Source organism: Marmota flaviventris, chromosome 2, assembly GCF_047511675.1.
Source record: "Marmota flaviventris isolate mMarFla1 chromosome 2, mMarFla1.hap1, whole genome shotgun sequence".
In the NCBI taxonomy this organism is placed as follows: Eukaryota; Metazoa; Chordata; class Mammalia; order Rodentia; family Sciuridae; genus Marmota; species Marmota flaviventris.
In genome coordinates, this window is record NC_092499.1 from 123,905,830 (window position 1) to 123,977,918 (window position 72,089).

The window sequence follows — 72,089 nt, forward strand, 5'->3', positions numbered from 1 at the left end:
GAATCCAAATCATGAATCATGAATCCAAAGAATGGTAGATCTATGTTTTAAGTGAAATACATCTAAATATATTCAATTAACTCATTAAAAATATTTTCAAACACCCATTCTATGTCTCATTGTCTATGAAGTATGAAGTCTTTGGCACTCACAGTTCTGTGAAGTATGTAAACTAATAAGTGCTATAGAGGACAAGAAGATGAATAGCCAGAGTTGTTCAAACAAGGAATGGAACATAAACCTGCCTGGGAAAGCAGAGGAAGACTCCACAGGAGAGGCAAAGCAGGAGCACAGTCCTGAGGAGGCATAGCAGTTGTCCAGATGCACAAAATGAGTGTTTCAGCCAAAAGGGTTCACTCAGTGCAAAGGACAGAAGCAGCCTGTAATGCTCAATATGTGGCATAGAAGGAGAATATGGGGTGTAAAGACAAGAGGCTAGAAAAAGGAAGGTGGTAGCCTCTCCTAAGGGATGTTGTACACAATAGAAGACATCAGACCAAAACCCAGAGGGCTCTGAAGAGTCCCCAAAATACTCCAATCAGAAGTGCTTCATGATCAGATTTGTGTTTTATAAGACCACTCTGAAAGACATTGGAGGAAAAGAAGCCAGGTATGAGACGCTTGCCTAATTCCACTTAGAAATGCTGAGGGGCTGGACAAAAGCAGCAGCAGGACAATGGAGAGGAGAGCAGATGTAAGACGCATTTTGGAGGCAAGATCAATAGGAGCTGGTGACAGGCAGGAGGTAGGAAATGAGAGGAGAGTGGAGTCCAGGAAGACTCCTGGGTTTTCTGGTGATAACCAAATCCTCCCCCACCAACAAAATTACCACAATCTAGCTGTGAGGCCATCTGCCAACCTTCAGCTCACAGCAACTTTCATTTTCCAAAACAGAACCCATGAGCAAACAGACACAATTCCTAACTTATATCAGATCTTAAAGTGACACACAAAACAGGGAGAGAGACCAATCAGTTAAATGAAAATATTTAAATCATCAAAAATTTTCATACATTAACCACCAACAACTACAAAGTGCCAAACATCAGATTTCAGGGTGAGTAAATGAAATCATGATGAAGAAGTACAATATTATCAGGAAATTTGGTACCTAAAACAAACACCGACAAATCAATTAATAAGCTCCAAGTCTCTGTATGTCTGGCCAGGCCCATGACAGGCCAAAATGAAATACAGTGTCCACCCACCATGTGTTTACCTTCCTCTCACACTCTGAGTTAGAACACAGTTCCTCATAAATATTTAACTTAAACTGCAAAACCGAGAGATCAACTTGTCACATTAACACCAGGAAATTATGTTGAAAATCATATGGTGATAGCCTCCATTTTAATCAATATTCTAGTATTCACATTTATATTGATTTCAAAAGACAATTTAATATTAGGTATTTCATATTTACACTAAAAATTATCCGAGTCCATATTCAATTTAATGTGAAATTTCAATTAATTTTTGACACAGGAAAAAATATACATATATTCCTAACTCTGATACAAAACACTGATTATTTGGCTGTAGTCATCTGGTCTTAAGATGGTGAAGAGTCTTCGTAAAGAACTTCATCTACCTTCATGTCATGTTCATCCACTGGGACCTGCAGGCAAATCTGCTCTTTGAAAGCCAAGGCCAAGGTGTAGGGTTTCACTTCCTGACACTGCAGACAGCGCTTCAGGTAGGTGTCATAATAGCCTTTGCCCCTCCCCAGCCGGTTGCCATGTTTGTCAAACCCAAGACCTGGCATGAAGATGAGATCAAGTCCCCCTGTGGAAAAAAGGAATAAATTTGAGAGGATTAGCAGTTTCTGCAAGATCACTTTGGAATGAAATGTGGTTTTCTTTTTTTTTTTTTTTAAGTTGTAGATGGACACAATAGCTTTATTTTATTTATTTATTTGTATGTGGTACTGAAGAGCGAACCCAGTGCCTCACATTTGCGAGGCTAATGCTCTACCACTGAGCCACAACACAAGCCCCTGGTTTTCTTTCTTTCTTTCCTTTTTTTTTTTTTTAGTTGTAGTTGGACACAATACCTTTATTTTATTTATTTAGTTTTATGTGGTGCTGAGGATCAAACCCAGGGCCTTGCACGTGCTAGGCGAGCACTCTACTGCTAAGCCACAACCTCAGCCCCTGATTTTTATTTTTAATGACATCTATTCTTTCTCTGATTCCTAAAGAAATATATGATCACTGTAGAAAGTCCGGGGAGCAGGGGGAAGAGCTGGACAAAGAAAGAAATAATTACTCAGCAACTCAGTAAGTCTTTCATCCATCCTTCCGCAGTTCTTTCATGTATATCTTATGTAAAAATGCCAGATTCCCATGCCCTAAAGAGACTCTCTGAGGATACAGCCTAAGAACTTCTTCCTTTTTTCTAACATACAGATAATTCTACATATCTGTCAGGTTTAGGAACCATTGCCCCAGGATAATAACAGCTGGAGGAGTGGGAAAGGGTGAGGGAGAAGCTGAAAAGGACAGCGAGCAGGAGAGGTACCATGCAGCTCAGACAACCTACCTCTCTTCACTTCCCATCCCCCTGGAGAGGTGAGGCCAGGTTCTCAAGCTTCCCCAGATGCACATGAGGCAGGTTTTGGCCTACTCTGGGACATTGCGTAAGTACAAAATGAGGTCCCATAACCAGTCACCTGGCAGGAATCTTCCCAGGTAACACAGGGACCAGAAATTGGCATGGCATCATCAGGATACAGCAGGCTGCTGGAGCTCAGGGTAAAGGGCAGGTTCTTAGAGTGGGAGTCTATGAAAATAGATAATAATGGTCACTAGGTGGAAGACCTCTGTGGATATTATGAACCTCTGGCAGAGAGGACAAGGACAAAGACAAGGACTAGTGCAAGAGCCAAGTGAGGTGTCTAGCCCAATGCTTTCCCCTGAGGCCTTCCTGTATTGGACCTTGGCCTCCTAAAAGCTTTTGTGGGGGCTTCTAGATGACCTACAGATTAGTCATGGACTAACCACTCAGACAACTTTGTTGCCTTACACTGGGTTGGAAGACAAGAACTCTCCAGAACAGGATATTACTGGAGATGGTCAGACTGCCAGCTAGGTCGGCCCCTGCTTTCAGCAGCTGTTCTGACTTCCTGCAGAATTGTGGGGTTAACACAGCTTCTCTCTGGCTCCCAGCAAACACCTGTCAACCCTGCTTGCCAAAATCCAGCAGAGCAGATCTCAGGTTACAGTCATGACCTTCCTATGTAAACCTGCCTGTCCATTCTAATCCCCACTTACTAAAGGGCCCTGGTCACTGATCTGTGTTCCTGTCCAGCTCATTTTCTCTTAGGATTGACACTGACCTGTGCTTTGTCTGTTAGCAGAGCCTACTCAGGATTAAAGTTCAGCTCCTGTCTTCTAAACCTAGAACACACACTCACACACCTTCCTAGGACTCCTGGCCTCTTTACAATATGGAAAGTTGTTTTGTAAAATACTCTGAGGGACTGACAGGTGGGGGCACACAATCTCTGCTCTTAAGGAGATGGCAGTTCAGTTAACATAAAACATACACATGTAAAATCCATTCCAGTGTAAAGCAACAATCTCTGCCAGTTGTCCCAAAAGCAATAGACACAATGGGTCTTCAGCAGAAGAAAAGTAATTCTAGCTAGGTGGTCAGGGAAGGAGGCATGGAGAATGTTAACCTGACCTGGACTTTTAAGGACATGTCAAAGTCATAACTGAACATGTTTCAGAACCGAAAGAAAGGAGGCAGGTGCAGAGTGATGAGAAGAGAGTGGAAGGCAGTTTATTTGCTAGGACAGAAGAATCAGGCTGAAGAGCAGCAGAAGAAATGAGTGTGCAGTTCCCTTGTGCACTGTTAGCAGAAGTATAAAATGGAAGAGCTGCAATGGAAAACAGTATATAAGTTCCTTTGAAAATTAAAAACAGAGGGCTGGGGTTGTAGCTCAGTGATAGAGCACTTGCCTCACACATGTAAAGCCCCGGGTTTGATCCTCAACACCACAATAGATAGATAGATAGATAGATAGATAGATAGATACTGTGTCCATCTATAACTAAAAATATATTTAAAAATTTTAAAACAGAACTACCATATTATCCAGTTATTCCACTTCTGAATATTCATCCAAATAATTGAAATCAGAGTCTCAGGAAGACTTCTGTTCTTCCATCCTCATTGCAACATTATTCACGATATTTAATAAGTAGAAATAGCCTATGTGTCCATTGTGGCATAAATGGATAAATAAACTGTGGTACACACATACAATGAAATATTATTTAGCTATGAAAAAGATGGAAATTCTGCAATATGGGACAACATGAATGAACTCTGAGGATATTACAGTAAGTGAAAGAAGTAAGACACAAAAAGACATGCACTGGAGCTAGGGATGTGGCTCAGGGGTAGAGTGCCTGTCTAGCATACATGAGGTTTAATCCCCAGCACCGAAATAAATAAATAAATAACAAATACAATATGATTATAATTCTATGAAGTATTTGGAGTAATCAAACTTTTAGAAACAGAAAGTAGAATGTCAGTTGCCAGAGGCTGGAAGAAGATGGAAATGGGGAGCTACTGTTCAATAGGTACAGAGTTTTAGTCATACAAAAAGAAAATACTCTAGAAATCTGCTCTATAACATTACATTTATAATTAATACAACTTTATTATGCAATTAAAAATTTTAGAAGGGTAGATCTCATATGCTATTTAACACATTTTTTTTTAAAGGCAGAGCAAAAGGGAAGCCAACAGAATGGTTAAGATTTCCAGTTAACTCAAACATAAGAAAAAAAGGGCAAATTTTTGGAGCAGCCACATTTAAGCTCTTGGGGAAAAAAAAGGGAGAATAAAGAAAAGAAACAGAAAGGTAAGAAAACAAAATTCTAGTTCCCTCAAGTTATAATTAATCTTGTTCCCTCTATTCTTGTTACTCCCTGTACTACAATTACAGCTCTGAAGTCTACCTTGTCCTACAGCTGGTTGTATATGTCTTTGTCTACCCTCCTGGACAGCAAATTTCCTTGTAGGCCATAATTTTTTCCAACTCATCCTTCATGCTTGAATTTTAATAGAATTCTAGGCCAAAGGAATCCTGAAAGATGAGTGTATTATCTGCAAATGGATCAATCCTGGCATGACATCCCATACTTTAATAACTCCAAGGCATATAGATTCAGATCAAGGTGGCAACATTAGGGAAAAACAAAATGATATAAGTATATCCTTGCATGGCTGCCAGTTCAAAGAGAGCTCTGCTTAAGCAAGAAAAAGAATAGCCTTTGGAGTCTTAGGTCACTCAAGACTCTGAAATGGCCCTTCATAGGCGGATGGGGGTCCTGACGTCCTATTTGGGATGTTGGCTGTTGGACCTCCTGCCCACAGGATTGCTAATTTCTCCATTCAACCACAGGGGCACCTCTTGTTGCCCCTGGCTTCACTTCTTTGGAATGCCCTTCCTGGTCTACTGCTTCTGCTACTTGGTGAATTCAAGCATTTTCCTAAAACACATATGGCATTTTTTGCTTGATTTCATTCATTTGTTGTTACCCCTGAAGTTCTCCCTATGCCTTAGCACCATCATCACATGCATTACTTCATTACACACACACACACACACACACACACACACACTCACCACACACACGTGGAGCTCTTCACATATTCATAACACTATGTAGAATTCTTCTGCCACCAACCTGCAAAGGTGAAGAATCAGTGTGGCATGATGATGATGCACAGGTTCAACATACTGGCTCAATGAGCTTCCTGTGCACAAGCTGGTCCCACCCTGGGCCATGCCCACTAATAAAGAAAGATCCTAGACCCACTGTAAATTATCACAAAGTTAAAACTCAGGAAAGGAAAGGATAAAAACCCTTTTTCTCCTGTATTTCTAGTTTTCTAATGTGACTTTGTACTCCAAAACTGCAAACTAACCTTGGAAAACTGACCCAGTCCCACATACTATATTTGCTCTAAGACAGTGGTGTCCTCTGAAGGCAGGCTGGAGTGGTGGTTAGGAGCAAGGGCCACAGGGCTATCTTAGTTGTGTGGTCAAGAGCACTGCCCAATTTTGCTTTAATATTTTCATCTGCAAAACAGAACTGGTCCTGGAAATGAAATTAGATAATGCTAAGAAACTCCCCAGCAAGGTGCCTTTTATGATCTTTATATTTACTATGATACTTTTTTCTTTCTTTTTTTCAATTTTTTTTAGCTGCAGAAGGACATAATACCTTTATTTTTATGTGTGTTGAGGATTGAACCCAGTGCCTCACATCTGCTAGGCAACCACCACTGAGCTACAACCCCAGCCCTAGTTTTTCTTTTTTATATGAATAAATATCAGGCACTATTACTTGAACCAACTGGCAAGGAAAAGAGTAGTGCTCCTTCAGTACTTCAAGTCAGTTTTTTTTTTTTTTTTTTTTTTTTGGTGTAGATGGACACAACACAATGCCTTTATTTTTATGTGGTGCTGAGAATCGAACCTGGGTCCTGCCAGTGCTAGGGGAACACTCTACCGCTGAGCCACAATCCCAGCCCTAGTACTTCAAGTCAATTTTTAATCTGAGCTTTCACAATCTTACATTAGAACTGGCTCCCAGCTCTAGGATTCAACACAGCAAGAAAACCAAAGGAGAGTGAGGTTATAGAATAGGAATCAGCAGTTTTTTCCTGTGAAGGTCCAAGAGTAATAATTTTAATTTTAAATTAATAATTATTTAATTATTATTATATAAATTATTATATATATATTAATAATTTGCAGGCCATAGGTCTATGTCACAACTTCTTAACTCTGCTGTGCACTGTAAACCCAGTCATAGATAATATATAAATGAATAACTGTAGTTGTGTTCCAATCAAATTTTACTTATAAAAACAGGAAGAGGGCCAGATGTGACCTTTGGGGCTGCAGTTTGCTAAACCCCACCATAGAATGTAAAGGAAGAGAGTTTCAGAAACAGAGACGTGGAGATAGTGTCACAAGTGGCAGAATGGACAAGTAAGCAGAGGACATAAAAGTATCTATTAGATTTGGCAATCACTAGGGAGATGGGAATAGACACCAAGCTGCAAGATCTTCGTTGAAAAAAGAAAAAAACACATAGAAAGTGGGCCTTGGAAAGAAATGAAAAAGAATTTTATAAATACTTTTCCTCATTCCTAGTTCTGAAGCACTAGGCTCTGAGGATTCAGTTCAACTTTCACAAAACCTTCTTTTTAATTCTGTTAGTGAGGCAGCAGCTAGGCCACTGACACCTCCTCAGATGCCCTAAGCTCAGACTCCCTGTCCTGAGATCTTCAGAATGTAGGTTTGGACAGCAGACTATCTATGCCATAATACTTAAGAGAAAGCCAAAAATAACAAGTGTTACAGCCCAGGATATGCATGCAACTTTCTATTTTCAACAGGTATAACAGTACTATTTTTATACTTCCCTTTCTCCTTCTAATTTTTTTTAACGTACATTTCATAGGAACTTCATGACTTAGGACATTCTCCAAAATTAACCTTCTGCAATATGGCCAGAGTTCTCTCTTCTACTCTTTAATTCTGAATGTACCAATTCTCTTGAAAGTTCACCTGGTTATCCCACCTCTAGTTACTTCTGGTCCAAATCCAACCTAAAATGCAGAATTCATCCTGGTTCCTCTTTGCTCAAAATATTTAGCCAATCACAACCTCTTAAAGATAACATCCAAACCCTCTTACCAGGTATGTAGAACCCACTGCAATCTCATTCGCATTACCTTCCCACACCATCTCTCACTGCACTCTGGTAATGCCCATTAAATGGACTGATTCATTGTCCCACAAACTCACCTCATGATTTCCTGTCCATGTACCTTAACTCCTCCTAAACTGTTCTCCATTCCTGAGGTCCTTCCACTCTTTTTCTTATCATAACAATCATCATGTTAACCTCAGTTCAATTTTCACCAAGTCTTCCTTTCCACTCACTTAAGTGTAACCAGCTCTTATCCCACACTGCACAATGCGTACGATCCACAAAGAAGTAGAAATCCTTCTCCCTTCACTCCAGGAACCCAAAGAGGTGTTAAAACAAAGAATAAGAGTAAGGGTTATAACAAGTGATTATTTCACCATATTTATCTTAGAGTCCTGATATACCCAAGTAGTCACCTATTCAGACCATCCCACGAGACATCTAACTCTAAACCAAAGTGCTGCTTCTAGAAGAGCACTGAAATTAGCATTTTGGAAGTGCCTACAAGGTGACAGGCAACCCTAGGTTTCAAAGGATGAATAAAACCAGCTGGTCAGGACATCTACTAGTAAGGCAGTGGGGGGCAGAGATTATCATATCCATTTCACAAATGCTCAGAGGTCAACTTTCTCCTTGTGGTTATTCAGCTCCTAAGAGATGAGGCTCTCCCAGGTGAGTAATGATTCAACAATACACACTGATCTTACTGACAAAAGATACAGGTGAGATTAAGCAAAGAGATGGAGGGAACATAATAAGGCCAAGTACCTTAAGAATCAGAAGAGAGGAGAGGTGGAGTACACAGGCTTCTAGGCAGGATGTGTGGGTCTCAATCTCAGCACCATCATGTATTAGCTACAAAACAATAGTCAAAACTGCCTTCACCTAAACCTAGAATAAATAGGCATATTATGATATAGTCCCTGAGCTATTAACACCAAACATCAACTTAATAAATTCCTGCATGCCTTCTTAGGCCATGCACCTGACTACTGAGACACATGCACTTCCATCAAACATGCTTCCAAAACATGAAGAAGGTGAAATCCTAAAATAAAATACAGGACCAATAATTCATGATAGCTCTTGTGGGAGAACTCTCAAAAATCAATACAATATACTTTGAACTCATTATGGTTGCCTTAGAAATAACAGACTGAAGCATGACCCCCTTGAATCACTAGCTCTTCATAGTAAAACAGTGCAGAGCATACAAAGGCAATAAACAAAACCATTAAGAGACTATAATTAATAAAACATATTCAACCTCTGATTATGTATAAAAATCATATTTTGAAAAAACATGCTTCCCTATAAATCTATAATGCACTTAAAGAAGAGCCAACTAAACACTAACACACACCTAATGTGGACTGGCAATTTTTTTAAAATTACATTGTAAATGTACCTTCACTTTTTCTGCCATGTTTGGTCCCAATATATTTTTGTCATTTAGGAATCTCCATGTAGAATCAAGCATGCTATAGCAAGAATCATCTATTAAAGACATGATTTTTCACAACTGATCATGTCTGCATTGGTATTATAAAATCCTTTCTTTTAGCACAGGCACCCAGGTTTGCATCAAAATACAGGGACTGGGGGCTGGGGATTTGGCTCAAGCTGTAGCACGCTCGCCTGGCATGCATGCGGCCTGGGTTCAATCCTCAGCAGCACCACATACAAACAAAGATGTTGTGTCCGCCAAGAACTGAAAAATAAATATTGAAATTCTCTCTCTCTCTCTCTCTCTCTCTCTCTCTCTCTCTCTCTCTTTAAAAAAAAAATACAGGGACTGCATTTGTCACAAGAGCACTGGGGACAAGTATCGAACACCATGTAAGATAACCTTCTCCTAATATTCCTGGGTATGACAGGTCCTTCTGTTCATCAGCTAATGAGATATTCAGAATATAAGACAATCATACGGAGATTTACATTTAAAGCATACAGAGCCTTACATTTAAAAACCTAAGAGCATTATGAGTCTGAGGTTTTTACTCAACACTATGGACACTATGTGTTTAAATAAAGAAAGTAGGAGGTGACTGGAGTTTAGACTCTTCTGGGTAAAGCTGAAAGCAAAGAAAAAAGAAGGCTGAATGGCAATGTGGTGACTTAACTGCTGAGAGACAGGCCTCCAACCTAGTGCAGACAGCCTAGACAGCAAGGTCAACAAGACAGAAGTTGAGCTAAGATGAACTATGAGGACCAATCACACTTCTCCCTATAATGTCAGTACACTTCCACAAGAATATATCAGGAGAATGACCATCTCTAGAGTAAAGACTTGGATGAAAAGGGTACTTTATACTTTCACACTACTTCTGTATAAAAGTTTTTACCATGTGCACATAAAACAAAATACTTTTAAATACTCTCTAAATGTCAACCTTCTAGTCTGTCAAGGACAAGAGCCCTGGAGACAGTTTAGCCCAGAAGTTGAGGTATGGGCTTCTAGAGAGACTGTCTGGATCCAAATCCTACAAGTACCACTATTAGCTAAGAAATATTAGTCAAGGTACTGAATCTCTCCTTAAGATGGGAATGATAATACCACCTGCTTTGTAGAGTGAGTAAGTAAATAAAGTATGCAAAAACTCTAGTAAATGCTAACTTATATTATACTTAGAGATATGAGTAATATCTATTCTCTTTTTTCTGACTCTGAAAATTATTTTCTTTCGAATCATAACACCCTTCCAAAAGTTATGTAGACTTTCTATCAGCTCAAACCACCTCCCGTCAGCAGGCCTGGCTCTCTACTGCCACCTTCTGTCAGTTAGAGACATCCACAAGAGACTACTAAAGCCCAGAGGAAAGCAGGAGCCATAATGACTCTCTGAAATGTAGACTCTGACACAGGTGAAATGGGAAACCATTCATCTGTTACAAATGGCCTTTCCCTTTACAGAGAATCCTCTGAGGAGTATCTTTTTACAAACCAAGAACAATGGAATTGCTCTTTTACACTGTCTCTCAGCGTTTTCGCCAAGTGCCAGACACTGCTCTAACAACTTCACAGACACATCCTCATTTGAACTGTCCAGCAGTCCCCTAAAGCAGACATTACGATCCACTTTTTCCAAATGGGAAAACCAAAGAGGTGATGCAATGTGCTCAAGTCATATGGTAGTAATGTCAGAGTTGGAAGTGGAGCTCTGGCACTCTAGCTCTAGGGAAGTACAGGAGTTCCTTGTTCCCTGCCTGGAGAGTAAATTCTACTTACCTGCCTTAGAGATATGCTCACGCAGATTGATCACAGCATCTATACCAGTCAGGTCAGGGCCATGACAAGGAACAGACGGCACACAAACTGAGGATATGAGAGGAGTCTGATAAAAGAATGACTTAAACGGTGAACAGGACTTTCAGAGTAACTATTAGGAAGCCTTGACTACCCTTAAGCCTGAAAGTGCAAGGGGTTGGGCTAGGGTGAGCATGGCTATGGTCCCAAAACAGCTGCAATTAGAGGGACTACAGGACAGCAATGTGGACAATGCATTGGGGTGGGAAAGATCAACACCTACCTCACTCTCTGGCACACTCCAATCTCTACTGGTGCCTCCTGGTATAGTAGGGTACACACACACACACACACACACACACACACACACAAATTGACATTCTGAGTACTCAGCAAGTGAAAAGACAGACTGTGGGATCAAAGGAGGCCTACTGAAGGGATCCAGCAAGATTTAAACATATCAGTGTTACTCCTGGGTTTGATGAGGTGGCTTATTTTTAATTTATTTTTTTATCCCCCCCCCATTTTTAATTTCTTATTTATGTCATATCTTTGTAATCAGAAAAAAAAGTTATTCTTCTTTCAAAAAAGAAATAATTTTTATGAATACCAAGAAAAATTTTCAGTCTTCTTTAGAAGATACATGTAAAACATGTGAGCAATTTTCTTAAATTTGTGTTTTTTATTATATCTTGACCAGTGTGTTGTTTAGGAAATATGTCCAAATTTCAACAGGTAAAAATAATTTGATTTACCTTATTTTCATCACCATCATCATCACCATCACCATAAACAGCGACTACAACTGTACATGAAAGATGCCAAGCTAGGTGCTAAGGACCACAGAAGTGGGATGGGGTGTCCCAATACTTCAACTACAGGGATTTGCAACTACAGCCTGGCAGCCAAATCTGGCTCCAAATAAAGTTTCACTGGAACACTGCTGAATAGTGCTTTCACACTATGACAGCAGAATCGAATCACTGCAACCGACATAGCACAGGCCACAAAGCCCCAAATATTTACTATCTGGCCCTTTAGAAAGAAGGCTTTGCCAACCCCTGCTTTAGGGCATCTACCATAAGGTTCTGGGTGGGGAGCAGGAGTCAATACTTCAGCTTATCCTTTCTTAACATATATTGACCAAAATAAATCTTATTGAAAGAAAACAATTAAACTATCTTTGCTGCAGATAGGCAAAAACACAGCAAGTAAGATCCTTGGCAGCATCAGTCTAATCCCAATAACAGTATCTAAATGTGACATCTATTTTGGCTCTGAGTTTAGGATACTTTCACCATTATTAATAATAAAATAGACTTAAAATAAACAGGAAAACTGAGAAGAAATCAGTTTAAAAGAAAAAACTAGAGAAACTGATGGAAAAAATGGGCAGATAGAACTCTTCAGATTCTCAGATCTCTTTAAATCAAAGCTTAATGATTCTAAAAATTTTAAGAAAAATTTCTCACTTGTATGTGACACAATTAAGAAATAAGTCACAAAGGTTCCATTTACATGAGGTGTTTAAAGCAGTCAAATTCACAGAAACAGAAAGTGATGGTGCGTGCCAGGGATTGGAGGGAGGGGGAAACAGAGCAGTTGTCTAATGGGTAATGGGGTAAGAGTTTGGGGTCTGTAACATGAAAATTTCTAGATCTCTCCCACAATAATGTGAATGTACTTACTTACCACTACTGTACTGTGCACTTAAAAATGGTTAAGATGGTGAATTTTATGCTATGTGTTTCTTTACTGCAATAATAAAACAAAGAAATAAAGAAAGGAAAAGAATGAGACATTGGGGGAAGACTGAAGGGCAGCCTATCCTGTGGCACAAGTTTACATGAGGTTGCACTCAAGAAAGAAAAGAAAAGCCTGGTTTTCTCTTGAGAGCAGTGAAGAACAATTTCTTCAGATACTGAAATATAATGGTGCTTTTGGAGCTCTTGCTATTTTTCTCACTTTTTAGAAGACAAGTTCTCAAAGTCATTATTCTAAATAATTATAGCACTGTGTAATTTCTATGTCTTAGGAACTTAGCAAAATGGAAACTTCTCCCTGGCTTCCACCATTTGTTTTACCAAGACATTAAATAGGCACTTGAAAGTCCTGTAACCTCTCTGGTTCCATACATTTAACTAAAACAAAATTACATGGTCCATTATATTTCTTCTGCTTGCTCTCTTCCTCCAAATCTAGGAGGACTCATAGCTCGACTAATATGAGCCTTGTGCCATCTACAAAAATTCTATTACTGCAAGTCTAAGATAAAGTAACCTACTGCTTTGAAATAATAGCACCTGGATTTTATATAATGTCCTTTTCTAGTGAATTCCAAGTGCTTTTTTCACTCCAGCTAGCCTTATTATCTGCTTCAATAAGTCTTTTTCTGGTAGGTAAGAAACTTGCTCTTGAAACCCTTAATGTTCCCTAAAACCTGCAAGAGCAGCTTGACAGAAAAGAGGAAGGAGGAAAAAAATTCTGAAGGCTTTTCCCTCAATCAAAATTCAATGGATCATGAAAATAGAAGGAAGGACCAATAGAGTAGAGAAAAGGGACAAGGAGGAGAGAGGGGGGTAGAAAAAGGGGAGTACTAGGGAATAAAATTAACCAAATTATGTTATATTCATGTGTGAATATGTAACAACAAATCCCACTATTATGTATAATTATAATGCACCAATTTACAAAGGGAAATAACCAATGAAATCAGGTCAATAAATAGCCAAGACCAATAACTAGATACACGGAAGGCCCTGTCCATAGAAATACGTAGACGGTAGAGACAAGTAATTATCAATAAAGACCTAACAAGGGGGCTGGGGCTGGGGCCCAGTGGTAGAGCACTCGTCTGGCATGTGTGAGGCCCTGGGTTCGATCCTCAGCACCACATAAATAAATAAAATAATAAATAAAATTAAAAGGTATTGTGTCCACCTACAACTAAAAAAAATTTCAAAGAAAAAAAAAAAAGACCTAACAATTTGCCCACCTAAAAATTTGCCTAGTAAGTTGATGTAAAGAGAGAATTAAGTAACTGAATTAATGGGTAGAGTAATGTAAGTAACAGGAAATAAGTAAAAAGGAAGAAAGTTATATCTCTTCAAGGAGAGGGAAATAACCACTAAGGAGGGGGCAATTGTGTGATGTGAATGATAAAAAAAATGAGTAGGATCCTGAAAATCAGGATGAGGCAGGGATAGCACATGAGACATAATAAAAACAGAGTGAACAAAAGTACAGATTTAGATAAGTGTGGCATGTGTTCAGAGCCAGTAACTGGTTCCCTTTGGAAGGACTTATTGAAACTAAAGCAAGATGCCTAGAAGGATGCACTGAAACCATACTGAGAAATGCTTCCAGTGGCAGAGTAAGAAATCTACTTAACCCTGCAGGTGGAACCAATGTATCTCTTGGTCAACCTCTGAGAGGAAAATGAAGTAGACAACATTAGCTACAGGGAGCCAAGCTGAGTTTCCAGCCTTCTATATGTGTGTCCCACCTTTTGAGTCTCTGCTTTTGTAATCCTGCCCTTCCTTTACACTCAACTCACAGTTGCTTCCTTCACCTTCCCACAGGCTTTGGCTACTCTAAATTCCAGTGAGCAATGGCATCAGAGCTGTTTGTAGGTACTTACTAATGCACTCTGGTAGGTTCCCTCCTCCTCGCTAATGATCAAATGTCCTACATCCTTTTCCACAAGCAGATTTTGATAGAGTGGAGTCAGCTGATTTATCTGAACTATCAGAAGGAGGCTTTTTTGAAATGGACATACTGACTATTTTATAACTTTGTTTAAAGCTTCCCCTAAGTGTTCTCCTGACTTCTTTGCCATGATTTGTCTAATGACCATAAAACAAAGTTTTTCTATTATTTGATATATTCATTGAAAAAAATTATAGATTCCTTGCCAGTATTTTTCAATACAGACAGAACTGAATAATTTATATCATTTTTCTCAAATTCAACTAGTGGAGCTATATGCAGAGAGGGGGTGGGAGTTATTCTATTGATATTATACAGGTATGTATACACACACACACACACACACACACACACACACACACACCACAAGTCCCATGGTTGTTATGAAGATCAGGTCATTATATCAAAGATCAATTTCACATTTAGTAATTCTACATTCAAGTAACTATTTTCAGCCAGCTGTTTTCAGTTAGTTTCACCCAATTATTATTATTATAATCCAAGAATCTAGCCTCTTATTCCTAGAGAGTATGCCTACCCCCAAAAATTGAAAACCATCTGCTTCCCCTCCTCCAAAATATAACTTATGCATTGGACTAAAAGCTGCATTTTTGTTTTCAATGATTTTGGTGACTATATTTCATCATTCTTTTGGAGAAGATCTTGAAAATAAGAACACCTAGGGTTTAGCCTCACTGTTGACTGTGTGACTTTGGACAAGTCATTTGCCATCTAGACTTATTCTCCTACCTACAAATGCCTTCCAGTTCAAATGATCCCCAGAATGCTGAGTAAATGACTGAGGATATATAAATGCTGGAGACTGTAGGCAAAACCACCACCTCAGACTAATAAATTTGTGAAACAGTGACATCTACTGGAAATTGAGAACACTACTTAATCCATCTAAGAAATAGCCTTTAAAAACCTCATTTTTCTCATTTTGAAAACATGTTATCAAGGATGTATGTTTCTTATGAAATCAATTTTTTAATATTTGATTTTATCAAGCTTAAGAAAATTTTGAGGAAAATAACCTTAAAATTACTTCAGAGACTCCTGGTTCCCTTTGGAAATTTGAGTCTATGCTCCTATGTTTTCCTTTACAAAACAAATAACCAGCTTTAGGTGCTGGGGGTATAGCTCAGTTGGTAGAGTGCTTGCCTAGCATGCACAAGGCCCTGGGTTCAATTCCCAACACCACAAAAAAAAAACTCAACTTTAAAATATAATGGAAAATATCCATTTATAATAACAACAAATATAAATTAATTAAGAATACACTTAACAAATAACAATACATTTAAAGGAAATGAATAGAAACAACATGACTAAAAACAAAAACATTTACAAAGAAACAGAACAGGTCTTGAATAAATGAAGAAATGTATCATATTCCAAAAGAAGGAGGAATATTATAAAGAAATCCATTTCTTCCCAAATTAATCTACAAATTTAATACTACTCCCAATCAAGATCTCAAGCAGACCTTGAGGGAGAAATAACAAAATTATTTTCAAGCTCATTTGTAAAGTGAGTATGTAAGTATAGTATGGGGCTGGAGACGAAGCTCAGTGGTAGAGTACTTCCTTAACATATAGGAGGCCCTGGATTCAATACCCAGTATCAAGACAAAAGAATAGCTAGTTATATTTTTCAAACCAGACCCCAACATATACAAGAATTTAGTTCATAAAATAAAAATGGTAACATTCAAATCAAAGAGGAAAAAAAAAAGATAGATAATTGAATAAATGGTGCTGGAACACCAGGCTATCATTTTTAAAAGTTACATTCTCTCCCTGAACATATCAACCCAAATTCAAAAGGAATTAACATTTCAATAGTAAAGAAATAAAATACTAGGTAGTGGAGACTTCCAAAATCTCAAGAAGAAAGAATGAAAGATCTCCTAAAAATGAAGACAAAGGCAAAAAAAAAAAAATCCTACAAAAAAGATTAATGGACTTTACTCATAAAACTGTAAACATTTCTGTCTCCCCCAAAACAAACCATACACAAAATTAAGAAGAAATTTTTAAATGAATAGTAACTGTTCACAGAATGACCATCACATTAACCATGACATATTAACCATATGACAGACTAATTGTTAATATTTTAAAACATAAGAAATTCTTACCATTCAGAAAATAATTAATGCCAAAAAAAAAAAGAAAGAAAGAAAAAATTCCCAAGAGCAATGGGGTAAAAAAACAATGCTTTATAAATGACAAAAAAGACTGTACATGATGATCAAGTAGAATTCTTCCCAAGGATTCAAGGTTGGTTCAATATATGTAAATCCAATAAATGTAACTCATCACATAAATAGAAAGAAGGGCAAAAATCACATGATCATCCCAAAAGATGCAGAAAAGGCTTTCGACAAAATTCAGCACCCATTCACGTTAAAAACACTGAAGGAACTAGGGACAGAAAGAACTTACCTCAACATTGTAAAAGCTACATATGACAAATCTAAAGCTAACATCTTACTGCGGGGAGAAAAACTGAAAGCATTTCCTCTAAAACCAGGAATACTCTCACCACTCCCATCCAATATATTTCAACTCTAGCCAGAGCAACCAGGCAAAAGAAGGAAATTAAAGGGGTACAAAGGAGAAAATAAATCAAACTATGTCTATTTTCTGGAGACAGGATTCTATAACTACAGGACCCAAAAAACTCTACCAAATGGCATCTAGATCTGATAAACAACCTCAGTAAAGCAGAAGCCTACAAGATCAACATATAAAAATGAATAGCGGGGCTGGGGATGTGGCTCAAGCGATAGCGCGCTCACCTGGCATGCGTGCGGCCTGGGTTCGATCCTCAGCACCACATACAAACAAAGATGTTGTGTCCGCCAAAAGCTAAAAAATAAATATTAAAAATTTTCTCTCTCTCTCTCTCTCTCTCTAAAAAAAAATCAATAGCTTTCTTATATTCCAATAGTGAATATGCTGAGAAAGAAATCAAGCAATTACTTCATTCACAATAGCCTCCAAAAAATAAAATATTTAGGAATAAATCTAACTAAGGAGGTGAAATATTCTACAATGAACACTATAAATTAGCACTGAGGAAATTGAAGAAGACCTTAGAAGATACATACCATTTTCATGGATAGGCAAAATTAATATTATCAAAATGGCAATATACCAAAAGTGATCTACAGAATCAATGCAATCTTCCAACAAAATACCAAAGACATTCTTCACAGAACTAGAAAAAAAAGTTCTACAATTTATATGGAAGAATAAAAGGTTTAGAATAGCCAAAGCAATCCTGAGCAGCAAGAACAACACTGGAGATATCGCAATACCTGACCTCAAATTAAGTTATACTACAGAGCTACAGTAACAAAAACAGCATAAGTTGGGATAAAAACAGAAGGGAAGACCAGTGAAACAGAATAGAAGACACAGAGAGAAACCCACATAAATACAGTCATGTGATTCTTGACAAAGGTGCCAAAAACATGTTGGGAAAAAAGATAGTCTTTTCTTCTCTGTCCCATGCTGGGGATCAAACCCAGGGCCTCAGACATGCCAAGCAAATGTTCTATCACTGAGCCATGTCCCCAGCCCAAAAGATAGCCTTCTTAACAAATGGTGTTGGGGAAACTGTATATCCATATGTAGAAAAATGAAACTAGATCCCTACTTCTCACCCTGCACAAAAATCAACTCTAAGTGGATCAAAGTTCAAGGAATTAGACCAGAAACAGTGAAACTGCTAGCACAAAATATAGGGACAACACTCTTAACGCTGGCACAGGCACTAACTTCCAAGACTCCTAAAGCTCAAGAAATAAAATCAAGAATCAATAAACGGGATGGCATTAAATTAAAAGCTTCTGCACAGCAAAGAAAAACAAGAGCATGAAAAGAGAGCCTACAAAATGGGAGAAAATCTTTGCCAGCTACTCTTCTATTCTTCTGATGGAATTAATAACCAGAATTCAAAATACTTAACACCAAAAAATATAATAATAACTCACTCAATAAATGGATGAAAGCTCTAAAGAGATATTTCACAAAACAAAAAATTCAAATGGCAAAAAAAAAAAAGAAAGAAAAAACGTTCAACATCCTTACCAATGAGGGAGATGCAATCAAAAGTACACTGAAATTTCATCTTACCCCAGTTGAAATGGCAATCATCAAGAACAAAAATAACAACAATTGCTGGTGAGGATGTGGGGGAAAAGGCACACTTATACATTGTTGGTGGGACTACAAATTAGGACGACCACTATGGAAAGCTGTACTGAGACTCCACAAAAGATTAGGAATGGAACTACCATATGACCCAGCTATCCCACTCCTTGGTATTTATCCAAAAGGACTAAAATCAGCATACTATCTGTGATACGTGCATATCAATTTTTATAGCAGCACAATTCACAATAGCTATATTATAGAACCAGTCTAGTGCCCATCAGTAGATGAATTTGGCATATATACACAATGGAATTCTACTCGGTCACAAAAAAAAGAATGAAATTATGTCACTTGCTAAGTTGTGTCATTTGAAGAAGTGAAGAGGAAATGCAGTTAAGTGGAAGAAACTGGAGAACATCATGCTAAGGTAAATAAGCCAAACTGAGTCAAGGATTGAATTTTTTCTCTAATATATGAAAGCTAGAGACAAAAGGGGAATTTAAACAAGGGGATATCACAAAAATAGAAGGGAGAAAAAGCAATAAAGACAGGAAAGGGGGAAGGAAAAGAGAAGGGGAATGGGAAGTACTAGGGGATGAAGTTAACTAAATTATGATCTGTACATTTATGAATATATCACAATGCATGATATTATAATGCCCAAATTATAATGAAGAAATAAATAAATAGAAAAAAGACCAATGGAGCAGAGGAAGGAAGTTGGGAAAAGAGGAGAGAAGGGAAAAGAGACATACTAGGGACTGAAATGGAGCAAACCATATATGCTATATGCAACTATGAATTTGTCAAAATGAATACCTACTATGATGTATAACAATAATTCACTAATGAAAACATTCTTAAAAAGTCAAGAAGAAAAGTTATAAAATAAACAAAAGCCTACATATTTTATCTTTTTCCATAACAATCATATTCTGACCACTGTAATTTTAAAAAGAAATGAGGAGGAAATTAAAACAAAACTTAATAATCATCCTTTTGATCAATTCTTCAAAACAAAACCAGAAACAATAACACAACAAAACTAAGCTTCTTCTAGGGCTGAAAATCCAAGCAGCAGGGGTCATAAGACACCCTAAATAAATTTCTTCTGAGAATATTAGCAAACTTTTTCAATATATTAGTGAAGTTTCCTGGTGCTACAACATACTTACTTAAAAATTTTATTAAAAGGCGCATGCTTCTTCCTGATATAATCTCCTGGCAAACTACTACAGGTAGAATGTACCTAACTCAAAAACCTGAAATCTGAAATCCTCCAAAATCTGCAACTTTTTGATTGCTGCATGTGAAATATTCCACACCTGATCTCAAGTATGGATTACAGGCATACTAAAATATTATGTAAAATTATTTTCACTCTATGTGTATAAGATACATATGGTCACAGTGAATTTTGTTTTATACTTGTGTTCCACCCCCAAGATATCTCATTATGAATTTGCAAATATTCCAAAATTCAAAATTTCCAAAATATTTTGGTCCCAAGCACTTCACATAAGGGATACTCAATCTGTATTCACAATTAGATTTAGCTCAGATATGACTGCTCTTCTGAAGCCTTCCAAAGTACTTCTAGGCAAAAAGAACTCTCCATCCTAGGTCCCTAGAGCACTCTGGGCACATCACCGCTTCAATCCTTAGCACCAGGACTGAAATCACTAGTTCATGTGTATTAAGTCATCATTATCACATCATCATTACCATCAGCACTTATTATGTAACAGACACTATACTATAAAGCTTTATGCAAATTTCTTATTTAGTTTTCAAAACAATCCAGTGAAGCAGATATTGTCTTGATTTTCAAATGAAGGGCCAGAGGCTTAGAGTCAGGTACTTACTCGTGACCACTAAGCTAGCATACAACATTATCAGTAAGTAAACCCAGCTTTGTCTGAAACCAAAACCTGCGCCTTAATCCACTCTACATCCTCTCTCCATACATCTGTTCTTTCTCAAAATATTAAGCTCCCTGTGATCAGAGACCACTGTCCCTTATTCATCTTTTTGTTTTTAGGGCATCACAGGGGCCTGGCACACAGTAAATAGTCATTAGTGTTTCTTTATTTGTTATTTCAATTGTGCATTCACTCAAGGAAAAGTCTACACACCCATGTGTTGGTGACAGGTATGTCAAGTAGAGTTGCCTTTTTTGAAAAACAAAATGGAAACATCTATAAAAAATTAAGAGGGGCTAGGGCTGTAGCTCAGTGGTTGAGCTCCTGCCTCGCACATGTGAGGCACTGGGTTCAATCCTCAGCACCACATAAAAATAAATAAATAAAGATATTAAGTCCATCTATAACTAAAAAAAAATAATAATAGTAATTAAGAATCAGAGCCACCCTAGTGATAGCAATCAGTCCTATGGTCTTACTTGCGTAAGTATGCAAAAAAATCTACCTGGATGATGTTGTTGTTGTTGTTTTGTTATTATTTACTATTATTTTAATATTTTAAAAACAAAGGCAATCTACATGTCTATCAACAGAAGATTGCTTAAATAAATCAGAGCATATCAATACTATGGAAACATTTAGAGCCCTATGCTAGGGTTGAGGATATAGTTCAGTGGTAGAGCATTCATCTGGCATGTGCAAGATCCTGGGTTCAATCCCTAGCACCACACACAAAAAAAAGAAAAAATTTCTATGCTAGATCTACAGGTGCTGCTGTTAAAAGAATTCTAAGGTTTATTAACTATAAAAAAGCAAGATGCGGAACAAAATATAGATGACTTACCTGTCATATCTACAGAATACATATAGATCTAGAGGGATACAAAAGTATGTTAACAATGGATGACTTTGAAGAATAGGGTAGAGAGACAAGAGGTGAGACTTACTCATTTCATACCCTTCTAAGCCATTTAAATTCTTTACCATGGGCACATAATTACTTTTATGAATGAATGAATGAATGTCCTATTGTTGAGAGCTTTTCTTTTTTGTTTGTTTGGGTTTTGTTTGTTTTTTAAACATCAAAACAGACTAAAATGTATTATGGTTAACTTAAGGTTGGCCAAAATGGCTAACTGTGTATTAAATCCAGTTTTGATATTCAAAGACTATATTCTCATTTTAAGATTTGGCAGCTTCTTCCTGCCACCAAAAAAAAAAAAAATGAACTTACATACAATATAAGTAAAATCATCCTTTCACTCAGCATTTTTTTCATTTTACCTGCTAAATCTACAAAGAATACAAAAGAAGCAAATCTTACCTGGAAGCAACTAGTAAAAACTGCTTTTACTTGTGGTTTATCACAAACTGAACATGCAGCTAAATGTACAAAGCTAATAATTCCTTTCAGAAGGAGACATTGGAAAAGCTGATGGGTGAATGGCAGGGCAGTTCTTGTATTTCTCATTTCCCATTCTCATCAATCACATCAGCCCTAATAAATGGTGTCTTATCTAAAGACACCATTCCTTATTCAGGCATCCCTTTCTCACTTTCAACAGCAATAGCAGGGGGAAAAAAAGCTAACTGCCTTTATATTTATAAGTTATGCTAGTCTAGAAAATAATTTCAAAAACATTTCATGCTCTAAAAAACCTCATCTAGAAGGGATTAATGTTGGTCTGCCCTATATTTGTCATACTAGCTACCAGGCTCCCTATTTAATTTCAGGTCTTGCCCCTTTACCATTCTCAGAAAATCCTGAGTCAGTATGTACTATTTCCTGACCTCCAGATGTATACACCCAACAGGTTACATACCAGCATCTCCAGAGGCCCCAAGCCACCTGAAATGGTATTCATGATATGCTCCCCACCCCCCACCAAACTGGTCTCCCTCCAGCATTCTCAACCTCACTGAAGAGCATCACAGATAGCAAAGCCAGGCTGTTTCTAAACAGTCTTAAATGGTCAGTTCCATGGCCTGGATACTCAATATTCTGCATGTATAAAAATCCACTCCATTCTATCAGATTTCCTAATCTCTTTAGGCTTCATTCATCTCGCCCAGTCTGACCTCCTTAGTGCCAGAAAAACAAGCTTCCCAGATACAGAAATGATCACATCACTCCCCTGATTAAAGTATTTCAATAACTCACATGCATAATAAAGTTCAAAACCTTCATGCATGGCATATGATACATTTCATGATGTGGGCCTCCAGGATCATGCACTGAATCACAAACTGCCTGGAGCTGAGTGTAATAAGAGCTGCTGGTTGCACTCTCCCTTTTTTCCTCAGTAGTAGATCAGGATGTTAGTAAGAAGGCCATGAATCCCACTGCAAGACTACATTTCTCAGCTCCCTTGGCAGCTATGGATGGCCTTATATCAAAGTTCTGGCAAATAGGACTTACATGATAAAGGATGTTCTTTTTGTCCCCATCACCTTCTATTTCCTCCTGTTGTCTGGAATCAAAATTAAAAACTGAAGCTTGAAATGCTATGCTGGGCCATACAGTATATGTGACAAGATCTGTCCCACATGACTACAAGACCTCCAAGACAGCCATAGACTATTACTAGTACTCCCAGACTTCTTTTCCAAGTATCTCACTGCTATTATGGGGTTTTATGGCATATGTAGCCAACTCTAATTCTAACTGATAGGCTAGGCATGTTCTCCCTTTACCCAAATCCAAGGTACACAATGGCAGCATCAAAAGGCAGAGAATACTATCCCACAAAGAACATGTCTTTGGATAAAGCAGACCTGGCAGGAAACCCTTTTGCAGCATGTTCATCAATAATGCACTAAGACTTACTTTCTTTTTTGTTATTATGAACTTTTTTAAAATTTTAATTTGTTACATATGACAACAGAATGCATTACAATTCATATTACACATAGAGAGCACAATTTTTCATATCTCTGGTTGTACACAAAGTAGAGTCACATCCTTCGTGTCTTCATATATGTACTCAGGGTAATGATGACCACTGCATTCCACCGTCTTTCCTATCCCTATGCCCTCTCCCCACCCCTCCCTCCCCTTTTCCCCTTTGCCCTAGCTAGAGTTCATTTGATCCTCCCATCCCCCTACCACAGCATATTATGGATCAGCATCCTTAAATCAAAGAAATCATTCAGCATTTGGTTTTGGGGATTGGCTAATTTCACTTAGCATTATATTCTCCAGCTTCATCCATTTACCTGCAAATGCCATGACTTTATTCTCTTTTAATGCTGAATAATATTCCATTGTGTATATATACCACATTTTCTTTATCCATGCATCCACTGAAGGGCATCTAGGTTGGTTCCACTAGTTTAGTTTAGCTATTGTGAATTGTACTGCTATAAACATTGATGTGGCTGTGTCCCTGTAGTATGCTGTTTTTCAGTCTTTGGGGTGTAGACCGAGGAGAGGGATAGCTGGGTCAAATGGTAGTTCCATTCCCAGTTTTACAAGGATTCTCCATACTGCTTTCCATATTGGCTGCACTAATTTGCAGTCCCACCAGCAATGTATGAGTGTGCCTTTTCCCCCATATCCTCATCAACACTTATTTTTGTTTGTGTTCTTAATAGCTGCCTTTCTGACTGGAGTGATATGAAATCTTAGAGGAGTTTTGATTTGCATTTCTCTAATTGCTAGAGATGTTGAACATTTTTTCAACAAATATTTGTTGATTGATTGTATATCATCTTCTGAGAAGTGTCTGTTCAGTTCCTTGGACCATTTGTTGATCGGGTTATTTGTTTTTTAGGTGTTTAGCTTTTTGAGTTCTTTATATATGCTAGAGATTAGTGCTCTGTCTGATGTGCGTGTGGTAAAAATTTGCTCCCAAAATGTAGGCTCTCTGTTCACCTCACTGACTGTTTCTTTTGCTGAGGAGAAGCTGTTTAGTTTGAATCAATCTCATTTATTGATTCTTGATATTAACTCTTGTGCTATAGGAGTCTTATTAAGGAAGTTGGGGACTAATTCAACACAATGGAGATTTGGGCCTACTTTTTCTTCTAACAGTGTCTCTGGTTTAATTCCTAGGTCCTTTATCCACTTTGAGTTGAGTTGTGTGCATGGTGAGAGATAGGGCTTTAAGATGGTACAGAATAAAGGACACAGAGACTAACCCACATAATTACAGTTATCTTATATTTGACAAAGGTGCCAAAAACGTACATTGGAGAAACAATAGCCTCTTCAACAAATGGTGCTGGGAAAATTGGAAATCCGTAAGATTTACTTTCTTTATCTGCAAAACTGATGTAATAATGTGATGAATACTGCCATTACATATGTAGAAGCACTTAGCATAATCCTTAGAACTTGACACTCAAAAGGTAAGTACTAATAATTTATCCAGATGACTACCTCTACACAAAAGTTCTTTCGGAGACAATTACCTCACTTTCTCTGCCCACTAGGATTAAATCAACAGAAACCGAGTTTTCACAAATCTTTACACATTTCATGGTTCTTCCATCAATAAAGGGTAAGAAACTACTGTTTTAAGCAGGGCCCAGGGTCTTATGCTAACTTAGTACTCCATATTGGCACAGGGCTACATATGGTAGGGCTCACAATGAGTGAACAGAGAAAACATTTTAGGAAGAAATAAAAAAATACACAGTGTGCATAACTGATTATGGGACTCAGATCCTGACTTTCATTTATCTAATTCCTTTTTTTTTCTTACATACATGACAATAATTTCATAATTATCCATTCACAGCACAGGTTTTCATAACTCAGTATATACAGTATGTTCACGCCAAATTATGCCATTTTATATGAGCTCTCTTATTTTTTTTGCATCACAATTCTTTTTTTTTTTCAAAGAGAGAGAGAGAGAGAGAGAGAGAGAGAGAATTTTAATATTTTATTTTTTAATTTTCGGCAGACACAACATCTTTGTTTGTATGTGGTGCTGAGGATCCAACCCGGGCCGCACGCATGCCAGGTGAGCACGCTACCGCTTGAGCCACATCCCCAGCCCACATCACAATTCTTTTTTTTTTTTCCCTTTCCTATCCTCTACTATCCCCCCTTTCTTAATACACCTTTATACCACAATTTATCATATCACTGTTTGTATATAAGGTTATGTTGACACCAAATTCACTACTTACATTCTTAAAGTAAGAAAAAATAAATAAACAGCCAAAAAGATTGACTGTTCACTCCAGGCAAATTTCCAAATACTATAATGTGTTTGCTGTTTGTTTCAGGGGAAGGAGTTTCATAATAAAAGAAAATATTCAGTAACCTTTTGCAGATAAATCAAAAATGTTATCAATCATATAACTCCCACTGTTCACAAAGAAAACCTTGATTTGTAAAAGATATATAATTTTCATCCTGAGGAGACAAAATAGAAAGACACCTCAACATGTGAAACTGTCATTGTTAATAAATAAATATTGCACACATCTGTAATCCCAATGACTCTGGAGGCTGAGGCAGGAGTTCAAGGCCAGCCTCTGCCACTTAGCAAGATCCTATCTAAAAATAAAAAAGTAAAATGAAAAAATTAAGGGCTGAGGATGTAACTCAGTGGTAGAGAGCCCCTGGGTTCAATCCCCAGTACCACGGTAAATTTCAAAAAAATTTTAAAATACATTCAAGATAAGGACCTCAGCACACATATTTGACTTTCTACTTTACCAGCAAAAAAATAAACTTGAGAAGTATATCTATTACTGTTAGAAACCAGGGAAGGTTGCCATAACTATGTCAGACACTTTGAGGTATTTATGCAAGACATACTTTAAGAAAAAAGGAAAGTAATAATGAATCTCATGTTAAAGAAAAGGCTCCCTGCTTTGGGAACAACTGGCAGAAAGCCACCTCAGAACTTTCAATCAAGCTCCAAGTCAAAGGAGCAGGCATGTACTTAAGGATGGATCTAAGTGTAGCAAGCAGTCAAAGAGCAAATCTTGACCCTTTTAGGGCACTAGACACCTGGTGCAAAGTTAATTTAATCACATTTAGCCCCATCCTAGCTTACCCTCAATGTCATGTGCTAAGCAAAAGGTGAGTATGGCCATGACTCCTAACAAAGGCACCAGGCTATAGAGCTTCTACCCCAAAATATCTGGTTCTATGCAGAAAACAAACTCTTTATACAGTAGCAAAGCTCCCTCTAGCATCTCCTATAATAATCACTTACTCCCTTCTCCCCTCAGAATCTCCATTCAGGCAAAATAAACTGACAAATTAAAATTTTTCTCTTCTACTCCAGTATGATGAATTGGTTTCCTATGTTCATATATAAATACACAACCAGGGAAATTCCACATCACGTACAACTACAAGAATGGGATCCAGGAGCTGGAACTGTAGCTCAGTGGCAGAACACTGCCCAGCATATGTGAGGCATTGGGTTCAATCCTTACCACGGCATAAAAATAAAGGCATTCTGTCTATGCACTACTACAAAAACAATGAAAAAAAAAAAAGAACGGGATCCTAATTAGAATAATTAGAATAAGTTATACTCCATGTATGTCATGTATGTATAGTGTATCAAAAATACATTCTACTTTCATGTATATATCTAAAAACAAATAAAAATAAATTAAAATTTTTTTTAAATAAAAAACTTTTTCCCTTTTTTCTCAAGCTGGGTTTTAACACAACCACACATAATATCTAAAAGATAACTTCTGATATCTAATATCAGAAGAACCAATATGGAACAAACCTAAATTTATCTTAGGTAAACAAAACGAGAAAAATCACTGCAGTTTAACGCCTTATAAATAAATGTTTAAAAAAAAAAGGAACTGAAGCACCTTTTTGCCTGTGGGATAGTTACAACAGCATTTTGATAGACTAGTGGCTAAGAACAAATATAGCAGAAAGAACATGGACAGTCCTCAAAACTAAAATGATTTGTGTTTTGTTTTGCTTTGGTTTTTTGTTTATTTCCATGAGAAGCTCTAATTACGGGTCCGAAGATCACTGTTTTGAGTTCAAGGTCTTCCTTTTATCCTAACTTTCCCCTTGATCATCTTCCAAATATTAGGTTTACCTTTGTTATCCTGATGGAAAGTTTGAGTCCATTCTTCTCAGAGGCAGCCTAACGGCCTTCAAAAAATAGTCTAAGAGAGTGTCCTGGATAGATCTTAAAGAAAAACTTCTTGTCAGTAGTTAAGATTTGGGCAGAAACCACTAACAAAAAGAAAGTTGAGGTATACACCTCTACAATATTAGCTGAATAACAGACAGTAGGTTTACAAAACAGCAAAGCAGACCACAGAAAAGAACATAAATGTGCAGATTTATTCAGTGGGCCAAACCCTGGGGCTACAATCTGTTTTGTGAGCATGCACATACAGGAACATAAGTGCCAACATACAACCTCCAAGACATTTTCCCTCAAGAACTGAAAGTGAGGGCTGGGCCTGTAGCTCAGTGGCAGAGTGCTTCGCTTGCCTAGCAAGTGTGAGACACTGGGTTCAATTCTCAGCACCACATAAAAATAAACAAATAAAATAAAGGCATTCTTTCCATCTACAACTATAAAAATAAATAAATACTTCTTTAAAAAAGAACTGAAAGTGATAGAAACATAACTCTTCAAATATCAAAAGGAAAATCTGCAAAACCATATGTCAACAATTTCTCCACAGTTTCTCTGCACCCCAACCTCCAACTAATTCACCTCTCTTATGAAATATACTTTCTACAGGAAAAAAAAACAGATTAAGACATCTTTTAAATATTCCTGTTTCAAGGAGTTTCAGATTTATTATAAAAGCTATTATAATACCTTTCCCAATTCAATAGAAACTTGAAAGTTAGCAAATCACACAAATGAAGTATAATTCTTGGTTGATTACCATCATCAATTAACTGCTGAGGTAATCAAAGCCAAACTCTGTGGAATAAAATCAATATGCTCTTTCAAAAGAAATCAAATTTGTGGCATAAATAAATAGGTATTAACGTTTTCTGAATGCTTATTTACATGTATTTCCATGTCATATATGAAATTTTTCTAATATCATCTGTATTCATTATTATGTAAGACTACTTTTCTTGTAATCTAACTAAATTGTTTTTCTCTTATAACTTGCTATACCCATCAAATTCAGAAACATTTCCAAATATTTTTTAAATGTAAATAAATGAAAAGTGAAACAAAGAGTGGGGAAATGCCAGGATAGTCATAAAAACCAACAAAAATTTCCCAACTTCATTTATTAAAGATGCCTGTTATGGTTTGGATGTGAGGTGTCTCCTAAAAGCTCACATGTGAGACACTGCAAGAAGGTTCTGAGGAGAAACGATTGGGTTGTAAGAGTCTTATACCAATCAGTTAATCCCTTTTAGGGAATTGGGGGTGTCATTTGGGGGTATATATTTTGTATCTGGAGAGTAGAGTTTTTCTCTCCCTCTGTTTCCCAATCAACATATGAGCTGCTTCCCTCTGCCACACTCTGCTGCCATTATGTTCAGCTTCACCTCAAGCCCTGAGGAATGGAGCCAGCATTCTCTGCACTAAGACCTCTGAAATTATGAGCCCCCAAATAAACTTTTTCTCCTCTACAACTGCTCTGGTCAGATCTTTTAGTTACAGCAGCAAAAAAACTGACTGAAACAATGCTTTAGTCACTAATGAATTCCTAGAGCTGTTGTATGTGGAGCACAAACCTCTAAAATTCTAAGAAAATTTTCCAGTGAAAGTTGCTATCAGAACTACTAAATCTATAATTTTTCCAATCTAAAAATTATAACTTTCTAAAAACAAACATGAAGAATCAGCACTAAGGATCTAAAGTTCAAAGTCCACATAATTTTTTAAAATATGTAACTTGGAAGCATATCTCCAATTAACAGAGAATTATAATTAACTAGGATAACAGAAGAATATAATTGAAGGTTTAGGGAGGGGGAGAGAAGGATGGAGTTCAAGAATCAGGGTTGCTATAGCCTACTCTGGCATTTTTGATTTATGATTCAAGTGAGGCCTGGATGATTTCTAAATGCTTTGCAATTTGCAGCAGAGCTAGGAGATAGTAAAAGCAATAACCAAGGCATTGTACCTAGGAATCAAGTATCTAGCTTGTTTTAAGGAGTATAATTAAGTATAATTAGGAATTTCTACTAAAGGAGATCAGAAAAAAGGGCAAAAATGTACTTGTTTTTGTCTTATATCAATCTTTCTGCTCCTACTTCAACAAGTGTTCAATATACAATAGTCAATTTTGTGCAACTTCAAATATAGTTTTATGCTACTGAAAATGAGTCACCATTGAAGGAACTCTATATAAAGTTTCTGTGTGGAACAGAAGGTAATCTCAGGGTCAAAGTGAAATATGATAAGTTGTATTTTAAAGAGTTCTGGAAAAGGAGAGTAATTTTTTGATGTGATGTTTAATTTTATGTGTCAACTACACTGCCCCACGGAGTGCCTAGATTAAATATTATTTCTGGATGTCTCTAGAAAAAAATTAACATTTGAATTGGTGGACTGAGCGAATGCCCTCCCAATGTGGGTGGGCATCATCCAACCCATTGAGAGCCTACAAAGAACAAAATATGAAGGAAGGAGGAATTTGTCAGAGGCACTTGACAGAAAATATTTGTCAACTCCTGAACTATAATTTTAAGTGAAAAGACAAGAAAGTATGAAGCAAGTATTCTACCCCATTCAAGAATCCAGTGATGTATATAAAGACATCAAAAATACAAGCATTCTGAAAATATATCCCACATACATCACCCTGAAAAAAATTACTTAAAGGAACTCTGACTAAGAAAGTAATCAAAAAACATTAATCAAGAAAGAGGAAGGCATATAGTATAATAAAACAGAAGCAGAAAGTCATAAACCAGGAATATGCAGAATTGTTAAATGATTGTTCTTTATTAATAAAGTAAAATCATTCCTTAAAGATACACATCTTGGGCTGGGATCGAAGCTCAGTGATAGAGTGCTTGCCTCGCATGTAGAAGGCAGCGGATTCAATCCTCAGCACCACATAAAAATAAAAATAAAGGTATTGTGTTCATCTAAAAGTAAAAAAAAAAATTTAAAAAGAAGAATAGATACACATCTTTATTATTACTAGTTTAAAACCCCAGTTCATGTAGATAAAAAGTTGAAAGAAAAAGCAAAATTTTTTATCTTTCACAGGAGTTATAAAGTCAATAGATACTATATTGATAATGCTAGTGAGAATTTGAGATTCAAAAAATATTGTAATGTAACCAATACCAGAAATGAATGCATTACTATCTAGTACTAGAGGGAGAAAAAGGATATAAATAAACAGAAATGACAAAAAACAATTGTTTCCCAAAAAGAGATAATAAAATTAATACAAAGAAGGACAAACATACCAGTTATCACAAAAAGGAGGACAGATGGAACTCCCCTAATTTAAAAAAAAAAAAAAAAAGACTCACAGGTGGATGCAAAAAATCAAAAACCATTTGTAAGATATTTACAAGAAGCATGACTCACAGAAAATGACATCCAAAGTTTAATCAGAAGCACAGGGCCAAGGGTAAATCCAAACAAAAACAGAGATGTGCCTAAATGGATATGGTAGAATTCAAGACAAGGTTTTTAAATGGAAAAAGAAGGTTGGCTTATAACCAATACAAATTTCACAACTAAGGATGGGGCTTAGCTCAGTGGTAGAGAACTTGCCTAGCATGCGTGAGGCCCTGGGTTTGATACCTAGTACTGCAATCAATCAATCAATCCATACATATATACATTAATCCACAATTAAATATAATAATTAGGAAGCCCATGCTGAGAAACACAGTGTTGAAACACATAATTTTAAAAATTACATATTAGAAATTAACAAAGCTTAATAAAACTTTAAAGACAGTGGGAGATTATAACACTTCCCCAAATTTTTACATGTATCTATAAATACAATTAAAACTATTCAGTAATCAGTTTAGACCACAAAATTTATAAGCCTGGGAATGAAATTGACCTGAAAATACAAATACTGATCTTTCTTTGTCCTCTAGACAAATAGAGATTCTTTCAAAGCTTATAGAACACTGACCAGCAGGAATTATTAATTACTAACCCAATACCCACTCTATCTGCTCTTCCTTATTAACAAACTTATGATTTGTTTAAAAACAACTAACTTCCCAACCTCCCTTATGGATAGGCTCTATTACTGTGCAAGCTAATGAGATGTAAGGGTTTCTAGGAAAGTTCCTTAAAGTGGGCACAATTGACATTAGACCACTGTCATCAGCCCATTCTTCCTTCTCCTTGCCCACTATGGATATAAAATGACTACTAAGTCTCCAGTCGTACTGTGAAAGAAAAGCCAAAAACTGCACGGATCACACTGGTATCATGCTTGAGCTAAGAGGCCAATGCCAACACCTGGCACTGAAATTCTTATTGTTTAAGTCTCTATTTCACTGTATTTCTGCTTCTTACAGTCCTATGTAATTCCTAATGAACTGAAATAACCAAAATATATCAATCCACAAAGAAAATTTCAATCATTTCCAAAAGTGATAAATTGTATGTATCAATCTCTTATTCCAAGGCCACAAAATAAAGTGGTCAAAACATTTTAGTAAATTTTTAAATTATTCTAAGTATCTCTTGAGGCAACAAAGCATCCAATACTATTAATATAAAATAGAAGAACTAGACACAGTGCCTCACACCTGTAATCCCAGTGATCCCAGAGACTAAAGCAAGAAAATCAAAAGTTCTAGCCTCAGCAATTAAGCAAGATCCTGTCTCAAAATAAAAAATACAAAGGGGTTGGGATGTAACCATGGTTGATGATTCTGGGACTGAACCCCTTCAATGTCCAGTAGTACACACGTACGTATGTGTGTGTGTGTGTGTGTACATACATTTATTTTTATATATATATATATAAAATATAAAATACAATGAAATTTTATTAATAAACAGAAAAGAATGAAAATAAATGAATAAGAAGTCAGGGAAAAAACAAATCATAGGACAGCAGGAAGGCAATAATCAACAAAGATAAAAACATTAATTGCTTAAACGTTAAAAAAAATTAGGTCAGGGATGATAGGAAGGGAAAGAAAGAAAGAGAAGATGAAGGAAAGACAAAGAATGGGGTAGTGGGGCCAAGCAAGGTGGCACACACCTCGAATCCCAGCAGCTCAGGAGGCTGAGGCAGGAGGATTATGAGTTCAAAGCCAGCCTCAGCAACTCAGCGAGACCCTCTCTCTAAATAAAATACAAAAAAAGGGCTGAGGATGTGGCTCAGTGGTTAAGTGGCCCTGGGTTCAATCCCCAGAACCAAAAAAAATGGGGCAGGAGGGAGAGATGGGAAAGGAAATCAAGGTCATCAGGGAGAGGAGGAAGAGTTAGACTTGATCTCTGCATCCTTCTAAATCCCTTTCCACACACTTTCTTGTCTTCCTGGTCTTCATTCTAAATGTTCAAGGTCTACATGTCTCCCACAGCCCTGACCTGTCCTTGCCTCCACCACCACTACCCTATCAACACCAACAGTCCACTGCAACTTCTGCCCACCTGGCTATACTCAGCCCTTAAAATCCCCAGTCCCTTAGTATAGCCAATCTCAGCTGGAAGTTAGGAAGAAAACAAGGCAGTTGAAAAATCTGCAAATGTTTCAGTGAACTCTAAAGCCAGGAGTCACCAGGCTAGATTACTTGCCAGTTATAAAACATTAGGAATATAATACCCCTGTAACTTTTCTGGAAGAAGAGAACATTGACTAAAACAGCAAATAGGGAGCCAGGCACCAGGAGGCTGAGGTAGGAGGATGGCTTTGAGGAAGGATAGAAGAAATAAGGATAGGCAGAAAGGAGACAAACAGGGAAGGAAAAAGAATTGTAGCTTTAAATCTAAAGACTCAAGGAGCACCCTTATCTTCAACACTAGGTCCCCAAGCCTATTTTCAACAGGCCAGAATTCTTATAAGAACCAAAAATAAACAAATTGTGAACTAAGTTAATTAGCACCTACACATCTTGTTAGCTTACACATGTATTATTAGACCAATTTAATAAAGCCTAGAAAGATATATTGTTAGAGACCCATGATATGAGTACAGTCCAAGCTCTATTAACTAGATAACATAAACCTAAAGATTCTAAAAACAACCAGACCACTGTGACCAGCTCTGTGCTCCATTTTTGATCAGAAGAATTGAGAAATGAGTTCATTTAAGCTGATGTGACCCCAAGTACCTCTCGTGCACACCATTTACAAAGTTCCCCCAGATGCATATCGCCCACTCTTAAGCACTTGCACTCCCTCTCCTTTGAGTTGGCCTCCTGCTCTATTGCTTGCTTTCCCAAATCAATCTCTGCTTGTGCCTCTTTTGGTACATTCCGAAATCCTTTCTGTGGAATAAATCAAGAACCTGCCAGGGCTGAGTTGAAGTCCCCTTCTTCCTTCTGGGGAACCTTCTCAGATCCCACTTAATAACAGTTTGAACTCAAGAATTTGAGGTCAGCCTGGGCAACAGAGCAAGTTCCTGATTGAAAAAATACACACCACACTCATCTAGTACTTTATGATAACAACTAACTTGCTATAGAAAACAAAATCTTCTTAGCCAGGTACGGTGACTCAGGAGGCTAAGGCAGGAGGATCCGAAGTTGGAGACCAGCCCCAGCAATTTAGGAGGCCCTTTGCAACTTAACAAGACCCTGTCTCAAAAAATAAAAAGCTGGGATGTGGCTCGGTGGTTAAACACTGGTTTAATACCATACCCCACCCCACCCAAAAAAAAAACACTTTTCAAAGTAAAAAGTAAAAATATTAAATCACTATGCAATTTCCATATTATCCTCGTTCATTACCTCTTTGGTAATTAATCATTCATTTTTAGTCTTGCTGAATGATAACAATTAATTACCATGGATATTCTCAAAGATAATATTAATGCTACACTGACTGCAAAAAAAAAAAAAAGGCCAGAAATAGTAAGCTCCAGGAAAATCTGTATAATGTTTGAAGTGACAGTTTAAAATTCTTGGTTAAAAAAAAGAAAGAAAAATTAAATCTTGACTTCAAATGCTATTGAAAATTAAAATTTAAGCCAGGGGTGGTGGTGCGTGTATGTAATCCCAGCTACTTGAAAGGCTGAGGCAGATGGATCACAATTTCAGGTCAGTCTATATAATTTAGCAAGACCCTGTCTCAAAATAAAAAGGGCTGGGGATGTAGCTCAGTGGTAGAGCACCCTTGGTTCAATTCCCAGTAACACAAAAAAAAAATAAAATAAAATAAAATTTAAAATGTTTTAAATTTAGAATTTAAAAATGTTTAAATTACAACTAGTTCATTTCATTTTAATAGGCATCCCAAACAGAAATTCTGCAGTTTAATAAAAATAATTCTCTGAACTAAACACAGCTTTTTTTATGCTTTAATCTCTGCAGAGATCATTAAGAATTCTATAATAAAGAAATTCCATTTTCTCTGATCTAATTCTATAATTGGGTAATGCTGTGGAGCCCGTAGAACCCTCTGGTATTATAGGGCTCAGAGACCATGCCTATTTAAACAGGGAAATGTCATGTGGGGAAGGATGCCTTTTTACCATGGGAATGAACACTGGGGAAAAATCAGCCATGGAGGCCCAGTCCATTCTCTCAGTGAAACCAGAGCTGGCTGAGTAATAGGATGCAGTCAATATTGAAGGGTATGTAGTACATCCTCCAGGAAACAAAGAGGGGGGTAAAAAATAGCAGAAGAGGACCAGAATTTAGGACCCTCCAAATTTCAGTCCTCATCATACTATCTTAGTCCATTGTAATATCTTCTGGTGCCAGACTCCAGCTTTAGATATATGATGTGGTGGTTGAGAACTCAGCCTTATGTCAAAATGACCTGGGTCTTAATCTCTTTTATGCCAATCATGAGTTGAGTGACCAAGGATAATACTTTATCTGAGTCTTTTTTCTGATCTATAAAATAAAGAAGTTAGGAATTAACAGCACCAATGTCTCTGCAGGATATAGAAGAATTAAATAAGGTAATGAAGAAAACTTGTTTAGCAGTTTCTGGAAGTAGTAAACAATGAAAAAAATGCACTATTACTATATTATGCATCTCTTCCACATACCACTTGTTTGCAAATTCAAAAGTTCCTCTCTTAAACATTTCCTTACAGTGATATGAAGGAGGAGGAAATAGAAGACGAGGAAGAAGAACCACCAAATAGATGCTCTAGAATTGAAAAGTATAATAAGCAAAATAAACAGTTCACTAGAGGCACTTAAAAGTAGGAAGAAAGTTTCAGTAAACTTGGGCTGGGGTTGTGGCTCAGAGGTAGAGCCTCGCCTAGCATACGTGTGACACTGGGTTTGATCATCAGCACCACATAAAATAAAATAAAGATACTGTGTCCAACTATAACTAAAAATTAAACATTTAAAAAAGAAAAGAATCAGTAAACTTGAAGATAGATAAGTTGAGATAACCCATTCTGAAGAATATAAAAAAAAAATGATGCAACTATGTACAATAGTGCCAGGCATGGTGGTGCATGTATGTAATCCCAGCTGCTTGAGAGTCCCATCATTCTGCCTGGTCAACATAGCAAGACCCTGACTCAAAAAAGAATTAAGAAAACTGAACAGAGCTTCACAGACTTATAGAACAATATCAAGCAAATCAATACACATGGAAAAATTGTTCTAGAAGGAAAAGAGCAAATGAACAGGGGAAAAAAATTTTCTCCAGCATCACAAAAAAAAATTTTTTTGAAGAAATAATAGCTTAGAACTTCTTGTATTTGATGAAAAACATTAAACTTACAGAACTAAGAAGCTCAATAAATCCCACATAGGATTAAAAAAAGGAAGAAATCCACAGCCATATACATCATAGTCAAACTGCTAAAAGACAAAGAGAAAAATCACTCAGGATAACAGAAAGAAACAACAACAAAAAATGACCAGTTGACTTCTCTCTTGTGTGTGTGTGTGTGTTGCTGGAGATGGAACCCAGGGCCTCACACATGCTAGGCAAGTGTTCTACCACTGAGCTACATTCCCAGCTGGAAAAGTAAAGATAAAAAGACTATATTTTTAGCCAAGGATTAGCTCAGTGGTAGAGCACTTGCCTAGCATGTGTGATGTCCTGGGTTTGATCCCTAGCACTGCAAGAAAAAAAAAAAAAGATTATTTTTTTCTCTTTTCAAAACATATGACCTTTTTAAAGCAATAATTATAATACTATCTTGTATTATAGTATTATAGTATATGTAGATGTGATTCACATTACAAAAGAATAACACAAATAGTAGCAGGGGAATGGAATTATATAAGAGCAAAATTGCTATATTTTACTGGAAATAGGTGAATACTGATCTGAAGCAGAATGTGCTAAATTATAAAATGCAATCCCTTAAAGAACGATTAAAAATAAATAAAATAGAACTTAAAATCAACAGAGGAATTAAAACGATATATTAAAAATTTTAACACAAAAAAATTCCTCTCTCAAGTGAATACTGCTTTTGAAATGAACAATAATTCCCAAACTTTCCTGCTCACATAACTGCAGAGAAGGCTGAAATCCCTGGAGGTTCTGTGCAAGCCTCCCCACAGAGCCCAAGTTGGTTTTGTTTTAATAATGTGCTTTACCTTCAAATGTTTAGTCCTTAAAATCCATGAGTTTTATTTATCTTCTACTACGTATTATATATGTGATTATGTTGTTTTAAAAATAATGTGGGATTTGGTTTATGTGGGGTTTTTTTTCACCAAAATTACACTTGAAAATGTTCCATGATTGTCCTTTTGCTCCATGTGTGCCCACTGCTAGGGCCCCTAAGAGATTCATGTCCTTTGGAGGAGTTGGCTTTAAAACATTTTGGAACCTACTGCAAGAAAAACACCACAATCTGTTTTATACACTCTCTTCCCACCCTGCCCACCCACCCACCACCACCACCACTACCACTACCACCCCGCCCCACTCTCCCCTCAACTAAAAGTTTCCTTCCTATTTCTTTCTCGTTTTATTTTTCATTTATTTGTTTTAATGCTACTGAATTGAATTTTAAAAGTTACTAATGAGTCATGGCTTAGTTTGAAAACATTCATTTAGACAATCTGATAAACTATTTCATCTAAGGACTTCTTATGAATTATTCTGGCTGCCTGTATCACTATACCCAAACAGCACTTAAAATTTTATGGAGATTCTGACTGTTTTAACCCAAAGGAATGACATGGGCAGTCAAAAAGATACTTTTTGTTTCTGTTCAATTCCCATATCACAGTTTGCTGCTTATATCCTCTAACAGTAATATAATAGTCCCCCTCATCAGTGGGGGAAACATTTAAAGACCCCCTAGTGGATATACGAAATCTCAGACAGTACCAAACCAAACATATACTGTGGTTTTTCTTATACATAAAGTCCTATGATAAAGTTTAACTTATAATTTATACATAGCAAGAATTTAATAATAACTAACATTAATATGTAATAATAATATAGTATAAAAAAGTTATATGAACATGCTCTCTATCAAAATCTTATTGAACTACAGATCTCTGCAACCTCAATATATGTCGGTTTTTTGTTTTGTTTTCCTTTTCCTTAAGAACTTTTGCCTTTTTACTTAAAAAAAGCACTTTAGGGCTTCTCTTTGGCTTATCTGAATTGCCAAAGCATTACCACTTCTGTGCATTTAGACCAGTATTAAGTAAAATAAGGGTCACTTGAACATAAGTACTGAACAGATAGTGGGAAAACATATCAGCTACTAAGTGACTAATGGGCAAACAGTGTATACAACATGTATAACCTAGACAAAAGGATGATTCACATCCTAGGTGGGACAGAAACTAAGTCACAAGATTTCATTATGCTGCTCAGAATTATGTACATTTTTAAATTTTTTTTAGTGTTGACGGACCTTTATTTTATTCATTTATTTATATGTGATGCTGAGAATTAAACCCAGTGCCTCACACATGTGAGGCAAGCACTCTACCACTAAGCCACAACCCCAGTCCCGATGTACATTTTATTTGTGAAATGATATTTGTGAATGACTTGTGAAATGTTTATTTCTAAAACTGTCCACTTAATATTTTAGGACCACAGTTGACCAAGGGCAAATGAAACCACAGAAAATAAAACCAATGATAAGAGGGGACTAGTATTAGCTTGTTCTCATTTTTTTTTTATAAATAACCAATACCTATGTGGCTTGTAGATAACAATTAGCACAAAAAATAAACATTGATGATTATGTGTTATTATGTTTGAATTTCTTTGCAATTGCAAACAGCTATTTCATTTAACATATAATTACTAAGCATATGCTTTATATATTAGCTTTTGCCAGTGTAACAAAATATCTGAGATAATCAACTTATAAAGCAGAAAGATTTATTGGCACACAGTTTTGGAAGTTTCAGTCCATGGTTTCATGGGACCCACTTCTTTTGGTTCTACAGTAAAGCAGCACACCACGGTAGAGAGTGTGTAGCAGAGCAAAGCAATTCACCTCATGGTGAGGACGCCAGGATATGAGAAGGAAAAAAAGAAAGGAAAGCAGGGTCCCATTACCCCTCTCAAAGGCACACCCCCATTGACCTAAAACCTCTCACTAGGCCCCAACTCCTTAAGGCTCCATCACCTCCCAATAGTGCCATGGGCTAAGGACCAAGCCTCCAACACATGGAACTTTGGATAATAACACAGAGAAAAATACAATGGAAGAAGTACCTAAATCTGATGAAGGAATCTAGGAAGTCCTCTGAAGGAAGCAATACTCATGCTGAACCTTGAGGATGATTAAGAGTACAACAGGCAGAGAAAAAAGATGGGTGAGCAAAGGCAAAGTGACCTTCCCAAAAACAGAAAGGAAAATTTTTAAAGCACCTTTTTTCCTCATCCTTGAATCTTTCTATAGAACCTGGACTTATTTTCTAGGCAATGAAGGCATTTTCAAGTGGTGGAGTAACGCAATCTAGTTGAATTGAGGTCACTTCAGCAGGAATTTGAAAAAATGTGGCCAGTTAGGCGAACACTGCAATAACCTACAACAAAGAACTTGACCCCAATGTTTGCACAGGTCAATGGAGGCAAAGATAAAATTTCATTTATGGAGACAAAATCCTTGAAATCATATCTTGTCCTGATACTTCAACGGAAAAAAATCCCCAGCTCACTTTTCTGGAAAAAAAGAATATTATAACTCATTTTATTCATTTATTTTTTTTTTCTAATTCAGACTTCTCTTAAAAATTCTGCCACTTCTCTGAATTGAATATGTACAAAAACCTACATAAACCTAATAGAAAATTTAATGTTTCAATTAAAGATAATAAAATAAAAATTGATTTGGAAAAGCAGTTTAAATGAATGAAGTTCTATATGAAGGGAGTTTAAGTCACCTGGGTTAGTTCTTTTAAAGATATTTAAGTGTTCAATAGCACAGTCAACGAATCATTATGCTTGAATAGAACATTTAGCAGGATAACCCATCTTGGCAAGAATAATAGGCCATAACCCCAAGGAAGTATCTTTTAATCTTAATGGGCTGGGAGTTAACAAGAAGTAAATTACCACTCTCTGAAATGAGAATATATTCTTAAGTTCCTGCTGCAAAAGATAAAATAGACAATTTTGGATCAGGTCCAAGGAAGCCTATCATGGGTACACTTAGCATTCAAATGAAAGGCCCTTTATAAATGAAAGCCATAGTTGTTTTTCCTGTGTATTTTGTTGAGTATAAAATGACTGGGGGGAAAAAAAAGAAAAAAAGCTTAACTTCATGACCAGTGTATTTTTAGACACATCTGGCTCAATACATGTTCTTCCTTGAGAAAATATAATAATATTCCCATGTATACAACTATCAAGGGTACCTGTTCCATGAATGATGATTCTAATGCAGTGTGCTATGAGGAAAGAGAAGGAAAATTCAGGCAGAAAAGCAACCTTAATGAATGAGGTGTAAAGAAAAGAGATAGCACTTCAGAGGGCATTGGGATGGAAAACAGGAGAAATGAGTGACCTCACACTCTCATTAACTTGGGGAAGTCACTTGACCTCCCTGCACTGCAGTTATCCCATCTGAATAGTGAAGATGTTGCAAGGACAGTAAGGCTCTGCCTCCCACAGTGCCTAAATCTGGAGGCAATTTTCTCAATTGTCCAGAGAGGGAAGTCACCCAAAACTCCTGCCATGGCAGATGTAATGTGCAAAAACACATTCCAAACTGCTTTAATTTATTTTTAGCTAGGATAATTTATTTCAAAAGTTCAAATAAAATCAATGAGGAAGATTTCTGATGAGCAAAAGACACACATGTTCAAGGTTTAGAAACTCCAGTTCCAGTAAGAGCATGAGCTGGTGCTGTAATTATATCAAAATATCAAACCATGTAAGATCTATAACTACTTATTTCTTGGCTTAGTAAAAATTATACAGAAAAATTCTCATGAACATGTGACAAGTCCTTTGTGTAGCAGTGGTGTTTGAATCTCCACAGACCACACTGAGAATGCTGCACTGACCCAGCAGTTCTAAGTTGGCACTCAGACTTGGGTGGCACCAGAGGTACTTAGCCTTATAGAAGAACACAAAGCAGGAAGTATAGCAGGTACACAGTCTTCATCCCACCCAGGGTCCAGCAACTACCTGAGTACATGGCATCTTTTGCTCCCCACTGTGCAGCAAGAGCCAAAGCAGAGTCACCTTGACACAAGCTATAGCCTCTGTTTCCCACTGATCTTTCATATAGCTCTAGTCTCACAGATCCAAGGATCACATGCCAACTCCTAACACAGATGTGGCAGCACCAACAGCCAGCCAAGTACAACACTCCACATTTATCTTAACAGAAGGCTTCCCCAAAACCACACTATAGGAAGAAAAATATCGAGGCTATTTCCCCAGGCAAGCCTGGCTCAGACCAGGATTGATGTTAATGTTTTACTCACAAATACCAAATAAAAATGTCATAGCATCCATAAAACCACTAATTCTGCTATACTTTTTGAAGTTTCCTTCTCTGCTTATAATTTTTTAAATCCTGGTTTTCTTTCACAGCTATAAAGTATAAGCATTTGTATAAACATTCTTGGAATTCATAATAAATGTTAGCTTCACTTCAGGAAACTTTTACTGAACGACTACAGTGCAAACCATGTAATACTAGATCCCCATGATACAGTGACTTAGAAGAAGGTCTCTGCTCCTAAAGATACTAAATCTATCTGCAAAGAAAAGGAAATGCTCCCAAGGAGTATTAATAAAGCATGAGGATGAGTGCCAAGTATGTTAGGATTAAAGAAGCAAGGGCTTAGCGTATTGGAGGCAGCCAGGGAAAATACTTACTACTTAGTATTAATAATAACTCACTGATCCCTAACAAATCAGACTGTGCTGCACACTTTACACATATCATTATACTTCATCCTCTCATCAACACAGTGAGTGGGGCCTGTCATTATCCCAAATTTTCAGAACAGTGTAGGTAACCTGCACAGAAAGGTATTTGTGTGAAATTAATTTGGCCAGGAAACCAATATGAAGTTTATTCCAATGGAACAGATATGAAGAATCAAAACTGTTGAAGAAGGATGGCTGGAATTAGAGAGACACAGGTGATAAAAACACCACAAAGAAAAATTTGGCAATACTTGATACCTGGATGGGTAGGAAAGGGGTGAGGATAATCCTATGCTCACACACTAACTAGTAACAGAAATATAAAAAACATGAAGAGAATGATAAGAATGAATCCAACGTATTGAAATTAAGGGACAGTGGAATATCTCAGAAGTTAAACAGGACAGCATGAGGAAAGAGACTTATGACGGTGCTAGTATACAACCCTGCCTCAATGAAGATGACCAGTTAGTTAATTCCAGAACACTGGGGACCAACTCCTGCTGTATCCCATCACACCTCTCACAGACTAGGTGCTCAGGAAATATTTTCTGAATAAAGTGTTATTGTGCAATCCAAATGTCTTCTGTCTATCCTTAAGGAAATCATGACTATGTCAAAAGTTTTGATGGAATCTATACACATTAACTTTATTAAATTCTTACAGATGTCATGGAGCCCTAGTAAATAAAGAAATGAAGTCAACCAATCCTAATCTTCCCAAAAGTACTGATCATAATCAGCCTAGAAGGGTATATTCAAAAACTGTCCTTGATGCTGTCCCATTTAATTACTTTAAACTGCTATGGTAGAAAATGACAAAGTGCACATAATGATCATCTATTTAGGTTAAGTTTTATATATCCACACATAGATATGAATTCCCATAAAGCCTCCAGAAAGATCAGAAACTTAAAATCATTACTGACAAAGCTATGACTATAAGGGTCTGCTAGAGTATATCATTTCAAAAATGAATGGAAGCATAGGTGAACTTGATTTTTTTACTCTCTAGTATCCATCCCTGTTTGTTCTGGAAATAACATGTGATTTTCAGGTGGTGAATCACTCTCACTCTACCCTCAGCTCCACGGTTTGAGCAAGGCTGCAGAAGTGGGGACATACAACCCAGTATAAGTCCATCAACAAGCCCTTTCTCCCTGGTCCCAGAGAACAGGTTAGGGATGGGCATGTGAGATTCAAGCATAAGCCCATCAGTCTATTCCATATCCTTGGCCATAAGTGATTAATTTGGGGATGATCACTTGGTTCAATCAGAGTTAGGATGAGGATTTATTGGAACTATTAGAAAATAGACTTGCTTTTATTCTGCTAGGATTGCTAGCAATAAAGATGCTATAGAAACCTGAGTCTCCACGGACTACCATGTGGCCTTACAACATGAAGCCAACATAGGTGGATGGGAAGGGGTATATATTCCCCAAAGATAAACTTAAAATAACCCTTTTTACTCTAAACTTTTTAAATTTGGATTCATCAGGACTTAGTGCTGCGGAAAGGCATATGTGTCCAAAAAATGTGCATAAGCCCAAGGTACTTTGGAAGGATATTCTAACAAGACAATGGAAAGGTCCTGACCCAGTAATTGTCTGGAGTCGAGGGTCTGTTTGTGTGTTTCCACAGGGAGAACAGCAGCCGATTTGAATTCCAGAGAGATTAACCAAGGTCCTGACCCAGTGATTGTCTGGAGTCGGGGGTCTGTTTATGTGTTTCCACAGGTGTTGAGAGCCACAGCCGAAGGGGCCCCAGCAAACTTCCAGCTGCCAGCAAACTTCCAGCTGCCGGCTGATGATTGGCTCACAGCGGCCCCAGCAACATCTAGTTGATTGGCTCCTCTGCGGTGATGCTCATTGGGCTGTTTCCCTGCCCTTTCAGACCACGGAGCTGCTCATTGGGGGACTTTTTTGGCTCCGCCCACATGACCCAGCCAATCGGCCTCAAGAGCAGGAGGATTGTGGGAGAGGGAGAGAAGCTTGTGTGGGAGAGAGAGGCTTGTGGAAAGCCGGTGGTGGCAGTTGAGGCTCTGAGGGTTTTTCCTGAGAGGCTGTTTTAATTTGGCGTGTGTGGCTCTAAAAATAAAGTTAGTTTCTTTTGACAAGTGGCTCCTGATTGTGCCCAGCCAGACTGCGGCAGGTGGAAGCAGAGACAAAAGAGAAAGACTGACTTCTAATGACACAACTCTATGGATTCTTCAGTTTCTGGACCAATAAAATCCCATTTTTTGCATAAGCCAGGTTGAATCAGATTATATACTCTCAACGGAATGATACCTGATTAATCTAATTGCCCAAGCATCCCTCATTTCGAAGATACTTCAGTACAGAGGCAGTCCCTCTACTTCATTTGCTAATTGGCTTATTTTGCTATATACAAAATAAATTTTTTGCTTAGAAACTTAAAATTGCAACTGAGAACACCAAAGCTCACTCTTTTCTAAGCTGAGATAACATGAGCAAACAAAAAAGATAAACAGACTACAAAGGCTACACCGAGAACAATCTGAGCTCTGATCAGCTTGTCCCAAACACTGTGAAGTTAGATTTATGCTTTAGCACTGAAGTTGCCACATTCTAAGCTGCTGATGCTAGTAAAAATCCACAGTGCAGAGTGTGATGCCAGGAGATAACAAACAGCAGAGAACTGCCTACTCAAACGTTTCTATAAACAACATTGGGGACCTTAGGCCCCCAGACTGCAATGGCAAGAAACTTTGGTATAATCCCTGTCCTCTGCAACCCAGCTTGCAAGTATCTACAAAGAAAAGTGCATGGGAAGAAAGCCACTGATATCACAAATATAGCATAGCTATCACATATACAGCTTGGATAAACACCATGGAAGAGAAAAAAATTAACAACCAGTTTCGGGTGTAGCCTTTTTTAAATTCAGGATCAATCTCCAAACTTCTGTGTTTTTAATATTCAGTGACTTTTCATTTGACACTTATATTTGACATATACTACAGGTTGGGATACTTATTCTATTAATATACAATTTCTGTCTCCCAGTAGACTGTGAGTCCCTTGAGGTCCAGAACCTTAAATCTGAAATAGCACCTGACACAAAACACATGCTCAGAAAATATCTGGTGGAAATTTATTAAAACATGAAATCCTTGGCTAGCAAAATTTTGCTTTCCTTAAAAAATAGTAGTTATCATTTACTGAACAGCTCCTATGTGCCAAGTGATGTGCTAAAAAACATACATATATGGATAATTTAGCTCACTGACTTGAACTGAGTTTATTCCAATCTCTTAACAATTAAGTTAAAGCTCTTCCCACTGCTGGACTTGAATGGAATGAACAAATGCATGAAAGTTCAAAAGAACATATTTTAGTTTAATCCAAGGAAGACAGTGTAGAAAGGACAGAGCTATTCTAAAAGGAATGAGCTGCCTCTGGAGGAACTGGTTATTGGAGAAAACCATGCAGAATTTCATTTAGCAAGTACATTACAGAAATAATGCAAGCACCAGAGGAGCAGTTTACATAGTCAGCCAGATTGGGAACATACTCTGAGCTCTGTCCTAGAACCTGGGAGTCTAGAGAAGTAGCTTAAGTTTGAGCAATGTCAAGGCCTAAAACTTCCTGTATTTCCTTATCTTATAAACTTGGGCTCCCCCCACCCCCCGCAAGATATGCTATATTCCCTTATTGTCTCACTGTAATCAAAATGCTTACAATCTTTCCCCTTGAAGACCCAAAAGAGTTTTATAATGCTGACATTCATCTGGTCTAATGATAAAAGACATGAAGGATGTAGATCTGAATATGCTTTTCATGCCTCAGAATTAGCAAACCTCAAGACTGGAAAATATAGGAGAAGTTAAAGTAACAAAATTGATAAGTCCTTGACCCTATCACCTCCAGCTCTACCATTTTGATTTTATAAGGCATAGTATTATATTGAATGAAACAGATATTAGTATAAGACTGCATAAAGTTGTGATGAAATTTCTTTTAAGTCTTAGTCAGAATATACACTTCTATGATGAGTTTGAGGCTTTATAATACAAACAGGCACCTTTAGCTTATTCTGTTTGCAGCTCTTTGACTGCTTAATAACAATAAAATCTCCTAAGCAGCCATGGACTAAAGAACAGTATGCATAAATAACCAGAAGAAATTAGTACTATTTGCCAATGATATGATTTTATAATTAGAAGACCCAAAAAGTTCCACCAGAGAACTTCTAGAACTAGTAAATGAATTCAGCAAAGTAGCAGGATATAAAATCAACACCCATAAATCAAAGGCATTTCTGTACATCAGTGACAAATCCTCTGAAAGGGAAATGAGGAAAACTACGCTATTTACAATAGCCTCAAAAAAAAAAAAAAAAACCCCTTGAGAATCAATTTAATGAAAGAGGTGAAAGATATATACAATGAAAACTACAGAAACCTAAACAAAGAAATCAAAGAAGACCTTAAAATATGGAAAGATCTACCTTGCTCTTGGATAGGCAGAATTAATATTATAAAAATGACCATACTTCCAAAAGCACTATACAGATTTAATGCAATTCCAATCAAAATCACAATGACATTCCCCATAGAAATCGAAAAAGCAGTCACGAAATTCATCTGGAAAAATAAGACACCCAGAATAGCTAAAGCAATCCTTAGCAAGAAGAATGAAGCAGGTAGCATCACTATTCCAGACCTTATACTATACTACAGAGCAATAGTAACAAAAACAGCATAGTATTGGCACCAAAAAAGACCTGTAGACCAATAGTTCAAAATAGAGGACACAGAGACAAACCCATATAACTACAGTTATCTTACATTAGACAAAGGCTCCAAAACCATACATTGGAGAAAAGATAGCCTCTCCAACAAATGGTGCTGGGAAAACTGGAAATCCATGCAACCAAATGAAATTAAACCCCTTTCTCTCACCATGCACAAAATTCAACTTAAAGTGTATAAAGAACCTAGGAATACAACTAGAAACAGAAGAAAAAGTAGGCCCAAATCTCCATTGTGTTGGATTAGGCCCCAACTTCCTTAATAAGACTCCCATAGTGCAAGAATTCATATCAAGAATCAACAAATGGGATAGATTCAAACTAAAAAGCTTTCTTCTCAGCAAAATAAACAATCAGTGAGGTGAATACAGAGCCTACATTTTGGGGAGCAAATTTTTACCACACACACACATCAGACAGAGCACTAATCTCTAGGATATATAAAGAACTCAAAAAGCTAAACACCTAAAAAACAAATAACCCAATCAATAAATGGTCCAAGGAACTGAACAGACACTTCTAAGAAGATGATATATAATCAACAAATATATGAAAAAATGTTCAACATCTCTAGCAAATAGAGAAATGCAAATCAAAACTACTCTAAGATTTCATCTCACTCCAGTCAGAATGGCAGCTATTAAGAACACAATCAACAATAAGTGTTGGCAAGGATGTAGGGGAAAAGGTACACTCATACAATGGGACCACAAGTTGGTGCAGCCAATATGGAAAGCAGTATAGAGATTCCTTGGAAAACTGGAAATGGAACCATCATTTAACCCAGCTATCCATCTCCTTGGTCTATATCCAAAGGACTGAAAAACAGCATACTACAGGGACACAGCCACATCAATGTTTATAGCAGCACAATGCACAATAGCTAAACTGTGGAACCAACCTAGAAGCCCTTCAGTAAATGAATGGATAAGGAAAATGTGGCATTTACACACAATGAAATATAGGAGGATTAGATTAACTCTAGATAGGGCAAAGAGGAGGGATGGGAAGGGAGAGGGCATAGGAATAGGAAAGACGGTGGAATGAGATGAACATCACTACCCTAAGTACACGTATGAAGACATGAATGGTGTTACTCTACTATGTGTACAACCAGAGGTATGAAAAACTGTACTCTATATGTATAATATAAATTGTAATGTATTCTGCTGCCATATATAACAAAATTTTAAAAATAAATTTACTTATTTAAAAAAATAAATTTAAATTACTGCAAAAGATAGGGCTTCTTTTTTGCAGTAACAATGACAATGTGCATAACTTTTCTTTCAGTCTGTTCCTTGTGCCTTTCGTGGGTTTTCCTTAAAATAAGTAAATAAACAAAAAAGCTTGCTACCAAAAGAGCCAGCAGTAGAGAAAGCAGAGTTGAATTGAGAAACTGAGTATACTCAGAGTGGGTGAAATTAACACTATGAAGTCCAAGTGTTGAAAAACATGAAAATGGAAGATAAGGAGGACCAAGATCAGGAAGAGCCTCATTAAAGGAGTGTTTATTCACCTAAAGGCAGCAGGCAGTCACCAAAAGACTATGAACTGGCAAGAGAAGAGTTCACACTGATGTTTAGATACCTTGTTTCAATTACTATGGGGATGTAGCTGCGTGGCAGGGTGCTTGCCTAGCATGTGTAAAGCTCTAGGCTCAATCCCCAGTACCAACCACACCCCCCCCCCAAATAAATAAATTACTATGTAGATAGTGGACTGAGAGGGAGGAGAGGATGCAAGAAGTAGACATGAACAGTTAGAGGGTGTTAAGTAACCCAGGCAAGAGACTATGGTATCTTAAACTTAGCAACAGAATGCATGTAGGGCACAAAAGAAAGAAGAATCAAGACCTTAAGATATCTGGCATAGCCAAATGGATGGCTGATGGTACCATGAACTGAGATTGGTATGTGGTAGTCAGGATTGAAAGGAAGATGATTCAGTTTGGAACATGATGCATTTGAGATACCCACATGACATATAAGTAGAAATGCCCAGAGGGTAGTTGATAGGATATATAAAGGCACTAGCATTAATAATAATACACTTACTAGCCTACAGACTATAATTGAACCTTGAGAAAGGGTAAAATTACTCAACCCCTAAATCTAGGGCAAGCGCCTATGAGAAAACAATACCTTGCTTGATACCTTACTATTATAGTTGACACTTTATAACTTACAGAAGGTACCATATCCTAACCCAGGTAATATGGGTGTTTTGAAATATAAGTGAAATACAAATTCATCCATAGAGGAAAAACAATTCCTCTGACCCAAACATAACAGGTGGATCTGAGATCTAAAATCTCATCACAGCTGACAACATCCTAAGACATCCATTCTAACACCAAAAGACTCACCTGTCGACAAAGCCTCCTCACGAACATCATCCTTACCAGGTTGATGAATATTCCAGGATGTTTTGGGAAGTAAAGAAATTTCCTCAGGTGATTCTAATTTTACCATATCCATGTGGTTGCTCTGGAACTGGTATCGAGGTATAAAACAGATTTTGCCTTGTTGGAAAATGTCCTTGATAATCTCTTCTGTCTCAATTTCATCTTGCATGCTCAGGAAGATGGAAATTCTTTTGGAATTCTGATACTGACTGTGGGCCATCACCTAAACAGGAAATGACAGCAATTATAATTTCTAAGTTTATACTTTAAAAAACTAGAGACTTTTAAGAGTTTCTCCCTTCTCTCTCAGCCTTTTCCAACTTCTTTTAACTTTCCAAAAGAAAGCAGAATGTATAATAAGCTAGACAATGCTAAGCCCTGAAAATTGACTTTTAGTTCAGGACCCAAGACTTCTGATTCTTTTACCCTTTCTGGCACACCACTCTTGTAAGAATGAAAACTCATTAAAAAGTCATCATCTCTTGAGAATTGCAGTTTTGACCCTTACCCATTTTAGTGATCTCCAGTCATATCACATGCTTCCCCTAAAGTTTTTGTTTTATTCTATTTCTGAGCCTTGGCTCCCCAAAACTTCACTCCCTGTATTGTCAATTTCTCTTCTTCTAAATTCTAAACTAAAGCACAGATCAAGCCCTAACTTTTCCTACCTTCTGCAGAGCCTCACTGCATCTACTGTTGATAGGTAACTTAACACTTAATTCTGTATTGTCATGAGTTGATCACTAATTATCTATTAGTTCCAAATGTAGTATTCTGAACCAGTTCATAAGCTCCCCAAGGTCATGCCTTATAATTCTCTCTCAGCCCCTCTACCCCCACAACATTCCATTTTACGGAATGTTAAATTATCAATTAAGATGGGAGTGGGGGTCATTGTAAAAGGAATCCATATTCAGCTGAATCATTCATCAAGCAGGAGAAGGGGGCTGAGCTTTGTTAATCATAAAAAAGTCAACAATCTAAGGAACTTGGACTCTCTTTTTTTTTCTCCTTTCTTTTTTTACTTTCCCCTGTCCTCCAAGCCAAGAAAAACATTGCAAAAGCCTCTTATAAATATGACTGGCAAAAATACACAGGCATAGAAAGTCAAGTTATTTCTATTAAAAAGAGGAAAAGGAAAATTAAAATTAAATGCCAACTACTACTGAGGAAGTAAGTTAACTCCTGGTTTCTGAAAAGCTGCAGTTGCTGAGACCTGACACAGGCAAAGAAAAATGGAAATGTGAAACTCAGACTTTAGGCAAGCCTGAGGCTTTTAGCATTCAGGTGCTATAAGAGAAAGTTGTGTGTCTTGGCTGCCAGGTGGCTGAGGCAGAAGGATCACTGATTCTTTTACCCTTTCTGGCACACCACTCCTGTAAGAATGAAAACTCATTAAAAATAATAGCCTGGGCAATTTAGCAAGACTCTGTCTCAAAATTAGAAGAAGAAAAAAAAAAAAAAAAACTGGTAGACCACTTGCCTAGCATGCATAAAGTCCCAAATATCACCAAAAAAAAAAAAAAATGAATGAATGAACACAATTTATCTTTCTTGTTCTCTAAAATGCAGAATATAGAAAAGCAAGAGCTGAATAAGCAGTAAGAAAGATCCGTTAAAATGCAGTGTGAAAAAAAAAATGCAGTGTGAGACTTTGCATATAATCTTCTTCCTCAAATCCCTTTACAGGACACTTGCAAAGAAGCATGAAAACAATCCATTATAGAACTGAGAATAAGAGAATAGAGGATTGAATAATTCCTGTAAGACAGAGAGTGGATGGGACAGTATTTACAAACAAAAACAGCAGATCGCAACACTCTGAAAACACGGATACAGGTGAGATAGAAGATATTCCTCCCTTAAGCTCTCCACCAAAGTGACTACTAAAGACAGAGGAAATCCCATAAGCTAATACAACTTCATCCATAAATAAGTACACACTACAAAGGATCAACAAATCTTTTGGAAGCCAAAATACAAAGTAGAAGAATAAAAAGGGAGTGAGTGGGGATAGCCCAATGGAAAACTGAGATAAGTTAAAGAACAGAGTTGTGGTTGTTGTTGTTCTTTTTAACTCTACTTAGTTTTCTCAAACTAAAAAAGATAACTGCATTTGTAAAATATCAAGAGACTGCTGTGGGAAGAAAGCAATCAGAGATTTATGAAATAATCATTGGAAATTAAAATTATGATTAGCAAAATAAAAACAATTTAGGAGAGAGTGCTGGAGAAGGGGAAATAAGCAAAAATAGGAAAAATGAGTAAAATGTAAAGAGACACAGAAAACCAACCTAAGGTTATTATCTGATTAACAAGAATTCCACAAAGGTGGGGCTGGGGTTGTAGCTCAGTGGTAGAGCACTTGCCTAGCACATGTGAGACACTGGGTTCAATCTTCAGCACCATATAAAAAAGAAAGAAAAGAAAGGAAGGTATTATGTTCATCTACAAATAAAAAAAAATTAAAAAGAATTCGACAAAGGTGAAAAAGAAATTGAATAAAGATGCCAATCTAGATTGAATGGAGGCCATAAGCATTGAACATGACATGGAAAATAATTTTAAATTTTAAATTCAAATTATCAATGAGGGTAAAATATTGTAATGCAAAAATCAATAAAAAGTTTACCCACCCCCATAGATTTTTTTTCCTGAGGATATACTGTAATAAGAAGGAAAAAAAATTTAAACTCAGAAAATAGCCCTAACTCAGCAGAAAAGTAAGCAGAAATTCCAAGGCAACGGCTGTGCAACCAGATCACAAAGAAACAGGGGCTGGGATGCCTTGAAAAAGAAAGTGGATCTATATTCTAACAGGCAAAATGAAAAACAATCCATGGATAAGACAAAGGCATACTCTTGTTTGTCAAAAAGGTAAAAATAAAGGCAATTTTTAAATCTTGGAAATATACAGAGCTAAATTAGATACGGGTTCCAAACTGGAACAAAGTTAAAATGTGGCATGGTTTTGAGCGGATGCAAAGTAAAAGAGAATATGCTGGGTATCAACATTTGAAATAATCCTCTTAACCACACATATCTAGTAAGCTAAAACTATATATCCTTTTTTTATATATTCAATTATACAACTTGGTTCTACTGTGAATATAATCTATAAAACAAAAATACTCTTAAGGTACTGTTCACCAAAATTTCAAGTTTGGAAATAAACCACAATTATCACTCAGTAGACTCATTACAGTTACAGAAAATTGTTTACATATAAAACTTGACAATATCAAATAGGTCGCAGAAATTGGCAAATAATATTAAAAACAAAGCGAATAAAGGGGTACTAATTTTCTCATCTTAGAAAGTCAAGATAAAACATAAAGTTGAATTTCTTTACCATACATTACTTTCCTTATAAAATTTTTAAATTATAAAAAAGGTGCTGTGCTAATAAATTTTTTTTTTATGATTCAGATAAAGACATCACTTAATAATACCTTTACTGAGAATTCACTAAGGCAAAACACTGTTCTAGTCCCAGTACACCAATTTCAGGACATGATCCATTGGTTGGTCATGAAATAATTAGTGAGTTATAATCAGTGTTTTTAAATGACATATAAAGGAAAATATTAAAGTTCACTGCATATAATAAGAGTCATGAAACAAAGTCCTTGTATGTGTACATGTGCTTATATGGTTTTTTAAATTTTTCTCTCTCCTTCTCTGATGCCAGTTCTTAGTTGTCACTCTGTTGCTGCCAGTAGTTCTGCCTCTATAAATCTACTATTTCCACCTAGAGTTTATGAATTATAATTTACAGACATTACTCTGGAGGCTGAGGAGGAAAGACTGCTTGAGCCCAGAAATTTAAGGCTAATCTAGGCAACACAGCAAGACCCTATTTAAAAAAAAAAAAAGCTTCTGTGGACACACACAAAAAAAAACTGAATTTATTTTCCCTATGCCTCTCCAGAATCCACTCTAACGCCTACATTCCTTATAAATTCAGTAATGTTAAACTTTGGAATGGTGACCCTCTCCTTCCAGTACTGTCTAACCTCTATCCAGTCAGCTGCCAAATTCTGCTCATTCTCACTACACAATCTCCCACTTATCTCTTTTCCCCCATTTTTCACTGCCCATCCTCTGGATTATGTCTTTATTATCTCTCACCTAAATTATCACAACAGCCCCTTCCTGGTCTCCATATTTTTTTTTTCTGTTTTCCCTCCCCAACCCATTATCCAAATCCTACCAATATATTCTCCTACAGGAGCTATTAAAAAATATTGAATACATTCTTTATACACCACTTCAATCTCACAACAGAACTTCAAGCATATTCAGAGAGATTAGGGGACTTGTCTAATATATAAACAGTTTGTTGTTTTTTTTTAAAAAAAGGAGTGGCGCCAGATTAAATCCAGATCTGTGTAGTTCCAAAGCTTATTTTAAATATGCCCTGCCCTCTCTTGCCTACATATCCCTGCAAATGTTTCCCCACCCCATCTTTCCCTTCACTTAACAAACTTCATCTATACTTCAAAGTTCATCTCAAGTTTCCAAATCCCCTGCCAAAGGCTTGTTTCCACAACACTGACATTTACCTTCAGCATATTCTAACTGCATTATAATTTTCAATTCATTTTTCCTCTCATATTCTCTACTGCTTTAAAGCAACAATTATCTTTCTCTTTCCTACAACCCAGTACATAGCAAAGTGTATAATGGTGTTCAATATGTGAATAAATTGGCTAAATTTTAAGCAACTAATATAAGGACAAGATTCTGTATCCTCAATATCTACTAAAGCACCTAGATATGCCTTCGTAATATTAGCTAAAATCATTCCATTTGAATGAACTAACATCTACAGACTCCCTCATGCATACCTACATTTATTAAGATGAAATGTGTGTACTTGTTTTAAGGCTTTACCCCATAGGAAACTTGAATTTAAGAAAATAACGGATCATAAGATAGGGTACTGGGGAAGGCAAAAATCATTACTTTTTTATTGTTAGGAATTACTAATATATACTTGATGCCCCCCTCCTGCATACAACAAAAACTAGCCTCCCAAACATCTTTAAAGCATGCTTTCATGACAGTGAATGTCACTTTATTAAGCTTTTCATAGAAACTGAAAATGTACAGCAAGTCAGTTAGACAAAGTCATAAAACAAACGGGGAACCTCATTTTTCCTATGCCTCTCTTCTGCTTCCTATCTTCGTGAGAAGGCTGAGTAAGATAATCACTTCCTCATTAATTCAAAAAAAGGATTGACTGTTCACCCACTCTGCGACAGGAAAACTGTAGGCCTGGAGGCTCTAGACAGCCCCAGACGTCCACGTGCTGAGAGGGGAGAATTCAACTTGTCTTCCGTCCTTTGTCACCTCCCGCACCCTCTTGGGGTGTGCCTTGGACTGAACTAAACGCATCTTTCTCTGATCCTGTTACTGACATGCCTGGCCTCTCAGGCCGCTGCTCATTTTCCTTAAGACTGAAGGAACCTCAGCGCTGGGATCGTCCAGCCATCTCCCTCACCGGAACTTCGTGTTCTGGCCCTGGTTTCACCTCAGTATCTCCACTATCCCCATTAAGAAGTTCTCATTCACCACAGGAGCCACCCATCCTAAGAACTCCGCTCCCTCCCTCTTCCTCATTAGTTCCACGACTCCACACCACACCATGGGCTCCTCTCATACAGCAGCCACTGCGCCTACAGCGCCTTCACAGTACGAGAAGCGAGTGTCGCGTGCGCGCGCCGAGGAACGTGCGTGCACCCGAGGGGACGTGCGCGCGCGCTCAAGGTGCTGCGCCTGCGTGGACCCGCAAGCCCGCCAAAGCGGAATTCGGCCAGTGAGTCCGCGGTAGCGAGAGCTACCCCGTGGCTTCGCACCTTCTGGGTCAGTAAGCGGGACTGGCGCAGCCGTTCCTCGGCGCTGATTGCCCGCAGACGCTGCTTCAGCTCGGCCCGTAGGCTCCGTTTGGCACCGCTCACGGCTGCAGCCGCCATCCCGCCGAAGTCAGCCTGCTGGCGTCCTCTGGTTCGGCTCCAGCCCCTGGTCGAGCACAGCTGGATCCGCCTACCTGTGGGCCTGCGGATCGCGGGCCGGTACCACGCCCCCTGCGCGCCTCCCAGCCTCGGCGCTGCCTGATGGACAGGCCACGCCCCTCTCCGGGCCCTTGGTAGCGAATGGCAGTGTGCTCTATTGGCCCTGCCAGGCTGGTGTTCTGTAGCCCGACGCTGCCTAACTCTTCACCCCTTCGCCAAGGCTACAGAGATGGTAATACAACTGCGAGGGGTGCTCCACAGGCAGCTCACAATACACCCCGATTTGGTACTCACCTGTTGTAGTGCAGTACTGCACTGTAGGGGGTTAAAAACAAGGCTAAGGCCGGTGTCCTCAGTAGGCTATGCCATTAATGTAAACCAGACATATTTGTGTCTTTCCACAATGTCAGAGTTTATTGAATAACAAATTGAAAAGCCCCATCATTTTCATGGGCTTTAATTCACCAAAAAAAAAAATACTCCTGATTCTCTTGGTGTTATGACTGAAACAATCACAAATTCTCTTATTCCATTTCAATCTTAATTACATCATATTTTACCAAATTTTGTGTGTGTGTGTGTGTGTGTGTATTACAAGAAAGGCTATGAAAGGGTTAGGTGACCACAGGGTTGCAAGAAGCCTTTGAAGAGCAGAGACAGAGCATATACTCATTCAAAAAAATCACTGCAGGTGGCTTATGAACCAGCCTAAGAACTAGTTCTGGGTGCAGAGCTTTCAGGGGATAGAACTTATTCTTCACGGGGGCAGACAGCAGGCAGTTTCAAAGTGGCCAGCCACATCAAGCAGGACAATCAAGCTAAGCTGAAGTCCTGGGGGTGGAGTTGGGTTTTCAATGTCTGTCAACCTCCTGATGTGTTCAGTGGATTGTCTGATGGATGTGATTCCACACCACTGTCTTAGGTGCCTCTCTTTTTATGTGAGGGAGTTGCATCTGGTAAGATTGATAAGCTCACAGTCCTGGTTTTTCTGATATGGGTTTGATATGTCCATGTGTCCATGTGCTTTGGATGTAGTTCAGTAAATTCACAGGTGGTTATTTTTTATTAGCACAATTTACTTATCAGTTTGTGCCTTATTATTGTGCTTGCAGCTAGTGATTGTTTACTTGTACAAACAAGTTTTAGAATCTTTCTACTTTGTATTCAATATGGAGTAGCTCATGACAATCTGCTGCTTTATAAAATGTAGTGACTAAGGGCTGGACACAACCTGAAAACTACTGTTATATACACCACAGAGTAACTCAGAGCAAGGCACAGCCTACTGTCCATTAATTAGCAGGCCAGATTGAAAAATATATATGGTACCAATTGGAAACTTAACTTCTACTGGTTAAAGGAGGTTAAACACACTTGCAGTGCCTTCCTCTCTTTTTTTCAGTCAGTGGGTTTGTTTCTATGGACTGGATAGGTCATTGATGCCGCAAGTGACTTGCCCTTCTTAGACCAGGATGTCTCATCACCTCTGAAAAACTCAGGACTTCAATAAGTTACCCTGTTCATTCTAGTCTAGACTTCAACAATACTGTCATTGTAGAAAAATTGGAACTTGCTCCTACCATAAGAGCTCTTCAGAATCAGATGATAAGAAAATGGAGGCACCAAGTGGGTATTTGACCCCAGTTGGGAGGAAATAATGTGGTAACAATGGAAAAAGTGGACATATAGAAGAGTCCATGTGCATCATATTTATACCCCCATCACATGTTGACACCAGTAATCCAATAAATAATTTTTAGAAGGATCAATCCCTGGTACCAAAAAAAAAAAAAGGAGCTGAGTGTAGTGAAACATGCCTGTTGTTCCAGCTAATCCATGGTCTGAGACAAGGAGGATTGCAAGTTCAATGTCAGTCTCAACAACTGTCTCAAAATGAAAAATAAAATGGGCCAGGGGCATAGCTCATTGGTAAAATGTCCCAGGACCACCAAAAAAAAAAAAAAACTTAACATTGTAATTGAAAGACTGTAATGGGAGCTAGCCATTCCAGACATTAAAACATACTAAAAGCCTCTGTAATTGAAATAGTTGAATGCCCAAAGAAACCAGTGAAATGGAATGGAATGTACAGAAATAGACCATTCCATTGCTACATGGCAATTTAATAGTTGATAATGATGGCATCTCAAATCACTGGGGCACACTTGAACTTGTTAATAAATGGTGCTGGGACAACTAAATACCTATATTTTTAAAAGAAAAATAAAATTACATCCATTGCTCACACTATGCATAAAAAAAATCCACATTGTTTTGGGAGTCTTGGGTAAAAGCTGAGACTATACAAGTACTAAAAGAAAATAGGATAATTCCTCTTTAACCTCAAAATAGGGAAAGGTTTTATCACTGTGACCCAAAATCCAGAGGCAATAAAAGAAAAGTTTGATAAATTTGATGACAAAAGTATTTTAAATTGAGGTGGCATAAAAAGTAAGCAAAAAGACAACTGACAAACAGGGAGAAAATATTTGCAACATGTGCTATAGACAAAGGACCACTTTCCCTAATACTAAATGTCTTACTCTTCTTTTACCATTCTAACAATACCTGAGATTGAGTAATTTATAATGAACAGAAATTCATCAGTCTACAGTTCTGGGGATTGGGAAATCCAAGGTTAAGGGATCTTTCCCTGCAATTATGGTTAACTGGTGTTTTAAGAAGAGTGCTCAGAGGGAGGAAGAGCATGAGAAAAAGATTAACATTAAACAGGGATGAGAGGTGGGAGGGAAAGGGAGAGAGAAGGGAAATTGCATGGAAATGGAAGGAGACCCTCATTGTTATACAAAATTACATATAAGAGGATGTGAGGGGAAAGGGAAAAAAAATAAAAAACAAGGGAGAGAAATGAATTACAGTAGATGGGGTAGAGAGAGAAGATGGGAGAGGAGGGGAGGGGGGATAGTAGAGGATACTAGTCACTAGTATGGCAATATGTAAAAACGTGGATGTGTAACCGATGTGATTCTGCAATCTGTATACGGGGTGAAAATGGGAGTTCACAACCCACTTGAATCAAATGTATGAAATATGATATGTCAAGAGCTTTGTAATGTTTTGAACAACCAATAAAAAAAAAGAAGAAGAAGAGTGCTCAGGATAACTGTATAAGGAAAGAATAGTCTTTTTCAACAAATGGTGCTGGGACATCTGAGTGTCCACATGCAAAGAAGAAAGATGGACCTCTACCTAAAATCATATTCAAATATTAATATATAGCAAATATATCAAATATATAGCAAAAGCCCAAATATAAGAACTAAGACAATAAAACTCTTAGAAGAAAACAGGCATAAGTCTTCATTATCTTGTGTTGGCCAATAGCACTCAAAATATAAGCAACAAAAGAAAAAAATAGGTAAGTTGGAGTTCACCAAAGTGAAAAAATTTTTTTAAATATTGAAGGACAAAACCAGAGAATGAAAGGAAAACTTACAGAAGGGGAGAAAATGTTTGCAAATCATATATCTGAGAAGAATATATAAAGAACAGTATCCAGAATATGTACAGAACTATTAGGACTGAGCAATTTAAAAAAAATCTAATTTTCAAGTGGTCAAAGATCTTGATTAGACATGTCTCCATACAAGTTATATAAATAGCCAAAAAGCACATGAAAGATGCCAAACATCATTAGTCATTCAAGAAATGCAAACCAAAACCACAAAGAGATACCACTTCACACCTACTGAGATGGCTAGAATTTTTTTAAATGGAGAATACAAGTATTGGTAAAGATGTGCAAAATTGAAACACTCATACACATGGAATGTCAAATGATGCAGCCACTTTGGAAAAATTGTTGAACACAGAGTTGTCATACAACATATTCATTCCACTCCTACTTCTAAACCTTAGAGAACTGAAGAATGGTCACACAAAAACATGTACCTGAATGTTCATAGCAGCATTATTTACAATCTAATTGCAGAAACAACCCAGATTTTTACCAAATGATGAATGTACAAATGAAATGTGGTATGTCCATATATTGGAGTATTATTCAACCATAAAAATAAAACATTTATATGTGCTATAACAAGGATTTGCCTTGAAAGTAATATACTAAGCAAATGAAGCCAGACAGGGAAGGCTATATTTTATGATCTCACTTACATGACATTTCCAGAACAGGCAAATCCTTAGAAATAGAAGGGAGGTAAGTGGATGTTTGAGGCTGAGAGGCAGAGAGGAATAGGATACATGTTTTCTTTTGAGGTGGAAAGCATTCTAAAGTTAGACTGTGGTGATAATTGCACAATATTCTGAATATACTAAAACCACTAAATTGTACATTTTGTGGTGCCACAAAGTAAGAATGTGCTCAAAAATGGAAGGGAGCATGTTAAAAGGCAGCCAGGATCCAAATTGGAGTTCCCAATGCCCAATACTGGGACAATGTGGTGAACAAAATACCAATAATCTTATAGTCCATGGAATAAAATGGGTATCCATTTATATGAATAAATAAATAAGAGAGATGGGACATGCTAAAATTAGTGGGTGGAAGAATGATGAGAAAGAGAAATAGGACATTTTGGTAATCTCAAAAATATCTCCCCACAAGATACTTAATCATGAGAAGAAACTTAGTAATCAGTGTTCACATCACCAATCATAAAACAAATGTGATCCCTGATACCATTCCCTGAATAAGCCATGACTTCATATCTATGGTAATCTTGCCAGAAATGTAGAACTTCAATCTAATAATGAAAAACTATCAAACTCAAGTTGAAGTACCTTCTACAAATTCCTGATCAGTACTCTTCAAAAGTCTCAAAGTCATGAGAAACAAAGACTCTTGAAGAATTGTCACAGATTTACCGAGCCTAAGGAGACATGACAACCAAATTCAATTTCACTGTCCTGGAGTAAGCCCTGTACCAGAAAAGGGACATAAGTGACAAAACTGTTGAAATTCAAATAAGGTTTGTAGATTAGTTAATAGTATCATATCATTGTTAATTTTCTTGTTTGGATAATCATAATTACATAAAAGATGTTAATGTTAATGGAAGTTAGATGATAGATGTATGCAATCTCTACTCTTGTTGCAATTTTTCTGTAAATCTAAAATTTGTTCAAAATAAAAAGTCAAAAAATAAAAGCAGAGGTAATAAATAAACTTATGAAAGCATGCAACAGGAGGGCTCATCCTGTGAAAACTCTGGAAGTTTTAGTTGACCCCAAGTGCAAATTAATAAATGTACTAACTCTCCTTACTAGACTGCTAATTAGTCTCTCAGCTATTAAACTCTTCTACTACTTGGTCGCACCACTCCTGAACTTGGCATCCTTAGAGAATATTCTAATCAAACTTATCTCTCTAAAAATCGCCTTTAGTAACACCTGGTGTGGTGGCCCACACCTGTTATCCTAACAACTCTGGAAGCTGAAGCAGGAGGATCATAAGTTCTAAGCCAGCTTCAGGAATTTAGTAAGACTGTGTCTCAGCATAAATTAAATAAATTGGCTGGGGATGTAATTCAGTGATGAAGTGCCCCTGGATTCAATCCCCAGTGCAAAAAAAAAAAAAAAAAAAAAGGCGGGGGGAAAAGGCCTTCAGTAAGAACTTCTTTTTGTGTGCATGTGTGGGGGAGGGAAATTACCAAGGATTAAACCCAGGGGCACTTAAACACTGAGCCACATCCACAGCCCTGTTTTATATTTTATCTAGAGATAGGGTCTCACTGAGTTGCTTAGGGCCTCACTAAATTGCTAAGGCCGGCTTTGAACTTGCAATCCTCCTGCCTCAGCCTCCTAAGCCACTGGGGTTACAGGCATGGCCACCACACCCAGAAAAAAAATACTTCTTATGGGCCATGAGACTCCCCTCAGCCAAGATACAGACTACCTTTGCAGCTCCACCTCTTACTCGTCACTCCCACCCTTCCATAGCCCCCTGTGTATAGCTGATTTCAGTGCTATCATCATGTATTGATATGAAGAAACCCTTTTTTCATCAAAATTTCTCCCAGGAAAAAGTACCATGTGTTTTGTTTTGTTTTGAAGAACTACTTCATAAGCCACTTGGGTAGAAAAGGACAGCCAAAGTGATAAAAGGGTGGTCCCCAAAGTGATGTGTTCTTCAAAGGGCAGAGAGGAGGATAGTGATTCAAATAGAAAGAAAGAATTGTAGAGCTCATGAGGCTGGTTTCCCCTGTATTGGCGGGAAAAGCATGGAAGCAGGTGGAAAGTCCCTGGAAGCAACATAGCCAGAAGAGGAACTTGGAAGAACAAAAATGTCTAAGAAGAATTTTTTCCAGTATATACTATTGAATATGATGTAAACCTTCACCTCCCTCCCCAGAATATTCAGTAGTCCCTACTGCACAGTTGTATGTGAATATAATGCTGATTTTAGTGGTATGAACAACATCTGGGGGATGGGAGAGCCAATATCTGGATTAGACAACACTATTAGTAATGATAACACGTACCATTTACTGAGCTTTCTATATGTTAGATACTAAGCTAATTTCTTTACATGTTCCATATGTTCCTCAAAACAAACCATACTGTGAGAAATAGAAATTGTCCATTTTCAGAATATAGTATTTAGCCTTAATTGGGATGTAAAGATCCACTTACAGTCATTGTAATTCTAGCTCTTCCCTTTGCCCACCCCAACTTTAAAATTAGCTAAACGTGTAGATTGTAACCCCAAACTCCTCCTATCAGGGTAAGAGGCAGTGCTGTCTTAGGGATGGAAGCAGGCAGACTGCCCACCCCAGTGCCCTTGCTAGCCAGGTTCGTAGCACACCCGTCTCACTTAGCTACCACATGGAAGTAATCAGATTCTAACCCAAGATCTCCAAAGGCAGCACTAAACCACCTCCTCTCTTGTCACAGAAGTGTTTCATAAACTCTGCTCTTGTTCTCCCGGTAGAGAATGCAACTGGGACTGTGTTTTATAATTCTGTTTCAGTTCCCAGAATGGGGTCTGGGATCGATGGGTATTTGGCAAATATCTGTTGCGTCAGTGAGTGAAGGGTGTGTTCTGAGCCAATCAGGCAGGAGAGCAATTGATTATGCCAATAATTATCTCAAGCTGCTGGTGAAAGTCCAGGTCAAGAAAAGGAACTCTGGGGGATGGGGTAGTGGCTCAGAGGCAGAGCATTTACCTGGCATGTGTGAGGCACTGGGTTCAATTCCGAGCACCACATATAAATAAATAAAATAAAGGTTCATTGACAACTAAAAAAAAATTTTTAAAAAGAAGAAGAAGAAATAAAGAAAGAAAAGGAACCCCATTGTCTTTTTCACTGATAGAACCACAGCTGGAGTACTTACTGTATGACACTTCAAGGTCAAGCAAAGGAGTTGTAGTAGCCATTTTGGAAATTTAGAAGAAAAGCTAGGATCATCAGGAAGAGCCAATAACCTACTACCATAAGGTAGTCACTAGTTAATTTATCTCCACTTAAACGAACTATATGAAAGTTAAGTTCATGGAGACAGGGCAAGTTGGCAGAAGGAGAAGATGAATAGACAGAGTTCCTATCGTCAAAGGTTAAACAAGCCCTGAATTCATTCATGGTCTGGACCATTCTTAAATTTATAGACCTATGTCCAAAACAGGATTTGTTTACCAATACTTGCTACTTGATTGTGGTCCATGTACCAGCAAGAATCAGTGTCACCTGGAAGATGGTTAGACATGCAGAATCTCAGACCCTCCCCAGATTGACAGAGTCCAAATCAGTATTTTAACACAAGTTCTAGGTGATTTGTATCCATATTAAAATTTGAGAAGCACTACCATAGCTCAGTGTATACAGCAAGTACAGATTTGTGTAAAGAAATAGAAGCCCTAACAGAGTTAGCATTCTCTCCATTTCAACAGATCAGTAGTTTGCCTGGTGAACCCCATTGTTCCCCCACTCCCATCTCAAGAAGGGACTTTTCAGCTGAAATCTCAAGGTTTTGTGAGTATTCACTAGGTGGGAGGATGAGTAGAGATAGCAGAGGAAGGGAATGTTGGAGAGTTTTCCAGGAAGAAACAACTGTATGTACAAAGGTCCTAACTAAGCATGATGTTTTAGAGGAATTCCAAGATAGCCAGAATGGCTAATCAACACAGAGCAAGGAGGAGACAGGCAGATGAGACTGAAAAATCAGTGTCTGAAAAATCAGTGTCCGGATGACATGAGCTTCTTTTTATGTTTTGATTTTGTTTGGTTTTTTGGAATCAGGGATTGAACTCATGGGTGCTTAACTACTGAACCACATCCCCAGCCCTTTTTATTTTTTTTTTTTAAGATAGGATCTCACTAAGTTCCTTAGAGCCTCACTAAAATGCTAAGACTGACTTCAAACCTGCAATCCTCCTGTCTCAGCCTCCAAGCCACTGGGATTACAGGCATGTGCCACCACTCCCAGCATGAGCTTATTTTTACTAAATTTATTTCAGAATAATTTGGGGGTCACACAAAGGTAATACAGAGTTTCCACATATCCCTCACGCAGTTTCTTCAGATGTTAATGTTAATATCTTTCATTACCATTGAACATTGTCACACCAAGAATACAACTCTGGTGTGTTACTATGGACTAAACTCTAGGCTTGATTCAGATCTCACTAGTTTTTCCACTGATATCTCTTTTTTTGGATCCAGGATCTCACACTGTGTTTAGTTGTCATGTCTCCATGACAACTCTGGAATGGGATAATTTTTCAGGCTTTCCTTGTTTTACATTATCTTGGCAGTTTTGAGAAGTTTAGGCCAGGTATTCTGTAAAATGTCTCTCAATTTGTGTTTGTCTGATGTTTTCCTTGGGGTAGAAGTTTGGAGGAACAATAGCACATATATTAAATGCCCCTTTCATCCCATGATGTAACAGGGGGGTGCTATCAATCAATCTTGGTGGTGATAACCTTGATCGCTTGACCAGAGTAGGTTTACCAGGCTTCTCCACGGCAGAGTCACTTTGCTTCCCCTTTGTATGCTCTTTTCTTTGGAAGGACGTCATTAAGTCCAACTCAAGCTGTAGTGGAGGTGGGAGGATGACACAAATTTGGGGGAAGAAGTTGAGTTCCTAAGAATAACGGAAAGTCACTGAATGATTTTAAGCAAAGGGGTGACATCAAATTTACATTCTAAGATTAATATGCTGAATGTTATCAGAGAGGGCTAAAAATGTCTCACACCAGGGAAAAGTCTCCTGCAGTGATCCAGGCAGGAAGCAATGGTACTAACAAAGGCTTGGACTAACAAAGGAGTTAGGGAGAAGTAAGGAAGTGAGTAGATGAAGAGATATTAAGAAGTAAAATTGGGGCTGGGGATGTGGCTCAAGCGGTAGTGCGCTCGCCTGGCATGCGCGGGGCGCTGGGTTCGAAACTCAGCACCACATACAAACAAAGATGTTGTGTCCACTGTAAACTAAAAAATAAATATTAAAAAATTCTCATTCTCTCTCTTTCTCTCTCTCTCTCTCTCTCAAAAAAAAAAAAAAAAAAAAAGAAGTAAAATTGGGCCTGGATTGTGGCTTAGTGGTAGAACACTTGCCTAGTATGCTTGAGGCATTGGTTACAATCCCCAGCACCACATAAAAAATAAACAAATAAAATAAAGGTTTTGTGTGAAGAAGAAGAACTGTTGCCAAGATTCTATCAATTTTTGGAGAATCAAAGGAATATTCAAGGGTGATCCCAGAAAAAAAAAAATGTTTCTGGTTCCAGCAGCTGGTTAGATATTACTAAGATGGAAAGCAAAAGGACACAGTAAACAGGCAAGCAGAGAAATCTGAGGGCTCCTGGAGGAGGAAACACCAGAGTAATAGAGAAATAGTGCCATGGGTCAGATGCCTCTGCTAAATTCTGGAGGCATTGTTTTTCTGGGTGTTCATGGCTACCGTGGATGGCTCTCTACCGTGATCAGAGGCCTCTAACAATGATCAGCTGGAGTGAGGGTGTAGCTCATTGATAGAGCACTTACCAAGAATGCATAATCCCTAATGTCAGTATGGTCTTATATCAGAGGTTCCTTCTGACTGCATGCTGGGAATAAACTGTGGAGAGTCAAAGGAACAAGAAAGAAGAGGAGGTCACTACAAAATCTGTACAAGAGATTTGGATAGCTCACATAAGTATGGCAACAGTGAAGACATAACAATGGAATACTGGGTAGGTTTTGATGATAGAACTATTTGCTGATGATTGGACATGTACAGGGAAATAAAGAAAATAACCAGCGTCTAAAGGATTTCCACTTTCAGTGGGTGGAAAAATGGAGATCCTATCAACTAGGATGGGGAGGGATTCTGGGGTTATAGGTTTGAAGTGGGAATTGATGAAAATCACTATGTTTTGGACATAGCAGATTTGATATGCTTGCTAATCATCCAAATACAGAAACGTCAGATCAGTAGTTGGATTTCTCTGTTTGGAGTTCAGAGGAGAGGTCTTGGCTAGAAATAAGAATTTGGAGGTCATAAGCATATGATTGATCCTTAAGGTCACGGTGCTGAATGAGATATCTAGAAGATGAGTATAGATAAAGAAGAGAAAATGAGCCAAGTACTAGCCAGAGCACCACAATAATATTTAGTGTTAAGGAGTTCAACTCGGGAAGATTCATCTAAGGAGGTACAGAGTGGCCACGAAGGTAAGAGGAGAACCAAGAGAGTGGTGTCCCCAAAGTCAAGTAAAAATATGTATAAAAAAAGAGTCAAGGGCTGGGGTTGTGGTTCAGTGTGAGATATTGGGTTTGATTCTCAGCACCATGTATCAATAAATAAAATAAAGGTCCATTGACAACTAAAAAAATATTTTAAAAAAGAGAGTCAGGGTGGGGGCTGGGGCTGTGGCTCAGTGGTAGAGCGCTCACCTAGCATGCATGAGACACTGGGTTCGATCCTCAGCACCACATAAAAATAAAATAAAGATATTTTTAAAAAGAGAGAGATTGGGGAATATAGCTCAGTTGGTAGAGTGCCTGCCTTGTGTGTACAAGGTCCTGGGTTCAATCCCCATCACCACAAATAAATGAATTAATAAAATAAAGGTATTGTGTCTATCTACAACTAAAAATAATTAAGAGAGAGAGAGAGAGACAGCCATTGCATAAAATGGCACGTATCAAGAACGTTAAGAACTGAGAATTCACCCTTGAACTTGGTAGTGGGGATAAAAGTCTGAATATAAAATGTCCACAACACAATAAGAAGAGAGGAATTACAGCAAGTATAGATGTCTTTTGTCTGTTTTTTCGTTTTGTGGTACTGAGAATTTTTCTTATTTACTCTTTTTAGACATGACAATAGATTCTATTTTGATATATTTATACAAACATGGAATATATCTTATTCTAATTAGGATCCCAGTCTTGTGGATGTATAAAATGTTGAGATTCACTGTATCATCACTGTGGTATATTCATACATGTACACAGGAAAGTTATGTCAGTTTCATTCCACTATCTTCCCTATTGCCATCCCCTCCTTTCCCTTTATTCCCCCTTTTTAACCCACAGAACTTCTATTCTTTCCTCCCCACTCCCTTTGTTGTGGGTCAGCATCCACATATCAGAGAGAACATTGAACCTTTGGTCTTTGGGGATTGGATTATTTCACTTAGCATGACAATCTCCAGATCCATCCATTTACCAGTGAATGTCATCAAGTCATTCTTCTTCACGGCTGAGTAATATTCCACTGTGTATATAAACTACATTTTTTATCCATTCATCTGTTAATGGGCATCTACGTTGGTTTCATAGCTTAGCTATTATAAATGTACTGCCATAAACATGATGTGGCTGTGTTGCTGCAGTATGCTCATTTTTAAGTCCTTTGAATATATACCAAGGAGTGGGATAACTGCTTCAAATGGTTGTTCCATTCCCAGTTTATTGAGGAATCTCCATATTGCTTTCCATAGTGGTTGCACCAATTTGCAGCCCCGCCAGCAATATATGAGGGTACCCTTTTCCCCACATCTTTGCCAACATTTATTATTACTTGTATTGTTGATAATGGCCATTCTGACTGGAATGAGGTACTAGGAATTGAACCCAGGGCCTTTTGCATGCTAGGCAAGTGCTCTATCACTGAGCAGTTTTTCTCTGAAAAAAAGCAGAAAAAATGGGGTATCTGCTAAGAGACTATGTGCTTTGTTTTGACTTGGCTTTTTTTTTTTTTTTCTTTTAGGTTAATTTTTTGCTCGCTTGGTTGTTTTGAGACAGGGCCTCACTATGTTGCCCAGGCTCATCTCCAACTTGTGAGCTCAAGTAATCCTTCCACCTCAGCCTCCTGAGTAGCTGGGACTACAAGCACTTGCCACTGTGCCTGGCCTTTGTTTTGTCTTCTTGTGTCTTCTTTGTTTCTACCATAGGAGAAATCACATTACGTTTGTGTGCCAGCAGGACTGATGTGGTATAGAAGGGAAACTGTGTGATGCAGAAGAGTGGGGATGAAGAGGCGTCCTGCAGAGGGAATAAGGAACGAGGCCTGATACCCAAGAGTAGAGGTTGGCCCTGGAATAACTGATTGGCAATAGCAGCAAGAAAGGAAAATACAGATGCAGAGTAGGTGAGTAGATATGGTGGAGAGGATATATGGAAGTTGTTAATAAAATAGGAAGCAAGCTCAATGACCATGAAATTGTTTCAAAATAGTTGTGTTGCAAGTGTTTAGAACACTAAAATCTATATATACATTATTCTGTGGCTCAAACAGCAGAGTCATCCACCTTCTACTTTAAAACAGTTTAAACATTGGTCATGGGTTTGGATCTCGCGTGAGCTGGTTTAATTCACTCTGCTAAAGCGATAAATCATAGCCCTGCGCTCCGTCAGCTCTCTTAAAAATGCTGCCTGTGGTCTTATGGCAGAGGAACCAGAGAAAACTCACCGACACCATGGAAAAATGATTTGGCCATGCCCCTTCCTGATGATGTGACCCTAAACAGCATCATCCCGCAGAAATAGCCACAGAGAACTCCCAATGAGAAAGCTTGTTTTATTTTCACATTCTGTGGGAAGTTACAAAGCAACATTTCCTTGTCAGCAACTTTGTACCCTTTGCAAAAAGTTTCTGGGTCTAAAATAGTGGCAAGTTGGGGGTGATCCCATAGAGAGGATCAAAAAAAAAGTTGGGGGGGTGATGATGAGTGAGTGTGAGGACACCCAGCTGGCCACCAAAGGTCCTCCCCACTGGTGGGGAAGCCAGTTCCACCCAGCTGGCCTTCATGCAGTTTGGACTTGTGAAAGGGGTGGGGAAGTAGGAGAGTGACTGGGCAGCTCCATGAGATCAGAGTAAGTAGAGCAATAGGAGGAGGTCCAGGAAGTGAGGACACCAGAGTCACCTCTGACACACTCACCCAATTCTATAAACTTGGGCAAGTTTCTTACTTGTTTTAAGCCTGTTTTTTTCAACAGTAAAATGGGGATGTTATCTACTTCAAAAGACTGTCATGAAGATTAAAAGAGTTAAGATAGGCACAGTGGCATGCACCTGTAATCTCAGCTAATTGAGAAGATGAGTCGGGAGGATTGCAAGTTCAAAACCATCCTGACCCTATCTCAAAATAACATCAAAGGGGTCATGGATGTTACTCAGTGGTAAAGTGCTTGCCTAGCATGCACGTGGCCCTGAGTTATATTCCCAATACTGGGCAGGGGGGTGGGGTGGGGGGGTGTCACAATGGGCAAAAAGTGCGGCTTATGCAGTCCAGGGGGAGAAATAAAGAATGTCCACGCGCTTCTGCCCTATCAATGTTTTATTCACTCAAATCCCTCAATACAATTGCACTCTATAGGTTCTTAATCAAGTAAACCACAATCCTTAATGCTAGGCACTGCAATAGACATAATCAATTCACAGCAAACAATTCTAGATTAATTAATTCACAGCAAATAATTCTAGATTAATTCTAAGCACTGCAAAATACACTTAATCATGACAGGCTAATGACAGACATTCCCTCTGCGTGCTAAGTTTGTCAGATCAAAAGTCTCAAGCCTTAGGCTTTAAGTCCAGCAGATGCACACTCACTCAGACCGCAATGATCAGGTCAGGAACCAAGGCAGGCTTCTCCTGGGGTGGAGCTGATGGCCAGTCCAGAAGAAGGTGTCACGGTGTGGCTGTAGGGTTTGAGAGTGGTGAGGAAGATGCAGAGGATCAGCAAACCATGAAAAGTGTTGGGATGTCAATCCAGGTCCTCACCAGGCTCTCAGTGTAAGGGCATCTTTGTCGGCCGGCTGAATGTCTATTCAGTTGTTCTATTATTTATTCCAAATTTTGGGGCTTTTGACCCCTCTTTCAATCCTTATCAGCTGCCACCGGATTTCTCAGTGACATCATTTACCCCCAGGGTTAAACATCTAGTCTGGTGGTCCCCACTCCCATCTTTTCGCCTTTCCCTCTAATCCAGCGACTTTCCCTCTTACCAGGTGAGGTCACCCTGAGTTTATCAGAGTGGGGAGAAGTGACTTTTTGTGCCTGAGGGCCATACTGGAGGGCTCGTGAGACTGCAGGTTTCAAACTGGAGTTTTAAAATGGAGTTGCTTAGGCTCAGGCCTAAGGCCATCCTCACAGGGGGTATTAAAAGACATTATTATCTAAAGTTCCTTAGCATGTGTAAAGGCCTGGGTTCAATTTGTGAAGATTTATTCACTTGTAATTTTAATAATTTTTTTATTAACTGAATTCTATCCAAGTTCATCAATCCCCAAAGTTCATCAAGCACCAAAACAATAAAGTTCCTAGCACATGAAAAATGACCAGTGAACAGCCATTACTCTCTTCCATACTATTGCCGAGAACATAATGTTCCAACTCACCCTAGCCTCGTGTGTTTGATAAACCCAGCCTAATTTCCTCTTAAGATTGGGATCCATCTCATCACAAAGGCATGAAAAGTTAATTTCTGCTTTATTATAAATTACTGAGATTTCTAAACTTGCTTGAATGCCTGCCCGTGCCTTGAACTCACCCAGGCCTGGTTTTCCCTGACCAGATAACAACCCTCTCTGAAACCTTAGTGGCGCCTCATAAATTATGATGTTGGGATCTAAATTTACTCCCTAAGTGCTAAACCATTTAGACCATCAACCTACTACCTGCCTTTGTATTATGCTTGTCAAAATCCTGTTATCTGCAAGTTCTCAAGACACCCCCCTTTTGCAACTTTTTGTGCTATAAAACTGCGCTCGTAGAGAGCCAGGGTACTGTCTTCTATTCCCACAGATTTCAGGAGAGGGACAGTCCCGGCCGGTCAGAATAATACGCTTGCTTTAATTTGATTTAAATTGGAGTCGGTGGTCTTTTCTTTGCGTCATAGTTTAACAGTTACCTCTTCCCAAACAAGTTAATTTTTATTCTCAAATATTTTTAAGCATGTATTTATTGAACTCTTGCCAGGCTCTGAACTAGGCTCTGAGATAAAATGGTTAGTCAAAATAGCCATGGTTCCTGCCCATGTGGAACTAGCTGTTGGAGAAACAGCTAAACTGAGTTGAAATCATACAACTGTAACAGTGGGCTTGTTTTGTAGCTGATGTTTTGAGAGATTGTCACTGGAGAATTGAAACTCATCAGGGAAAGCATTCCTGATGAAGCAATCTGTGGACTGAGAGCTGAAGGACAAGTAGACATTAACCAGGTGAGGAGGCAGGAAAGCAGTCCAGGCAGAGGCAATAAGGTGCCAAAGTCTGTGGCGAAGGTTGAAAGCAGCCCAGGAGAGCTACAGAAGAGACAGACCACCAAGAAGGACAGAATTGAAAGGAAAAGGGACAAGTAAAGTAGGGAGCAAACCATAGGGAGAGGAGGGTCTACTGGAATGTCAGCAGGGATTTAATTCACCATGACAAGGTGACGGTCCTTTTGGATGATAAAACAAAAATAATAATGTTTCATGATTTTACTCTGGCCATTAATAACATTCCACCTTAATATTCTAGTGGTTTTTCTTTCTCTTGTACTTTTCCGTATTGTTTACATTGCTGACGATGAGGGTTGATGATTTTCCACAAAAACAAAGATTCTTTTCTAAATCAACTTCATGAAGACACTTTTTTATCTACAATAAAATGCAGTTTTAAGTGTACATCTCTCTGAATTTTGACAAATCACACCCATGGAACTACCACCAGATGTAGACGTTTTATCACCCTGAAAAGTCCTCTCCCAGTTAACTCCCGACCCAGCCCAACCAACAACTGATCTACTTTCTGCAACACTGTATTAGATTTGCTCTAGCTTCATGTGAATGAACTAATATGCTAAGTACTCTTTGGCACCTGGCTCCTTTTGCTCGCCATGTATTTGAGATTTATAATTCCTTTGCATGTATCAGTAATTTTCCTTTTTATTGCTTAAATAATCTATTTTATGGAGATTCTGAAATTGCTTTATCTACTCACCTATTGATAAACATTTAGGTTATTCCCTGTTTGGAATAAAGCTGCTATGACTGGTATAGAAGTAGAAATCCTGGATCCTAGCGTAAGTTTATATTTAACTTTTTTAAACAATACTTTTTAGTTGTCAATGGAGTTTTATTTATTTATATCCAGTGCTAAGAATTGAACCCAGTGCCTCCCACAAGCTAGGCAAGCGCTCTACCACTGAGCCACAAACCCAGCCCCTTATGTTTAACTTTATACAAGATTTCCAACCTGTTTCCAAAGTAGACATTGTCACCATGGTCTGTAAAAGTTTCATTTGCTCCGCAT

The 72,089-nt window shown here is 37.9% G+C and overlaps 1 protein-coding gene across 2 annotated transcripts; it reads right to left on the bottom strand.

The window, feature by feature from the left end:
* Nucleotides 1-971: 971 nt before the first annotated feature.
* On the bottom strand, nt 972-55,450 carry Mthfs (methenyltetrahydrofolate synthetase). Of its 2 annotated transcripts, none has more exons than XM_027926220.2 (3): nt 55,234-55,450; nt 49,334-49,595; nt 972-1,785 (listed from the first exon to the last, which is right to left on the bottom strand). In XM_027926220.2, the coding sequence occupies exons 1-3, from the start codon at nt 55,348-55,350 to the stop codon at nt 1,553-1,555; spliced, it is 612 nt and encodes a 203-aa protein (XP_027782021.1). In that variant the 5' UTR covers nt 55,351-55,450; the 3' UTR covers nt 972-1,552. The 2 variants fall into 2 exon arrangements, with proteins under 2 accessions (XP_027782021.1, XP_071464644.1); XM_071608543.1 differs by lacking the exon at nt 55,234-55,450 and adding an exon at nt 54,879-54,899.
* Between the last annotated feature and the right edge of the window lie 16,639 nt (nt 55,451-72,089).

Excerpts from the sequence above, each read along its gene's own strand:
- Mthfs (XM_027926220.2), bottom strand. The coding sequence starts at position 55,350 with ATGGCGGCTGCAGCCGTGAGCGGTGCCAAACGGAGCCTACGGGCCGAG. Across the intron at positions 49,596-55,233 it reads CCCGCTTACTGACCCAGAAG|GTGATGGCCCACAGTCAGTA; the intron begins GTGCGAAGCCAC and ends TTTCCTGTTTAG. Across the intron at positions 1,786-49,333 it reads TGAGGAGGCTTTGTCGACAG|GGGGACTTGATCTCATCTTC; the intron begins GTGAGTCTTTTG and ends TTTTTTCCACAG.